Source organism: Archocentrus centrarchus, unplaced genomic scaffold (assembly GCF_007364275.1).
Source record: "Archocentrus centrarchus isolate MPI-CPG fArcCen1 unplaced genomic scaffold, fArcCen1 scaffold_35_ctg1, whole genome shotgun sequence".
NCBI classification, from domain to species: domain Eukaryota; kingdom Metazoa; phylum Chordata; class Actinopteri; order Cichliformes; family Cichlidae; genus Archocentrus; species Archocentrus centrarchus.
The window spans coordinates 2,282,916-2,354,815 of record NW_022060262.1 but is presented as its reverse complement, the minus strand read 5'-3'; the positions used below and the strand labels follow the sequence as shown (position 1 = coordinate 2,354,815).

The following is a 71,900-nucleotide window of genomic DNA, read 5'->3' as shown; positions in this document are numbered from 1 at the left end:
TGTGAATGCCCTGCCACACCTCCCGTATGTTATTGCTAGATAGCTGGGACTCTGTTCTCCTCCTGTAGTCTGCCTTGGCTTCAGGAGCATTTGACCTGTGCCAGTGGGCTTGCAATAATCCAGAGGTGCTGAGTCACCTATCTGAAGAAGAAGCCAGATCTGTGAAGAAGCCAGATCTGTGAGCCTGGACAAGTGGTTAGCCCAAGAAAAGTCAAACCCCATGGAATCTACCTTTGGCCTCAGCTGGAACTGGAAGACTTACTATCTAGACTACAAGCATAGACCTGTGGTGTGTGATCAGCCAACTCTTAGGAACCTGTATCAAGTCTGTATCAAGCCTATTCAGTACAGTCCCCTGGGTTTCCTATTAGCTGTCTACACCTGAGCCAAGCTCATTATCCAACAGCTCTGGAGCAAATGACCCCAACTTACCTGCAGAGATACCGAGGCTGAGCTTGATTTCCCGCCCCTCCTCACCTTTGCACCAGTGTATGTAACGCCAGGTTTCATACCAGAAAGGTAACCTGCACGAGGTGCACATTTTTGCAGATCCCTCAGAGCAGGGTTATGGGGCTGTGGGGTCCATGGGTAGCCAGGATACCACAGGCCAAGTGCATCTTTCCTTTTCCTTTTGCTCACTCTCGGATCACTCCAAAACAGCTGCATTCTATCCCACATTGGAGCTCTGTGCAGCACACCTGGCCCATGTCCTTGAAAGATAGCTCACCTTGCCCATGGTTCGCAAGACATTGTGGTCAGACTCCAACACCATGTTAAAACCCGTTAACACTCCCAGTACTGTTAAAAGATTCAAGTAGACGAGATTCAAGAAATCGCCATAAACTACACTTGGCATTATGTTGACTCAGTGAATAACCCAGCTGATGACCTGACAAAAGGGAACACACTGAAGGCTTTAATAGATCTATTAATCACACACACCCGGCACCAGCAAGCCAAGATGATTAGGTGTACAATACTAGGAGGAGCTCACTGATGCCAAGGCTGGAGCGCTTCATACCCGGACCCCTTTCAGTTCTCCACCTAATGAGACTGTCATTAGACTATCATTCTTCAGCAGGCTCAAAAGGAGTCATTCACAGCAGATTATAAGCTTCTTAAAGCTGGTAACCCTGTCTCATCTGGACGTCACCTACTCACATTAGCTCCAGAACTAGACAAGACAACAGATCTTATTCACATTGGTGGCCATCTTTGGCACAAATAAGGTCTAGAGGACTTCCAGTTATTTTGGATGCATCACATCCTGTTGCATGCTTGCTTCGATGTGGAGAGATGTGGAGATCTTTCTGGATACTCAGAGGGCGGGAGGCAATATGTCAGCATTAGCATACCTGCACAAAATGTCGGCACCGGAGAGCCCAACTTTCCATCCCAAAGATGGCTGGTCTACCTGTAGCCCGTCTCCAATTACTTAAGTCAGCCATCTGGCCTTTGGTGTCCTCTGCTGCTGTGGGACATGGCTGCCCTTCCAGTAGCTTTGTAGAACTTAGAACACGAAAACAACACAGACAACCTCAGCCATCTATGTTGGCGCATTCCCTGGTCCTTGCTGACCAATTCCATTGGGGTCCCTTGGCCAGGTCATGTTTGTAAATGCGAACTATTTGTCAAACATTTTACCCGGTAAAATAAAGGTTTAAAAAAATTCTGGTCCACATTAATCAGAGATCAGAGAACTCTTGCCCTGTGGCCAATCAGACATGTGATCAAGGTTCATTACAGTGATGACAGACTGATCAGATCAGCAGATGTGAAAATTGAGGGACACGTGTACACTCAACCCATAGCTCAGTTGGTGTGTTACCAGCTCTCCCCCAGGGGGAAGTTGATACTCCCCGAGATGGATACACATATCTGAAAGTAGTAGACTGTAGGAGTTTAGGAGGGTTGACACCTGATGTACATCAAATGTTTAGCCGTATCAGCACTCCTAAATGAGCTGTTAAATGGGACTTCGTGTGATCAGGCTTTTGGTGAAACAATTGGCTGGAAAGGTTTGACACATTCAGTTCAATTCAATCTCATTTATATAGCGCCAAATCGCCTCAAGGTACTTCATATTGTCAGGTATAACGACCCTACAATATTTACAGTAAAATCCCAACAGTCAAAACGACCCCCTATGAGCAAGTATTTGGTGACAGTGGGAAGGAAAAACTCCCTTTTAAACAGGAAGAAACCTCCAGCAGAACCAGGCTCAGGGAGGGGCAGTCATCTGCTGTGAGTGGTTGGACTGAGGGGAGAGAAAAGACATGCTGTGGAAGAGAGCCAGAGATTATTAATAACTAATGATTAAATACAGAGTGGAGTATAAACAAAGGTGGTGAATGAAAAGAAACACTCAGTGCATTATGGGAACCCCCCAGCAGACTAGGCCTATAGCAGCATAACTAAGGGATGGTTCAGGGTCACCTGATCCAGCCCTAACTATAAGCTTGATCATAAAGGAAAGTTTTAAGCTTAATCTTAAAAATAGAGAGGGTGTCTGTCTCCTGAATCCAAGCTGGGAGCTGGTTCCACAGAAGAGGGGCCTGAAAGCTGAAGGCTCTGCCTCCCATTCTGCTCTTAAGTATCCTAGGAACCACAAGTAAGCCAGCAGTCTGAGAGCGAAGTGCTCTGTTGGGGTGATATGGTACTATGAGGTCTTTGAGATAAGATGGTGCCTGATTATTCAAGACCTTATATGTGAGGAGAAGGATTTTAAATTCATTCAGGGGGCCTAATCATACCATTACTAGTTACCAAGGCCACAAGAAACAGTAATTAACACAGAGGCTCAAAGTTACAACAAGGAGCCTGATTATCACACTTGGCAGCAAGACAATCTGGCAGAGAGTGGATTCAGGAGCTGGTCTCTTTATACGGTGGCTGATGAGATTAATGACACACAGGTGGTTTGGCTAAAGAGCGGAAGTCAGGCACTCCAGTCCAAAGGGGCATGACAGCTTTCCCAACCCAACAGGCTTGGAGGAAGGAGGATCAACCACCATGCACGCTATGATGCAAGGATAGTTTATTTTGTTCTTCACAATCCACATCAAGAGTAGCCTGGGACTTTGTTTTTGTTGTTTTGTTTGTTTGTTTGTTTGTTTGTTTTTAAATATAGGTGCATGTATACACTTGTGATAAATAGAAATAATAGCATCAAAAAGCTTAACTTCTATAATTACAAAGCCCAGTCTAAATTAATCTGGTCTGACCAAAAATGGGAATCCTGGGCCTGCCTAGGAAAAGCAGATAAGCCAAAAGTAGAAACTGGGGTGAAACAGACCAAAACCACAACTGTGGCCACGTGACAGGTATTTTCAGAGCAGTGTTCCAAAATATCTGTAAGGTCAACAGATTGTTGTTGTTGATCATCAGCTTTCTTTCCTTCTTTGTTTTTAAACTTGAAAGTTAGTCCCGTAGCCAGATTTTGAACTGAGGTTTTGTTACTCATTGAAAATACCAAAAGACTCAGACATTTATAACTGTAGGGATGATGAGATGAAGCTTCATGAAGCCTTGAAGCTCATGGACTGAAGCTTCATTTGTTCTACTGCGCCATCAAGTGGACAATAAATGTAAAACAGGAGGAGTGATTATAACAGCACTGATTTTGGTATGTGAAGCTTTGAATAGAACAAATAAATCTGCAGGCCTGCAGTGCCCAAACTAGAGACAAACAGGCTGTATGACTAAATACAACAACACCATTACAATGTATCCATTTACCTTGAGTCACAGGCTGAGAAGCTTCTGTACACTGAGATCTCCAATCTCATGTTTAAGTGTATCCACCTCTTGAATTAGCTTAAATGCTGGCTGGCTAGCCCATGCTAGCTCCTGCAGCTGTGTCAGCCTCTTCTTTAAAAATAGCCAACAAAGTTTCAGTGCAGCAGCAACTTAAACAAAAAAGTGTCATCTCGAATATGAAATGAAAATGAAATTAAATGAAATAACAGAACTGACCTTTGCAGAGGTCCTCTGTCTTCCTACAGTTTGCCTGAATGTCAGACAGCACAATATTTTGGTCAAGAGCCATTTTTATGAGTAGATTTAAAGTGTGTGCCTCACAAACTTTATTTGTGATGCAAATAAAGCTTATTGGCAAAGGCACCAATATTTGCTGTGCCATCAGTCACAAGGCAAAATGAGGTGTTATTGTTGAATCCAGGTTCTTCTGAACATAACAGATATTTCACCTTTTAAAATACCGGAAATTAGAAGAAAGCAATGAGAACACGGGACCCGTTGTTGTCACATTTATCAATATTAGGCTATTTATTAGTAGTAATAATTTATTACTATGTCAATATCTTATTAGGAGCAATAAGCTGTAAATTTTCATAAGGATATTTGAAGATGTTTGTGTGGTTACTGTGATTTTATGAGTATCATTTGTTGTCTACTGTTTTGTTCTTCATTGTTCTGTATTGTTTGAGTCTCCCTATTCCCGTCCCCTCAAAAAGCTTTGCCTTTTTCCAGACCACAGCTGTAAATAAGAAACTGTTCTTAATCTGTTTGCCTGCTTAAATAAAGGTTTAAACGAAGCTCAAAAAGCTCCCAGAGAGCAGAAAAGAAGTGACAAAGGCAAACAAATGCACAACAGTTCCAAAACTTGTAAAGAGATGATCCACTGATTTCACTTCCATATAGTCACATGTCAAATCCACAAATCAGTAACATGTGGTTGAGTCAGGAGGCATCAAAAGTCACCAGACATTTTCAGTGCCTCCACTGATACACTTCACAAAATCTCCCTTGATTACTCAAGAAACGCTTTCAAAGCCTCGACACAGACAGACACCACGATTTCTAACAGAAATAAGAACTGGATATGGCTGATATAATCATCTTCTTCACTTTGCTGTTTATCAGTGTCTACATGACTGACTGTGCAGGTGAGAAACCAAACTGTGTTTATCTCTGATTTAAAGAGGATTAAAGACTGATTTACATATTGAGATTGTTTAAGAATTAAATAATATCAAGTTCATTAGACAGCCCATGGCTGGATTTAGTACAAGCACTCCGTGGAAAAGTAAAAATCTCAGATCTATCTTTCATTAGCTTCAGTATTAAACATCATAACTGCTTTAAAAGCTTTAACATAAACACCTTTCTGACAGCCTGGTGGGAATTTTTAAAAATAACCAAGTCTTCACTTATTCCATGTAAACTGACACCAATTTGGAACAATCCAGATATAGGTCAGAAAAAGAAAGCACTGAATTTTTCTGCATGGAAAGAGAAAGGAATAAAGAATCAAGAACATGCTATTCAAGATAGAACCTTTATGGGGGCTCTATCTTGAATAGCAACTTTATATATATATATATATATATATATATATATATATACACACATACATACATACATACATACATATACACACACACACACACACACACACACACACAGTGGGTACGGAAAGTATTCAGACCCTTTAAATTTTTTACTCTTTGTTTCATTGCAGCCATTTGCTAAAATCAAAAAAGTTCATTTTATTTCTCATTAATGTTCACTCAGCACCCCATCTTGACAGGAAAAAAACAGAAATATAGAAATTTTTGCAAATTTACTGAAAAAGAAAAACTGAAATATCACATGGTCATAAGTACTCAGACCCTTTGCTGTGACACTCATGTTTAACTCACATGTCCATTTCTTCTGATCCTCCTTGAGATGGTTCTACTCGTTCATTGGAGTCCAGCTGTGTTTAATTAAACTGATTGGACTTGATTATGAAAGGCACACACCTGTCTATATAAGACCTCACAGCTCACAGTGCAGTCAGAGCAAATGAGAATCATGAGGTTGAAGGAACTGCCCAAGGAGCTCAGAGACAGAATTGTGGTGAGGCACAGATCTGACCAAGGTTACAAAAGAATTTCTGCAGCACTCAAGGTTCCTAAGAGCACAGTGGGCTCCATAATCCTTAAATGGAAGAAGTTTGGGACGACCAGAACTCTTCCTAGATCTGGCCGTCCAGCCAAACTGAAGAATCGTGGGAGAAGAGCCTTGGTGAGAGAGGTAAAGAAGAACCCAAAGATCACTGTGGCTGAGCTCCAGAAATGCAGTAGGGAGATGGGAGAAAGTTCCACAAAGTCAGCTATCACTGCAGCCCTCCACCAGTCGGGGCTTTATGGCAGAGCGGCCCGACAGAAGCCTCTCCTCAGTGCAGACATATGAAAGCCCAAATAGAGTTTACCAAAAAACACATGAAGGACTCTCAGACTATGAGAAATAAGATTCTCTGGTCTGATGAGACGAAGATTGAACTTTTTGGTGTTAATTCTAAGCAGTATGTGTAGAGAAAACCAGGCACTGCTCATCACCTGCCCAATACAATCCCAACAGTGAAACATGGTGGTGGCAGCATCATGCTATGGGGGTGTTTTTCAGCTGCAGGGACAGGACGGCTGGTTGCAATTGAAGGAAAGATGAATGCGACCAAGTACAGAGATATCCTGGAAGAAAAGCTCGTCCAGAGTGCTCAGGACCTCAGACTGGGCCAAAGGTTCACCTTCCAACAAGACAATGACCCTAAGCACACAGCTAAAATAACAAAGGAGTGGCTTCACAACAACTCTGTGACCATTCTTGACTGACCAGCCAGAGCCCTGACCTAAACCCAACTGAGTATCTCTTTCTCTTCCTCTTTCTCTTCCTCTTTTGTTCTTTTCCTTTTGCTTTCTCTAGCCTGTCAGACCTGGCAGCCATTGGAGAGTAATAAAAATGGATGAATAAATAAAAGAAACAACAAACATTAACAACAGTAGCCTACAGAGAACCTTTAGAGCTCTTCTTGTAAACGCAAATATGTGTGGCATAATAATGCATTCGGATCATGATTCTGATTGCGAGAACTGCCAGCCATGCTATCAAAGAAAAAAATATATTTAAGAATGAATTTCATATTTTCACTCTGTGTGTGAAATGTGTGTGTCAGCATGATGTGTTGAAAGATACAGTTTCAGGACAAAGACTACAAAGCTTTTTGTATTTAATCTCTCTGATCTGTTTTCTCTTTCAGTGCAGATAACAGTCACAGCTGGATGGCCTGTTATTCTGCCATGTCGAGCTCCAACCAACAACATCTACATTGTAGAGTGGAGCAGAGATGACTTCAGGACAAAATATGTCCTTTTGTACCGGGATGGGCATTTTCTGGCAGAAAACCAGCATCCATCCTTTAAGAACCGAGTGGAGCTGGACAGACAGATGAAGGATGGAGACGTGTCTCTGATTCTGAAGGATGTGACGATTAATGACAGTGGATTATATGAGTGTCATGTCAAGACGGGAACCGCACGCAGGAAGAGAGCTAATCTGGACTGTGACCCCATCAGCACCATCAACCTGACTGTTCATCCAGGTGAGTCAGTAAAGTTCCATCCATCCATCCCTCCCTCCCCTGGAATCAGAAAGTCTGACCCTTTAAAGCCGGTGTTGTGTCAAAAAAGTGATTTCTGGTATTTGCCAAAAAAAAAAAAAGGACAGTATTTAAAACTGTTGTAAATTATATTTTAGTCTACAATCTGTGAAGACATGTCAAGCTTATCTCTCTGGAATAATATGAAGCCATTTTGAGCAATAAACAACACTCCTGTCACAAGACATTTTTAATGTCAGAGACATTAAAAATGTCTTTTTAAAGACGATCTGGCCAAGAGGGCAGCAGAGATTGCAACAAATATAACATCAGAGTTCTATGAAGATATTTTTAGTGTCCATAAAGGTCTTGATTTATTTGAATGTAAATACAATAACACAGAGTCATAAAGATATGTTATGTGTGGGTTGTGTTGCATCCAGAGTTGGACCTAATCACAGGACATGGAGGCAAACAGACTATTATACTCAAGTAGTTGCATTAAAAAATACTTCGGTTCATTTTCTTTTCTTGAGTTAAAAAACACGTACAGGCTCTGAAATGTACTCAAAGTAAGACAGTAAAAGTATCAGGCTGTAGAAATGTGTCATTCAGTGAATGAATCTCAGCATCAGCAGCTTTGATTCAAACTCATCTCTGCTGCACTGATGTGACCTGTAACTCTGACCATGAACACAGCCTCTGTGCACCAACACAGCTTTACTGTAAATACAGTACAACAAGCTAACCTGTTTATTACACATTAAACTGCAATATTTTCATACAATATTTGAATTACACAAAGTTTGTGTCATGGTTAGGCTGTGTGGGGGGAAAGGTAGGACCCAAACGCAGGACACGTGACACTGGAGCTAAACTCTAACAGCTATAATTGTTGAAGGCTCACAAGATACAATAAACAAAAACTCAAAACACAACAAAATCTCAACCAAGGCTGAAAAACACACAACCAAGCCTGGGAGAACTATGGAAAAACTAAACTGGGAAAGACACAGCAGGAAAGGGGAAACACTGACACAACAATGAACAGAAGAAAACGGATGACTTAAATACACATCAGGTAATCAGGGCAAGTGGAAACAACAGGGATCAGCAGGCGAAACAAATGAAACAGAGGAAGTAAAACTAAACTCAAAGTACAAGGAACACAAGACCATCAAAATAAAACAGGAAATGACCAACCAAGACACACACGCAGACTAGACACATGAAAACCTGACAGAGGGAATGACTAACAGACACCTACTTGAACACACAGGCTGACAACACAGGGAAGTCAGACACGAGAGACTCCACAACACAGGTGAGGGACACTAAGATAAATCACAGGAAGAACTAAACTCTAAAGCTATTGAACGGACAGTAGAACAGAAACCTAAGGAAAACAACAGGAGGAGAAGATAAACACAAAATACATTGGATCCTGCTCTGATGGACAGTGACGACTTTGCTCAAAAGGAAAGCAAAGAAGAGGATGATGGACATTGCTAACTTCAACATCGTGCCAAACCTTTGAGTGACCTATCATCAGGGGAACAAGTTTGGGTCACAGATGCAAAAACACCTGGGGCTATGATCCAAAATCATGCCACACCAAGATCCTACACAGTGGATTTACCCCAGGGATCAGTGAGGCGAAATCGCAAGCATTTGATTCCATTACATTCAACTTTGCAAGATAAGACTGTAGGAACAGGGTTGACTGGTGTGCCTGCAGAGCAGCCTTCATCAGCTGTTTCATCATCTGCTACTCCTGCAAAAGCTGATGTTGTGAGGACAAGATCAGGGAGAATAGTAATGACGCCTACTAAACTGGATCTTTAACATCAGAAGAAAAGTTTTAAAAAAGGGGGGGGGGGGGGGGGGGGGGTCAAAGGATGGGTAACAGGTTAAGAAACAGACTGAGTTCTGTTTGAGTTACATTTACAAAAGGGGACAAGGTTGGACATTATAGATTTATGTTATATTTCTGTCCCTAGCCTGTTGAAGAAAAGAAAAGAAAATATGTGTTTCCTTATTTGTTAATACAACAAAAAACAGAACCTCACAGAAAAAACACAAAACACTGGGCAAACAGCTCAGGACCGTCACAGATACACGTAAAACAGGACATTTGACTGCAATCTTTTAACCAGTATAAGCAAAGACATTACACATAAAAACACAGAGAAACATCAGAAAGAGGAAATGGATTCTGTTCTGTTCTCCACTCATCACCTACGTGGCAACTGACACCTGCTTCTACCTGCAGGTCCAACAGGAGGACACAGAGAAGATAGACATGTGGGGTCTGGATCTGTTGGAGTGATATTTGACCAGTCAGTTTCTGATGGATCTGTTGGAGTGATAGCTGGTCTGTCAGTTTCTGATGTCTGTCTTTTTGCTCCTGCTTTTGTTCTTCTTATCTACAGCTAACATACAGTAGAAATCGCCTAAGTCAGATGCAAATGGTCCATGGAATTTTATCTGACTTATAAAAAAATCAATTTTATGTGTAAGTCAGATAAAATTCTTCAAAATATCAGACAGTTTATATATGATATATCTCACCAAATTTCTCACCAATTGCTTCAGCTTCATCCCTGGATTTGCTCCCACAAATTTTATAATCTCAAATTTTTGCTTGTAAATGTGAGTTTTTTGCTTACGCTTGCCTTTTGCACTTGCCATGATTGTCTCCAGTGAAATAAACTGATTCACTGAGAGCAGCCAGATCCAGATTTCACGTCTGTATAGACAGTCAAGATATCTCCAGCCACTGTTAGTGTGTGCAGTTGTGCACAAACGAGCTGATGCATGGAGTTTGCATAGATTGTAGACATTGAAATTGGGCATGATGGGAGCTGAGGAGGGCTTTAGCACTAAACTCATCTGACCTTTGCAATTTAATTGGAAATGTATTACAATGGGATCAGATTTTTGACCTGAGGTAGGCAAAAATCTGACTTGTGTGACTTTGACTTAGGTGATTTCTACTGTATATACTTCAGAAACAGGGTTTAGCATATTACCCTTCAACTGAACTGCAGCCTGTTTGAAACAGATGATTAAAAACTCATGTTTGAATCACAGACGCATCAAGAGTTTATTATGTACAAATTTAAGGAGCTTTTGTAAAAATTAATCTCATTTTTTCAGAATCAGTTGCTGCAGTTTTTATCTGAGCACTTTGTTACTGTGACTTTCTGATGAGAAAGTCTTCACTGTAAAGTGCCTGGAAACACTGTTGTTATTTTCTATTCCTTTATGAAAAAAAATGAACTGAAACCAAATAATCTGAGCTAGAATCAAAGCAAACTGTAACAAGAGATGATTTACATATTAATTTTTAATTATTGTTATGCAACAAGTTTCTATAGCTGAGGTTCCTTTATGCTGCATTGAAGTGCGAAGCCAAGACAAGATGGAGGATCTCCTTTTCTCCTGCAGTGTTTCTGTGTGATCCAGGAAGTGCTTTAAACAGTGAAAACGTCATCGTCTATACCTTAGAGTCTGACGAAGTCTTCAGCCTACATATAGTCGTAGCCAAAAATGTTGGCACCCCTGAAATTTTAACAGAAAATAAAGTACTTCTCCCAGAAAATTATTGCACTTACACAACTTTTGTTATGCATTTTGTTTTGCTATGCAAAAAAAAAAAAACACAAAAAAAGAGCCAAAATCCATATAATTTCATGCTAAACTCCAAAAATGGACTGGACAAAATTACTGGCACCCTCAACTTAATAACTGGTTGCACACCCTTGGGAAAAACTATCTGACATCAGCTGCTTCCTATAACCATCAACAAGCTTCATACACCTCTCAGCTAGAATTTTGGACCACACTTCTTTTGCAAACTGCTCCAGGTCTCTTAAACTTGAATGGTACCTTCTCCCAACAGCAATTTTAAGATCTCTTCACAGGTGGTCAGTGGGATTTAGATCCAGACTCATTGCTGGCCACTTCAGAACTCTCCAGCAGTTTGTTTTCATACATTTGTTTGTGCTTTTTAAAGTATGTTTGGGGTCATTGTCCTGCAGAAAGACCCATGAACTTGGACGCAAACCCATCTTTCTGACACTGGGCCCTACATTGCGACCCAAAGTCAGTGGCGGCTCCAAAAATATTTTTCTGCAGGTGCTATGGGGGGGCTAAGCATTTTACTGAGGGTGCTATGAAGGATCTTTTGTTCTTTCAGTTCTCAACACACACAGACACAAGCTTTTTTCTTGGGAGTGCTATTTTTTATGTAGGCCTCGTTCTGTTTTTGGTAAGCAGTAGAATGACGTGCTTTACCAAAAAGCTCTATCTTGGTCTCATCTGTCCACAAGACATTGTCCCAGAAGGATTTTGGCTTACTCACATACATTTTGGTAAACTGCAATCTAGCTTTTTTATGTCTCTGTGTCAGCAGTGGGGTCCTCCCGGGTCTCCTGCCATAGCGTTTCCTTTCATTCAAATGTTGACAGACAGTTCGCGCTGACGCTGATGCACCCTGAGCCTGCAGGACAGCTTGAATTTCTTTAGAACTTTAGAACATCCGGACCATCCTGTGCTCCAACCTTTCATCAATTTTTCTCTTCTGCCCACGTCCAGGGAGGTTAAACTTCTTGATTATGTTGTGCAACATGGACATCAAGATCTCTGGAGATGGACGTGCAACCTTGAGATTGTTGATTTTTTTTTCACAGTGTTGGTTCTCAAGTCCTCAGACAGTTCTCTTCTCCTCTTTCTGTTCTCCATGTTTAGTGTGGAACACACAGACACACAATGCAAAGATTGATTCAACTTCTCCCTTTTTTATCTGGTTTCAGGTGTGATTTTTATATTGTCTGCACCTGTTACTTGCCAAAAGTGAGTTTAAAGTAGCATCAAATGCTTGAAACAAAGTTTTTTACCCACAATTTTGAAAAGGTGCCAGCAATTCTGCCTGGCCCATTTCTGGAGTTTAGCATAAAATTATATAGATTTTGGCTTTTTTTTCCCCTCTTTTTTTCCAATACACACAATACACGCACAATACACGCATAAAAAAAACAATAATTTTGCTATAATTTTCTGGGAGAAATACTTGTTGTATAACGTAGATATAAAATTGTTTTATTTTTTTGTAGATCAGGTCTTTTGAAGAAAAATTCATCTTGTGAACGTGATAAATCGAGAATGAACTCACTGATAAACCTCGATATTGAGCCCCTTTAACTACAGTATCAGTATGTAACAAGAAAACTAAAAATACAACTGAACTTAAACCTGCAGCTCCTAATGGCCCTGTGACTGTAAGTACAGACATATTGGAACTCAATGGAGGAAGTTTGTAGTATGACTGTTTTTCAGAGAACAGATTTTGTTCCTGTAGTCAGGAAACAGTTTACTAATTATTTTCCTACATTACCACAGTCAGATATGTTTTTTCGTGCAGTGGCCTGTCACTAGTTCAAACTAGGGCACAGAAGATGAAGCACAGTGTTCTTATTCTTCTTAAATCGTGTGGTCAGACTAAAGCTGAGTTAAAGCTGAATGTCCCATGACTCTCTGTGAGCTCTGTGCGATTCATTAACAAAGTCTCTTTGCAGTTCAGTAACTCGATACAGCTCTTTCAAATGTGATTCCCAGTTTTTCTAGGATTGACTGTGTGTAAGAAAGCAGTCTCTGAGTGTCAAGAGGGACGTTTTCCTCATTCTTCCAGGCAGAAATCAATGTGTGAAAGGTCTTGTTGGAGGTTTTGTATGTCAAAAAACAAATACCTAAAAGCATAATAGCAGACATCCACATCTTGCAAAGCAAATAAAAGAAGTGATTCATGAGCAGTAATAGAGTGTAGACATGTTGTTATTTCTCTTAATTTTTTCTTCTAATATAATCTCAGCCTTAAGTAATTCTTTTTGATCTTTTTTAAGTTTGTTTGATTTATAGTAGTAATCATTATATTTTAGAGGAAAAAGTTTTATTTATACTTTTATCTGTTTTTCTATGAAGTATCTATGTGCATAACCCATTGTTTTAAAGCATGCAGAGCTGTTTAGAAGAAGGATAGGGACTGAGATGAGGGGGAGACATAAGTGCGCGGCTGCTACTGCACCTTCTCTGTGTGTGTGAAGCCAACCGCAAGTGTGCGGAAAGTCAGAGGTAGCAAGAGGCAGAAAGTTGCTGAGTAGGAAAAAGAGAGGAGACTCATTCTGTGCTGATGTATTGGTTTATTCTTTTGCTTTATTGTTTTTATTTTTCTCTTATTTTTTATCATTGGAATCATTATTTGATCTACAGGAGTTGGACAATGAAACTGAAACACTTGTCATTTTAGTGTGGGAGGTTTCATGGCTAAATTGGACCAGCCTGGTGGCCAGTCTTCATTAATTGCACATTGCACCAGTAAGAGCAGAGTGTGAAGGTCCAATTAGCAGGGTAAGAGCACAGTTTTGCTCAAAATATTGCAATGCACACAACATTATGGGTGACATACCAGAGTTCAAAAGAGGACAGATTGTTGGTGCACGTCTTGCTGGCGCATCTGTGACCAAGACAGCAAGTCTCTGTGATGTATCAAGAGCCACGGTATCCAGGGTAATGTCAGCATACCACCAAGAAGGACGAACCACATCCAACAGGATTAACTGTGGACGCAAGAGGAAGCTGTCTGAAAGGGATGTTCGGGTCTAAAACCAGGTGTTTCAGGTTCATTGTCCAACGCCTGTATATGTAATGTGAGAAAAAAAAAATCTTTTATCTACATCTTCTATACATATATCCCATGTAATCCTTTATGTATGTGCTGACGTAAAAGAGGAAGACGCCTCCGTATAGAGAGAACTGATGCTGAAGATGCGAGGGCTTTTTGGTTGTTGTTTTGGGGGTTTTGTTGAGTCAGTAAGAGAGGAGTGTATTAGTTAGAGCAGAAGTTCCTGTTTTTATTTTTTCCCTTATGGAACATTGTACCAGCGACTGTCAAGTCTTCTTCATAGTAAGTGTGTTTTATTGTAAGCTTGTTACCTATTTCTTGAATAAATAGGAGAGGAATTAACTCTCTAAAAGGCTTTTTTTGTTGTGCTGAGTTATTCTTGTGGTCCTGTGATACTTGAGGGAGAGAGCTGGAATGGGGGTAACTTCAGCCCCAGCTCTAGGGAGGAGAAGAGCTGCTCTCTCTGCTCCACTTTGGGAATAAAGGGGATAGAGGCTCTGCCCAGGGCTTAAATATTCTATTTCAGTGAGCAAAATCACAGCGCCTGGTGAGCAGGTCGCCGCACTCAGCTCACTCAGGAAGGAACATCAGGAGGCTTAATAGTCTGAGAACCTGACAGGGCCCAGGGTGTTGACCAGGAGGTCAGGTGAGCAAGTCGGGCACCCCCTGATAGCAGTCTGCTGTACCCTTGCATTAATTTTTGTAATCAGCTCCAAACTTAAGATCAAAAATTACCCTGAGGTCTGAATCAGAAACATGAGCTTTGGCTACATTCACACTGCAGACTGAAGTGACCCAAATCTGATTGTCACGGCCTTCTAAACCTTAAACCATAATCAGTCCAGACATAAGGCCGTCGGTGGAAACAGGCGGCTTACTTCTTTTACGCACTTCAGACTTGCTTGTTTGATTATTAAATATCGTTTTTTTCCAAACAAAATACCTTGCAAGTGCTAAAAGTGGTTAAAAAATGACTTAACCTCCCGTCAACACATCGGACATTTGACCAAACATTTTGACCCCACACCGGTGTGTTCCCCATTCTTAAATACATGGGAGGGTCTACTCAGCATAAATGGTAAATGGCCACTGTTTTATTTTTTTTTGCCCGTATGCGATCTGTATCTGATCTTTTCATCTTTTGATCTCTTTGATTTTTACAAATGCGACTCAGGGCACTTGGATATGTGGTCCTAAATCCGATACGTATCCGATCTTTTCAAATGCGACCTGTGTCTTTGACACTTGACAAACATCACTATTCTGCGTCTGATCCATATTTACCTCTGCAAACACTGAGCACGCTCACTACACGGTGACGTTATTGCGTCCTCTACTGTACATGCGGGACACTTTTAGGTTGTTTGCAGTTCACACAGGAGATCACATACAAGTCGCATATATTTGGAAACATGAATAACCAATCAGAAAACAATCAGATTTCACAAAAAATCTGAATTGAGCATTAAGGCCTGCAGTGTGAACGTAGCCTGTGTTGAAGGATTTTGTTGGAATTTTTTTAGTAAATGCTTTATCAACAAGATGATGATGCTAAGGGTAAATTGCAGGCAATGAGCATAAGAGAATTAACTAATAAGTAGTAGTTGAAGTAGATGTCACTGCGCCCCTGTTACTAAGCAGGATAAAACAGCCATGACATGATTAGGGGCTCGAGTAGGCAGGTGTTTCCTCTTTCAGGGCGCTCTCACTGCTGACTGGAAGAAGCTCGCGCCAAGAGGCCGGGACCAGCCTTTGCATCAATGAGGGAAGGCCAAATCTAAACCACGGCCCCTCCCTATCTGTTTAACCGATAGGGTTGCACTGCAGTATAAAGTGTTGAGTTTAGCATAGAAAGCTAAACTCAACACTCAACAGGGGAAGTTGTTACAGCTAACTGTTTTTATGGGCTGTGATTTTCTGACCCGAGGGAGTCCATGTGCATGTACCAGCCTTCTGATTCTTTAATATATTAAATGCTTTAAATGAGAACCAAAGTGATGTACAGTAAGCATGTGTATGTACAATGTCTGTAACAAAGTTGGTAAAACTTGGATAAAAGTCGATTTAAGATTGGCCTGTTAAGCCCTGAAGTACTCTTGTACTTTTGCTGCTGCTTTTTGCTGCAGTTTTTAAATTTATCAGTGAGAGAATAACAATCAGAAATAATAATCAAAGCATCAATATAAGGACTCACAAATGTCAGCAAATTCCTGGCTGGAGACTGCTGAAACTATCAGAATGGACGCAGGGGAATGAACCATGTGGAAAAAAAACCAAGTGGACAAATAGTTTGCAGCCCAAAAACTGAGCACAAAGAGTGAGGAACAAAAAAAGTCCCAGTGTTTTTTTGTCTCTGTCGGCCAGCACCGCATATAAAACAGCAGCACACAACTACCAGGTAATTAACACACATAATGCAGCTACTGAAGCATAAATGTGGCAGCAACGTCAGCCAATTACGTAGGTTATGTACATAGACCCTATAAAGATAAAGAAGATGTGAGGTGCTGTTAATCTACTACAATGATGCTGAAGTTTATTGGAAGCTTATAGGGTTTTGGAGTTTATGTTTTTCTATATATTTCTCCCCATTGATGTCATGATGTTCACATGTGTCCTTAGCAGCATTATATACTATCCATCCATCCATCCATCCATCCATCCATCCATCCATCCTCTTCCACTTATCCTGTTCAGGGTCGCCGGGGGGCTGAAGCCTATCTCAGCTGACACAGAGCGAGAGGCAGGGTACACTCTGTACAGGTCGCCAGCCTGTCGCAGGGCCAACACAGAGAGACAGACAACCATTCACACTCACATTCACACCTATGGGCAATTTAGAGTGACCAGTTAACCTAACCCCAGTAAGTGCATGTCTTTGGACTGTGGGAGGAAACCCACGCAGACACGGGGAGAACACGTAAACTCCACATAGCGAGAAGCCCGAGCCAAAGGACAGTACGGTGGCGTGGTGGTTAGCACTGCTGCCTCACAATAACATCTAGAAGGCATTATATACTAAATGTATGTAATATTATCATGTGAACAGCTGGTTGTTGAATACAACAGTTACTCTTGCACCTCACAAAGTATGGAAAAAATACACTAATGAAAACTAAACCAAAATTAAGCATTGAACAAAAAATAAAGGCTACTAAAAACAGGCAAAACACTCCAAAAACAAATGAAAACGAACTGAATTAGAGAAAAAGGTACAATGAAATAAACTGAACTAGAATGTAAAATCCATATCTATTTTAACTTTGCTACTGACTTGCTGAACAGAAACAAATACTGCTTTAATGACTGGGGTTTCCCTCACAGTTGGTGCTGGGCCTCATAAAGTTCCTCTTTCACTTTGTTTCTCTGCACATAAAGTGAAGAGTTCATTCCTTTCTCGTGGACATTTATGTCCCCCTCAGTGAGAGAGGCACAAACACAGGAATCAAACCAGGGACGGTGCTGTTATGGAGCTGAACTGGAACCATTCACACACTGAGGCCCTCTGAGTACACTGTGTTCACCAAACCTGTTGTAAACAGCAAAAGAAAATTATGGAAATTTTGGTTGGATTTCTTTTTGATTCCTGAATATTGTGTATTGTGCTCAGAAGTGAAGTCAGAAGGCAGCGTCATCATTTTCAAAACTGTGAGAAAGCTGCAGAGGCACTTCTTGTTTTGCTTTGTATGCTGTTGGACATTCCCTATAAAAGAAGGCTCAGAGGACTGCTCCAGCAAAGCAGTTTGCATTGTCTAACTGAAATGTAAATGCTCCCACACATCATTATTCTTTACTCTGAGTGCTGTCTGTGTTCCTGGACTTTGATCATTTTTCTAACAGTCACATCTTGGACCCGACCTTTTTAGTGGTACTGTCCTCTGTCTTCCTACAGTTTGCCTGCTCTTTTATATGAGTAGATTTAAAGTATAATAAAGCTCATTGGCAAAGCACCCATATTTGCTGTGCCATCAGTCACAAGGCAAAATGAGGGGTTATTGTTCAACAGATATTTCACCTTTTAAAATACTGAAAATTAGAAGAAAGAAATGAGAACACGGGTATCCTCTGAGTATCAATATTAGGGCTATTTTGTTATTAGCAATAATTTATTACTATGTCAATATCTTACTAGGAGAGATCAGCTCTAAACTTTCATAAGGATATTTGAAGATGTTTGTGTGATTACTGTGATTTTATGAGTATCATTTGTTGTTTTGTTCTTCATTGTTCTGTATTGTTTGAGTCTCCCGATTCCCGTCCCCTTAAAAAACTTTGCCCTTTTCCAGACCACAGCTGTAAAAAGAAACTGTTCTTAATCTGTTTGCCTGCTTAAATAAAGGTTTAAACAAAGCTCAAAAAGCTCCCAGAGAGAAGAAATGACAAAAGCAAACAAAACGCACAACAGTTCCAAAACTTGTAAAGAGATGATCCACTGATTTCACTTCCTCTTGTGCGTTTCATCACCGTCACACACAAAACACACCAACCAGAATCAGTCACACATGTGGTTGACTCAAAACGTCACCATAAACATTTTCAATGCCTCCACTGATACACACTTCCTTGATTACTCAAGAAACAGTTTCAACAGAAAATAAGAACTGGATATGGCTGATACAGTATTCTTCTCACTTGGCTGTTTGTCAGTGTCTGCATGACTGACTGTGCAGGTGAGAAACCAACTGTTTATCTCTGATTTAGAGGATTAAAGGCTGATTTACATATTAACATTGTTTCACTTGTGTGTGAAACCAAAAAAGAAATTAATCAATTTCATATTTCACAATTACATTTTAAAGATGGCAGGGTACACTGTGTACAGGTTGGAAGTGGATGGATGGATGGATGGAATTTTGCATTAAAAAAAAAAAGTGAGGCCCGTCTTAACAAATGAACTCAATAAAAATGAAACAGCTTTGAGACCCTCTGCAGGTCTGATTTAATTTTTTAAGCTTCTCTTATAAACTGCATTTATTCATGGATTTCTAACATTTATGATGCTTTTCTCTTTCATTTAATAAACCCAGAGTGTTGATTGAAAGGAGGAGTGTCTGAATGGGGTGTGCACTGGTGGAGAGTATTCACCAATCCTGACACGCACTCGTATGTCGTACTACATACACTTGCTTTTCACACCACATCCCCGCCCCTAACAAAAACAACATGGCTCCCACAACAGGTATTCTGCTGCCCTCTGCTGTCTATAGTGACACACAGTTGCAGCACAGTGCTTGGGAGACTTATTAAATCTCATATTATTTGCACACAAACAGTGTGAAACATACAAGATTATATACGTATAATCAAACTCAATTCACAACGTGTTTTTTTTCCTTCCTGCTCACTTGTGCTCACACAAAGGTAACTAGGGCACTCAGAGTGGTGTTAAAGCTAAGTGCATACAGACCTCAGACCAGCCAGAGCCTGAACTTCAACAGGTAACAAAGGCAGTGACAAGCAGACAGTCCTGCTGCCTCAGTTCTACCTGTTCATGTTTCTACAGTAGAATCCCTGTGATGAAGCTCCTTTGGGACAGTTTTCAGCTTGCTTTGTGTTCATAGTTAAACACTAAAAGAAAAATCATGTGTGTCCTCGTTAGAACTGGGATTTGTGTTGTGTGTGGGACTGTAGCCTCAGCTTATATTCTTAACTGTAATTATGAGACCATGTGTTTCACATCATTTTAAAGAGTGACGTGAAAGTAATGCAGTGATCAATGTTTCTTGGAGTAATTAACATATTACTTTCTTAAAATTAATGTGTAATACAGTACTTTGTTGCAGTAACGAGCCTAACACAGTCTGCACTAAGATGTGGTAGATGTTAGTCCACTCGTGCTGTGACAGTCCAACCAGACTAACCTGTGACACACCTGCACCTTGGAGCCATTTGGATCAGAGTTTAGCTGAAAAATTCCTGCTTCATGTTCAGTACATCAGACACGACAGCTGCAAATGCTTATATGTGACATTCACATTGTGTATCAACTGTCTTGATACAAATTTAAATGCATTAAACCACTGTGTAGTGAGAAAAAAAATGGATGATTCTTTTCTTTCTTCACCCCAGGGAAGAAAAAAGTATTCTTGTCTTTTTCCATCAGCTCTGCAGCAGGATGTGCAGGTGAAGCTTGGAGAGGACGTCACTCTTCAGTGTCAGATTCCCAAAAATGAAACCATCTCAGTGCTGAAGTGGAGCAGAGCTGACCTGAACACAGACGGCTACGTCTACTTCAACCGTGAAAACCGCTCATATAAAAACTACCAGCATCCATCTTTCCATGGCCGAGTGAAGCTGAGGAACCCAGAGATGAAGGACGGAGATGTTTCTCTGATCCTGGAGAACGTCACGTTTAATGACACTGGGATATATGAGTGTCACATAGCAGTGAGGAACTCTGGGAGTAGTAAGAGAGCTCACACTGAAATCAGCCACTTCATCAACCTCACAGTCACAGGTGAGTCTGTGGAGCTCACACTCAGGTGTTTAAGGTCTCATGTCTTGATAATGTTTGTTTAGTGTGTAATGAGGCCAATCTTAAAAAAGTATTCATACCCCTTGAACTTTTTCACATGTTGTCACCTTACAGCCACAGACTTAAATGTATTTTATTGAGATTTTAGGGAATGACAGATGCACAGCAGAAGTAGCACATAAGCCATTATACTTTGCTGCTGTAGCTGAGCACTGTTAAACTAACGGATGAAACAAGTAGCCAGTTAAAGATGCTCCTGCACAGGCCTTGCTCTCTGGAGATGTAATGCTGCTCTCATCATAATCTTTTCTTCTTTATTAACTTCCTTCCTGTTCTCTAGCACTATGACTGATTTAACATTATTTCATTAACTTTTTACTTTCATCACAACAACAACCAAGATTTTTCCCTTTTTCTTATTTATGAACACGTGCATGGAAACATAACATAGACCACTTTCAGCCCTCCAGTTGCGCTAATCACTGAGCAAAGCCACTCAGTAAATATATATGCAAATACCATGTTAACATCTGTAATCACAAAGGTCTTTTCAGTGACTGTTTCCTCCACATGTTGTTTTTCCATCTTCCTTAATCTCGTTACCCCTGAGTCACTGCTGTGCTCACTCCTGGACACTACATTTTTAATTGCTCTGAGTAAATCACCTTTTTCTTACAATGAGAAAGATCAGTTGTGATGTAGAAATTGATAACCAATAGGCAGAATTTGCTCACTGATCACTCTTTGTGAAAGGTAAAGTCGTGTGTGATGTTGGTGACTTTGGTGTCTGAATGATTTTGTTCTGACAGCTGATGTTTTCTCTGCAGGTGAAACACATGCAAACACTTCGGAGATACCTTTCAAAGAAAAAGACACCAGTGGAAATGTGCACAGTGTTGTAAAGGTAGACTGTTCGTGCTGCTGCTTCTGTTGTTGTTGTTACCTTTTTTGTTTTTTTTAAACTTTGGAGATGTAAAAAAAATAAGAAGCTGGCATTCAAGCCTTCTGCCGAGATAGATAATGATCACGGTGAAAGTTCTGTATAGCTGACGCTGTCCATTTAATTTAATCTGCTTATTCCACCACAGGTGAAACTGTTGATTTCAGGGCAGATGTGCCCCATTTGCTTTAACGCAGGGATGGGCAAATATGGCCTGGGGACCACTGGAAAAAACAACACTGGTCCCACTAAAAGTAAATGTATTAACACTGTAATGCCTGTTTTTTATGTTTATGTTGATATGTTTACATTGGTACTGCCTGGCCCATCTGTCAAATTTCAAAAAGTCAGTGTGGCCCCAGTGCCAAAAAGTTTGCCCACCCCGCTTTAGCGGGTGGACTTGTACCCAGTCTGGAAGGCGAACAGAGTGCGCTGTGTGTGTCTTCATTGCTCCTGAATGTACCTGTATTTGCAGGTTAGTACTTGGAAAAACATTTACCACTACCTATCACATGGAGAAAAGTTTCATCTGTATGCTGAGTTGGTAAGGGTTCATAATTTTACACTTATGAGCAGCCGTTTGGGGACCTGCAGCAATCTCAGGCAGTGTGAAGTCAGGCTGCAGGCCGCTAGCAAATGAATCATGGTATTGTGAGCCTTATGTTCCCAAGTGTTGCCTTGCAGGAGTGTTGCTGCAGGTTTATTTGCTTACATTGTGGATATTTGCACTATTGCACACGTTACTATTTATGACAGAGATGTCTGTAAGAAGAATTTCTCACAAAGTATGGCGCCATCCCGTGCCTCAGTGACGTTAAGCAGCATGTGGTCATGAAGAAATGACCTACTGTTGTATAAACTTAAATTAAGAGGTGAAACTGTTCAGCCGAACCGGGGCATAAAAGCCAGTGTAAGAATGTAGTATACAAACATTCTTCATAGTGGATCGAACGTTGTGGACAACTCAGACACTTAGCCAAGAAACTCCCTGTCAAAATATTTTGATACTTTAATCCCTGATTAGTGACTAATAGACCTGCAGTAGAAACGTATTTAGGAGAATGCTTGTGAATATAAAGCATTACAAGATTAGGCTCACGCAGCCCCCAGTTTTTTCAACATAAACACTGATGACGCAACAGCAGCAGTCAGCTGATTTACGTGCAGTCTGTCTGTACAAGCGGAAAGAGGCGGAGCTCAGATGGAGCAGAAGGAAATGTTTTTCTAGTGTCCAAAAGAAGCTTTTTCCCGCTGTAACCTCCATTAAACCTTTACTGGGAAACAGCTGGAGGTCCTTCATCAACCACCTGATCAGTAAGTGAAAAAAGAGAACTTTGTAGCTGCTCCATCCACCCTGTTTGTTTCACACAGGGAAAAACTGCAGTACGGAAGTTAAAATATGCATGAACTGTTAATATGAAAAAAGTATTTATTATCCAGTACTTGGGTAATCAAATAAAAGAATACACAATTGCTAAAAATAATCAATAGTTGCAGCCCTAAGGAATTTGCAACATGCCATAAGCAGAAAGACGCTGTATAATAATTAAAAACAAACCCCCCCCCCCCCCCCCCCCCCCCCCCCCCCCCCCCCCCCCCCCCCCCCCCATCCCCCCCCCCCCCCCCCCCCCCCCCCCCCCCCCCCCCCCCCCCCCCCCCCCCCCCCCCCCCCCCCCCCCCCCCCCCCCCCCCCCCCCCCCCCCCCCCCCCCCCGAAAACACTATGTTAAAAACATAACATTACCATATTAAAAGAAAAAGAATAAAAATAAAGTCAGAAACCAGAATGCCTGGTTAAACAGAAAAGTTTTCAACTATTTTTTAAATGACGCCACAGAGTCAGCTAAATGGAGCGGGAGTGGTAAACAGTTCCAGAGCTTTGGTGCCACTGCCTAAAAAGCTCTGTCTGCCCTGGTCCTTAGTCTTGTATGTGGGACAACTAAAAGACTTTGATTTTTTTGTGTGAGAGACTGTTGACTTCCTTTTTAAAAAAAAATTTTTTTAAATGCCTGGATCAATTTTAAGTATCGGATTTATATCGGTATCGTCCGATATCCAAATGTAAAATATCGGTATCGTATTGGACATAAAAAAGTGGTATCGTGCCATCCCTATTTTTAATGCTGCTTTTGATTACTCTAAATCAAGATAGTTTTCACTAATGGTAAATGGACTAGTTCTTATATAGCGCTTTTCTACTCAGTATGAGCACTCAAAGCGCTTATACAACCTGTTTTGCATTCACCCATGCACTCCCATTCATACAAGCACTTCCATTTTTTACAAAGCTAAGTGCTTTTTAATTAACTAACATTCACACGCATACATACTCCGACAGAACGGTCGGAGAGCAACTTGGGGTTAAGTATCTTGCCCAAGGATACATTGGCATGTAGCCTGGAGTAGCCAGGATTCGAACCGCTGACCTTCCGATCAGTAGGTGACCTGCTCTACCTACTGAGCTACAGCCACCCTAATGATCATAAGCATACACTGGATTATTGAAATGATTGATTATTGAATTAAGACACTGCTGATTTGTATGACTACTGATAATTGACCTGAGTGACTATTGATTTGGTTTTGATGTTACTGTTTGACATATTCTGACTTACTTTGATTATATTGACTGAAAACCATTATTTTAAATGGTGTGATTTATGATGGTCTTCATTTATACTGTTTTGTTTTGTTTCATTTAAAAGTATTGTTTGATTGATGTATGCTTACTCCAGATAAGTAAGCATACTTATCTGGAGTATCTTTGATTGCGTTTATCTGAACAAATTTTGTTTTATTGTGTCTCGCTCTGGGGTTTTTTTTTTTGCCAGGCAGATTAGCCTGTGTAAGTAAGGTCATAAATCAAAAGAATTTGACACTTTTAAAGGTCTACCCAGGTTAGGGGAAGTTGGGATTTTCCATGAGGTTATCCTTTACAGATGGGGGTAGTAGTAGAAGTGTCAAAGAAATGTTGAGCAAGCATCACATGTAGGCAAGTCAGGTGAATAAGGGATGGATAAATTTAAAAAGGGTTAGACTTTCAATTACAGCAAACATATTCAAGATATTTAATTTTTAAGAAAAATTTGGGCCAAAATTGGGATCAACTCGAGGAGCAGCATACACACTGGGGAAAACAGATATAAGAGATTCCATAACACCAGGGAGGAACACAAAGGGAACACATTCTTGTTTTCTAATTACTAATTATTAGCTGGTCCAGTTTTTTGTTTTTAATGTATGTGTGGCAGTACGGTCGTTAGCCTCTCTGTGTGGAGTTTGCCTGTTCTCCCTGTGTCTGTGTGGGTTTCCTCCCACAGTCCAAAGAAATGCAGTGACTGGGATTAGGTTAATAACTGGTGATTATAAATTGCCCATAGGTGTGAATGTGAGTGTGGATGGTTGTCTGTCTTTCTGTGTTAGCCCTGCGACAGGCTGGTGACCTGTACAGGGTGTACTCTGCCCCTCGCCCTCTGACCTCTGCGATAGGCTCCAGCCTCTTACCCTGAAAAAGATAAGAGGCAGAGAATGGATGTGTGTCTGGCCCCTGCCAGATAATGAATTTGAATCCAGGACCTTCTTGCTGTGAGGCAAAGTTACAGTAAATTAATAATGAACAATAACTAAAGTGAAATGACCAAACCGGCTGTGGAAACTAAACTGATTCCTCAGATTATAAGAAGCTCTGAGTTGTATGATGGCTATTTAAGAAAATTCTGTGTGCTCGTGTCAGGTTAGTTTGGAGTCTGTGTTTAAAGTTTGTTTTTCCAGACCAACATTTATTGGTTAAGCCTGCTTTATGGTAGAGGCTCTTACAAAAACTAAAGTTTTCTTCATACCTGTTACAAATATGTTTTTTTTGTTTTATTTGGAAATACTTTAAAAAAAATTAAGAATGATCTGCTGTCAAACCAAACTGCAATTGTCAGAGCGAGGCAGCAGATGGCAGCACCAGACCGTGCTGTTTGGTGTTTTTACTGTGTGGATGCAGCAGCTCTGTAAACATTTATATTTGTGAACCACAGAGTTATTGATTTTCTTCAATTAAAGTGACTGGAACAACTCTGGCTATGTTCTTTGTTAGTTTAGGCACAAAGTTAACTTAAATTTACACACATAATTATTTGGATTAAAATAGAAGACATTGGCATACCTGCAATAATAAACATGTCAAAGCTACAAGAGCAAAAGTTATTCAGTGAAAAAAACAAACTGGTCCCAGAGTTCAAGCAAAGTGAACATCAGACACTGACTGACAGGTATCTACACCATGAACCCTGCAAAAGAAAAAATAGGATTCATAGGCAAAGCTGAACAGGACTCAGTTTACAGTATATAAGTGATGGATGTTTACTTCATCATAATCCTGTTAAAAGAATAAAAATATTGTTTAATAAAGCAGGCAGCAGTCAACACTTTTAGATTTTAAGAAACACCAACAGCTCCACATGTTTCCATCAGAAACAGGAAACTGAACGACCACAGAGCTCTCAGCTGCAACCACAGGGTACAAAACAGGCAGTCCTGCAAGAACACCACCCACAGCTACCTGACATCTGCAAGCTCACACCAACTGCAGTGTGACTATGTTGATGAGAGAGGGAGTTAAAACTTGCTTCAGGACTGGGAGCTCTATGCTATGAAAGGTGCTCCAAGCCAGAGTCTGCACTGATGTTGCTTACTGACCTCACACAATGAAGGTGCCGCACCCGCTGGTGTCCAGATGAGCTGCTCTTTATTCATCTTTATAGAAATGACAGCACAGCTGACAGAACAAACAAAACTTTATTGACAGTGTTCACACTTACAAAGCAGGATCTTCCAGTTTAAAGCAGTTTTCACATATAGTTCAGTCACAGTGATGTGATAACCACCACCTGACTGACTGAACAGGAAGTCTGAGTCAGCTCAGAACTGATGCTCAGTGGTCACCTCAGCAATGTCATCACAGTCCTCAGCCAATCTCTGCCCAGCCTGAGTGGATGATGCCGTTACCAGAGAGATGATGTCATTTCCTGTCAGATGAGGTAATCAGATGTTTTTAAATGGAGTCAGAAAGAACCTCGCATGATAAATATCTGAGGAGAGTCAGAGTGTTACCTTTGTCTCTGCTTCTATATAGAGACACCATGAGGAGAGTGGAGATGAAGTACGGACAGAACACCAGCAGGTGGAGGACCACTCTGAATACAAGGTGGGGGAGGCAGGGGCAGGATTGTGGTTGCAGAGAGAATTCCACCTGTTCAGGTAAAGACGAGGAAGAAAGAATCAGCTGTTGTACATTCTCTATTAATCAGTCCTCAAATTTAACTTGATATCTGAGTGTTTAAGACTATTCGTTTAGACTACTTTTCGCCTTGTTTAGTTAAGTAAGAAATTTGTTGGCAGGAATATCTCTAGAAATAAGTTATGAAATCAGAGTGAAGCTCCTCACCTGTGACAGTGATCCAGCTGGATGGAGACTCTCCATGACCGCTGATGTCACACTTGTAGAGGCCTTCATCAGACCTGGAAACATGCTGGATGGTCATGTGACCTGTAGGCTGCTTCCTGATGAGGGAGCCATCTTTATAGAAAGCAGCTGGGAGGTTGGAGGGAGTGGTCTTTGTTTGACAGAGCAGAGTGACGTCATCTCCCTCCAGCACAGGGAGGACAGGACTCTGCAGGATCACTGATCCACCTCAACACAGAGACAAACTACAGCATTTCATCCATTTACACACAGCTTCATCAACACTAACTCCACACACTCAGCTTACCAGAGACTGTGAGCTTAACCATGTTACTGATGGCACCCTCTCTGGACTCACACCAGTAAACTCCACTGTCCCATGGGTCGGTGTAGCTGATGTTACAGGAAGAATCAGACCATCTTCCCCACTCATCTCCACATTCAGCACTAGTGTCTCTGCTTGTGTTTCTCCTCAGAGTCCATCCAGCAGAGCTGTCGTCCACCTCACAGCTCAGAGACACAAAGTCTCCTTTAAAGAACTGAGAGCTGCTGGGACTCACAGTCAGACGAGCTGTGAGGAAGATGAATATTAAATACAGTTAAATAAACCGGCCAGGACTGAAGCTTAAGGCCTGATCAGTTTTGCTTAATTGAAGTTCTGAGAAGGTCCAAATTTAGATCCTTGTTCAGATGAACATATTTCCTTCATGTATATGGGGGTCAATAAGCTTTCAGCAGGTTTCTGGGGTAGATTACTGTAATGACTCTAACATGCTACAGTGAACTGTGAAAAAGAATGAGGGCAGTTAGTAAAATGTAGGTTTAGGTTTACAGAAGGTTACTGACCTTGGCCTGTTGAGCAGCTGGGCAGAGATATTAGAACTGAAGAGAAATGACGTTCAGGTTAGTTTAGAGTTTAACATTCAACAAAACAGCAGAGACACCATTGTTCTGGTCCAGCTGTGAACTGATGCAGAATAAGTAGGAAATGGTTCTCTTTGTATCTTCTACTCAAACTGATGTTTATGATGGAGGAACGAGACAGAGAGCAGCTTTAAGCCTTTTCAGAGATCAGGAAACATCACAGTTTACTTACGAAGCAGCCGTAACAGAGCTGGTTTCTTCATCCTGCCTCTCAGTGTTACTGAACTGATCTCCTTTGATCAGCCCACACATGCTTCAAGTAAGACCCTCCTCCTTCCTCTGTTACAGGGTGTTAGTTCTGTGGTTTCCCCCCCTCACATCATCATGAGAAAAAGCTTCTTTGACTGCAGTACAGCAGTAAATACACAGCAGTGAGCACAAAGATGAAGAAAGGAGTGAGAAATACAATCTGGAAGGCAACAACACACTGAAAAATCTGGTCCTCACAAGATGGGCACATCAGGCCTGCCCGTATCTTCACCCACCACCCGTCCCAACTCTAGTGTCTGAAACATGTGGCTGCAGGTGATGATACGGTAGGGTTGTACAATATTGCAAAAAGTATATCAATAATTTCTGTAATTTTGTTGATAACAATAATACAACTTCTGGGGAGTATAAGGTATCTGGCCCGTTGTTGCGAGTCTATCGTTCCATGTACAACTGCAGTGAGAGCTTGGTCCGTATAATAGTCTGACTCATTTCCTGTGGGTGTTGGACTCCATCAGGGCTGCCTTTTGTTTACCGATTCTGTTCATAATTTTTATATACAGAATTTCTAGGCGTAGCCAGGTGGCGGAAGGCTTCTTCCTTGGTGGCCTCAGAGTCTCATCTCTGCTCTTTGCAGATGATGCGGTCCTGTTGGCTTCATCAGGGGGTGGCCTCTAGCTTGCAGTGGAGCGGTTCACAGCCAAGTGTGAAGTGGCTGGCATAAGAATCAGCACCTCTAAGTCTGAGGCCATGGTCCTCAGCTGGAAAAGGGTGGAGTGCTCTCTCCAGCTCAGGAACGAGTTCCTGCCTCAAGTGGAGGAGTTCAAGTATCTCGGGGTCTTGTTCATGAGTGATGGGAGATGGGACCGGGAGAATGACAGATGGATCGGGGCTGTGTCTGCAGTGATGCGGACGCTGCACCGGTCTGAAGAGGGAGCTGAGCGTAAAAACACAACTGTCGATTTACCGGTCGATGAACTTTCATGAGCTCTGGGGAGTGACCGAAAGAATAATATCACAAATGCAAGCGGCAGAAATGCGCTTCCTCCGAAATGTGGCTGGCCTCTCCCTTAGTGATAAGGTGAGGAGTGCAGACATTCAGGAGGGGCTCAGTGTAGAGGCGCTGCTCCTCCACATTGAGAGGAGCCAGTTGAGGTGGCTCAGGCATCTGACAAGGATGCCTCCTGGCCGCCTCTTGGGTGAGGTGCTCTGGGCATGTCCCACCGGGAGAAGGCCCCACGGTAGACCCAGTCCACGCTGGAGAGATTATATCTCTCAGTTGGCCTGGGAACGCCTTGGGGTCCTTCCGGATGAGCTGGTGGATCCCAGCGGCATCAGGTAAAGGCTGGGTACACCATGGACAGGCCACCAGTCCATCGCATGACAAACACGCACGTACACACTCATAAACAAACCTACAGGCAATTTAGAGTGAGCGATCAACCTAACATGCATGTCTTTGGACTGTAGGAGGAAACCAGAGTACCTGGAAGAAACCCACACCAGCACAGGGAGAACATGCAAACTCCACACAGAATGACCCAAACCGGGAATCAAAACCAGATTGTTTTGCTGTGAGGCGACAGTGCTAAGCACCTCCGTGATGCCAAAGGATATTAATAACTGTTGTTCGGAGATGATGGGACAGGTTAGTTGTTAAGCCATCTGTAACAACAACCACTTTCTTACAGAGTCTGCAAACTGCCGTCTTTTGAGCAATGTCAGTGTTTTCACATCCACACCTCGCATCCTCACCTAGGAATTAAATGGAGGTAGACTGCGAGGCTGATGATTTCTTCACCTGGCACAGTGTGTTCACTCATTTCCATCTTTAGGTGTGTTGTTTAAGCAGCTATGCTAGCACACAGTATGGACACTCTCGATGCGCATGCACAGCAGCCTGTACTAAAGCATGAAGTAGTGAACACGTGGAGCCGAGGCGTTTGATTGTTGTGGATTGTTTTGTTTTTCCCAGTCAGTAGCATACTCGATAGCATCAGCTTCCACATTGTTAACATAGCAGTTAAGATATTACTGTAGATGATACAAAAATTTTTTTTTGTTTTAATGTTTTCTTTTAATAAACTGTCAATCTACAATAATTTTAGGTAAGACAGCAGGATCTGGTTAAGGGGACAAGTAGTGTGAGTTTAGTGCCATTGTAATTTGTTTCCACTCCTGTCGGAATTGCAGCAGCTTAGGGCAGCAGCTGAGAGCAGATAAGGAATGGGTGCTTCAGGAAAGGCTCTGATGGGACAGCGGTAGCCCCCTCTGACCCGGCTGGTCTTGCTTCGTCTGTTGCTCACCGCCGTATTACAGAGCAGTTGGTGGTGGTGTTTAGGGACCGTAAATGTCCCATGTTTAAGGGCAAGCCTGCTTTAAGTATATCTCAGTGGATTGAAGAAGTGCAGGAATGCATGCGTGCCCGACACCTTTGTGCTGCTGATCAGGCCTTCTTCATTTTTGGCCATTCAGAAGTGGAAGCAATTGAGGAGATTAAGTTTCACTCTAGCAAAGAGTGAGAGGACCCAGCCCAGGTGGACAATCCTTTGACAATCCTCAGAGAGCTGTATGGTGTAGCGATTTCGATACCTAATTATAGCCGCTGCTGGCTGAGTAGGTTTTGCACTGTGACGCGTCTTCAATAGACCACGACAAGTTCCATTAATGTTTTGTGTATTTATTTTAAAACGTAAACAAATACATCGGCTAGGATATAACATTCAAAGTGACTGTGGCTAGGACTGACGGTCAACAGAAAGTTTGCCAAAACCCTCACCCAACTTCCTGTCGGCTACGCCTGGATCAGGTAAATAACATAACCTGAGCCACACCCCTAAGCAATCACCTGAGGTGTAGAAAAAATCTGAACACCTGTGCCACCAAAACATAAACATTCACTTTGGCTCCTACAATAGGTAATGCTCAGTCATGTATTGCCTTGCAGCAAGCTTTCTTTCCCAGAAGGCAGCAAGAGTGAGACATTGCAGGAGTTTCTTCAGCACTGATGTCCTTGATGGAGCAAATAAAATCGTATGCACCAGAGGGTATGCGTAATGCAGACGGTTTGCTTCGGGATTAGTTTGTAGAGCGTATAAATTACAATGCCCTCTGCAGGGAGTTAAAGCAATATATCCACTGTGTGCCCATGGCTATGCTGTTAGAGGTGTGTGCAGAAGCAATCAGATGGAACAGAGAAAGGTTCCCACGTGGTATCTGGGAACGTTGTTATTCCCTCTTATCAGCTTATGGTCTGCAGTGTTGGGTGCAAGGCAGTCCATGCCCCGGCCCTCTACCTACAACTAGATCTGAGTTAGCTGAGTTAAGGGAGCTGTTGAAATGTTAACAGGAGCAGCTGAACAAGCTCACACAGACAGTGGCCTCTTTGCGACACCCTAGGGCACCTAGCTGGCTTACACGTAATGGTCCGGTGATCTGTAGACTGCGCCAGTGGCCTGGACATTTTGTCAGGGAGTGTGACAAAGAGCGGACCTCACGCCACATCAGAGTTAACACCATGGCTGGTCCCCAGTGTAACACTGTAAGTTCTGATGCCTCCTCTGGCCAACTGAAGCCCACTGAGCTGCAGAGCCACAGCTCAGGTGGGGGGTCCACAGGCTCAATAGAAAGTCAGCTGAGTGGGTTAATGTCAGCTTGTCTAAAGATGAATGTTTTACTGGGGGGAGTGACTGTCCCACGTTTGGTAGATAAGGGCTTTATGCTTTCTACTGTTACCAAGAGTTTATTACTGAAGCATTTCACTCCTTGGGGCCAGGAGTGTCTTCTGTCATGTCATTAGTTGCGGCTTCAGGCTATCAATGGCCTTGCCTTTCCTTATGTCGGCTACCTAGAGCTTAGCACATTGCTTTGTGGTAAGGTGATGTCTGGCGGTGGGATTTTGATAGTGAAATACCCTCCTGGTGCGGAATCTGTCCCTGGTATTTTGGGAATGAGCATAATTCACCGTTGCTATAAGGAACTATTTTGGGAGTATGGTTCTTGCCTGTTTGACTCACCTGCTGTATTCCAGGCTCGAGGGTCCATTTTGGACGCCCTGCAGCAGTGTCATCAGTCTGTAGCATAACCTATAGGGCAGTGGTCCCCAAACTTTTTTTTTTTATTGTCAGTGCTTTGTAGAGGGATTTGCCTTGCTGGCTGCCACCCTGCATAACTTGGTAGCTGCCTTGGATGGCACAAGATCAGGGAAGGGCTCAGGACAGGCTCTGAGTGAAGCCTGGACACTACAGTGTGAGGAGTGTTTTGAAGCTTTAAAAGCCTGGTTGGTGTCTGCTCCGGAGGTGGCATATGCTGACTTCAAGTGTCCTTTCATCTTGAAGATTGATGCCAGCCACAGTGGCCTTTCTCTCCCCCCAAAATTGAAAGTGCTGTCAGGCCTGTAGCATATGCCAGCGGAGGTCTACGGCCCACTGGGCACACTATGAACAACTATGGCTCCATGAAGCTACAATTTCTTGCACTCAAGTGGACCATGACAGAGAAATTCAGGAAATACCTATTGGGGCACAAGAGTGTGGTGTTCACAGACAATAATAGGCTCCTGTACATGACAGACTGACTGAACAAAATTCCATCTGTGGGATTTTAGCCATCTCAGTAAATGCATAGACATATGCACTGACATATCACAGCAACGGTCCCAGCCGCTCAATGCAGTGTCTGCAGGCACACGTAAAAGACCCACTTCTGCTAGTAAGGTCAGGTGACTTACGGTACAAACCAACTTCTGCTAGGTATGGCGGCGCTCTCTTATCTGCAGGCAGGGACTCTTGGGGGTCCGGGCATTGCCAAAGCGTACAAACGGATGCAGTACAAAAACTATATGCACACAAAACATGGCAACAGTGGAGGATTTCAGGTTTCCAAAACTCTCTGACCTCACCGGAAAAAGTCCTTAAATTTATTGCTAGTCGCTTTGGGGGGAAAAAGTCACCAGTGGGCTCTGAAAAGCTACTAAATCTAACAACAAAGTCACTAAATTGGGAACACTGCCATGCGGTCACTTCCTGCATGCTTAATGAGTGAATTGGAGAGAGGCGGGGCAGTGCACAGCTGTGCAGAGGCAAACTGGGAGAAGAGAAAGGCGAACTGGTGGAGCTACAAGTATGATTGTAACGCGAACTACACTATATCTATATAAATGATATAGTCTCATCTTATATCATGTATGAAAACATCGATATTTATATCGATATTTTTCAAAAACTTGATATATTGCCCAGCCCTAGGTTTGAGCATGAACAAATAAACACCTTCTCTCTGCGACAGCTACAGTAGGCTATAAAAGCTAATACTGATTAACATCTATCATTGAAAACATTATAAAGTTTCTCTGAATCTTACAGAAATGAAGAGGAAAGGGAGCATGCAAAATTTTTTTCTCACCAAAGAGAAAGGCGAGAGAAATAGAAATTGAACTACTGAGCAAGGTAAAAGGTGAAGATGAGGTGGAAGGAGAGAGAGAGAAAGGCAACAGAAACATGACAGAGATAGAAAACAAGGCCAAGGCGACAGGAGGAGGTGGGACAACACCACAGTGTTGAAGATATTGAGGAGGGAGAGGGAAAGGAGAGCTCCTGAGCCATCACCAACGATCTCAAGTCAAGCTGGTTCACATGGTAGGGAAATTGTTGCTCCATAGTATATTAAGTTACATATGAATAAGAACAACAAATGACAAAAACTCACATTTTGCTATAAGGTGTATTTCAGAGACATTGCTTAGACTTCTTCAAAAAAATATTCATGTTTGCTTAAATATGAATAATTGGGGAAACTTTTAAGTGTGATGAGGTGGGGACAGAGTTTAAATTGTCATGGCGTGTGTGTGGCAGGCAGGATTGGACCCCAGGATGCAGACTCACAAAACAGGATTTATTGGAAAAATTAACAGGAACTAGAACACAGCGAGGCAGGGGCTGGACAGATGCCAAAACTAAAGTAGCTACAGAGGAGGGACATACACAACGAGGGAACACTGAAGACGACGCGACAAGGAACAGATGAACACTGAGGGCTTAAATACACAGCAGGTAATCAGGGCAAGAGGAAACAGCAGGGAGCAACAGGTGAAGCAAATGAAACTAATAACAGGGGTTAGCAAAACTAGACACAAAGCACAGGGAACACAAGACTGTCAAAATAATACAGGAAGTGACTAACCAAGGTGCACGCAGACTACATACGGGGAACTGGCACACAGACACGGGGCAGAGACGCAGACTAGTCACAACACTAGGAATAACTCAACATGAAAACACAGGAGGTCAGGGACAAGACATCATGACAAAACAGACAAGACCATGGAGCAGGGGAGACAGAGACAAAGGGAACAAGATCATCAAAACACACTGGGAATTAAACACTCAGGGAAAATAAACTAAAAAACACAAAACGCTGGGCAGACGGCCCAGGACCATGACATTAATATTTTGTGTACACATGTATTTTACATTTATTGCTCAGGTTAAATTCCAGAATTAAACAAATGAACCTAAAAATACTCTCCCAGGCTAAAATGTTAGTGTGTGTTAACACAATCTGATGGTTAGAACTAATCAATGATAGTAAAACTGAATAAATTTGGAACTAGTTGTTATATGGTATAATTAGTTCAGATGTAATGCAGTTTGAATCTTTCCTCCTCTCATTCTTCTAGACATATCCAAGTCCATGTGATGGTGCCAGTGCAGCCAATGTCAGAGAGTTTCCCTAAGACCCCCCAGGGAGGAGCCAGGAGAAGCTTCCACAGTGACTGGTACAAATCTCATCCCTGGATAGCATCTGGGTCTAATGTACATAACAAATGGCTGGAAGTGCAGTGGGAGATGTTTGATGGCGTACCAAGGGAACTCCAATAGCTAAGTGACACACGTTGGGCCTGTATGCACATAGCATGTCGCAATATTATGGATAGGTTGCCTGCAATGGTACAGGTGCTTGAAGAGATCGCATCTGAGAACCATCCACAAAGAGCTGTTGAAGCAAGAGGGATATTGGATCAGATTTATTTTAATTTTGCTGGATCTCTTGTTCTGTTCAGAAAGGTTCGGAGTGACTCTAAATTTTTATCACACATGCTCTAGTCTAAAACAGTGGACTATCCTAAGGACGCTGAACTTATTGAAGCATTTAAAGAGACACTGGTTTACTCAGTTTTTGGACCCATACCAGGATATTTTTTATGAGTTGTTTAGGTTGTGTAAAATACCAGTTTTACCTGTGAGCTGTGCATCCTGTGAACAAAGTTTTTCATCTCTCAGGCTCATAAAGCCTTATTTGCAGTCTAATATGACAGAAAAGAGACTATCAAGCTTGGCTGTATTCAGGATTGACTCAAAAAGCACAATTAGCATTAGGCCTAACTAAATTTGTGAAGTGTTTTGCTGAGCAACATGAAAATCACCGCATTCAGCTGTTATAGTGTTGTTCTCATTGTTGTTGTTTTTTAATGTCTCTTCTTTTGTTGTATAGTATAAATCTGTTCAAGCTACTGAGGGGCAAATGGGGAGAATGTGTGTTCTGAGTAAACAATAAAAGCAATGTCCAGTACCTTATTTGAGTGCCATGACCCATTTATTTCAGTACAGATACAGTGTATTAATGCTCACCTTAGTACAGCTCGGTCCATAGATCTTCATGGGTAGTTTTTCTTTGGATGGTTTCTTCTTGTACAAATGCTGCCTGCAACGTTGCCACTCTGACAGTTGAAAACTGTTTGCTTTCCCTCTGACACATCTACTACTCATCACCTGTGTCTTACCTTAATTCCTTACCCTTGATAATGCCCCACCTACAGTAGTGTTACCATACTTTTATCTCCTATTAAGTGAGATCACATTGTATGGTCACTTATTCCTAATATGAACTGTTTCACATGAAACCTCAAATGCAAGACATTGATTGCGTGAGATTAAGTTTGTCTGTATGAGTTTATAAATGGAAGCCTGTGCCCTTTTTTAGTGTACATACTGTTTCTCATCAAACTGTGATAACTGAATAATTCAGAATCTAAACGTCTGCCATATGTTGCCACCCCTCAAAAATTCCTGCCCCCCTTTCGCCATAAATATTTTTCTAGATCCGCCCCTGACTCTGATCAGGGGAGGAACTTTGAGAGCTCCTCGATTCATCAGTTATGCGAGTTATACCAGGTATCAAAATCTCACACTACCCCATACCATCCCACTGGCAGCGCAAAAGGTTTAATAGGATCCTTCACAACCTTTTGCCTACCCTTCTCTTCTCTCGGAAGCGAGATTGGGCTTTGTGTTTACCTTATGTACTTTTCTGCTATGATTGTTGGGAAGGCAGTAAGTGTAGGTGTAGAGAGACATCTAGTGGTGAAGGTAGTGAAGCGCATGCTTTACGGCTGAGTTGCGTAACGCTTTAGTCAGTCAGACACGGAGTTAGCCATGTTAAGCAGCAAGCAGCCGAAGTTGTGTGCGTAACTGACGAAATGTAAGTTTAACCTGAAAGGAACGGCATAGCCGACTGTTATAGGTTTGCTGCTGTAGTTACGCTATGTGTGGTTTATGTGTGACAGTATCTGTTGTTGGTTATAAAGTTTAAGGTTGTCTAGTAGTACATGCTAATGCTAGCTACATCCGGTACCGCGATTACATGCTAATGCTATAACGCTAGCTACTTCCGGTACCGCGATTATTGTGGAACTTTGTTAAGTATAAGAGTTATGAATGTTAAGCTACTGTTATGTTAAGTCAGTTATCCAGGGTGGATGTAACGTTATGAGTGAACATTCTGATTAGTGTAGTGATGTAGTTTGTAGGCATGTCTGATTTGTTTATTCTTTCCTTTGTAGAACCACACACACCTCCACAGATCCCCTCTACCTACATATACCTGCTTGGTGTATCATTGTACAGCACACGGCTGCTTTCCATCTGTTTATCATTAAAGAGCCTGAAATCTCTATCAGCATCCTGTTTGTGCTCCTTACCGGCCCGAGGGGATATCACCTGAATCCTTACTGGTACAGCGAACCGCACATTAGAGCTATCGAACAATAATAGTACACCTCATCAGGGTACTGGTGAGTTTCTTTTTGATGTTTGGCACGGAACCTAGGCTCCCCGTTGACTTTCTGTTGGGCTGGGTTCTGGTTTTTGTATTTCTGTATTATTTGATCCCACAGCAAATAAATGCTGTTTTGAGTTGCCACACAGCCCACATATGACAGTACGCCACAACCACTACATGGACCCAGCGGACTGTGACTTCTTTGAGCTGGACATGTGTGAACTTTGGCTCGGTTCTGGATGTGAGTCACTGTATATCGACATGTGCCTGGCCCTGGGCGGACTCCGCTGGAGGAGCAAGCCTCAGTGTCGCCATTCCCCACCTCTGCCTCGAGCTCAAACAACTCCTCAGCAGCTGCCTGTCATAACAGCTGCCACCTCTCCACCAGCCATTACGACGATTCGTAATGGCTGGTGGAGAGAGACCTGAATCAAATGGCAGAATTACCTCCTCAGTATGCAGTCAAGTTCTCAGAGTCCTGCTAATGACTTCTATATTTGACTCAGGTGTGTTGGACCAGGGACACAACTAAAACCTGCAGGACACCGGCCCTTGAGGCCTGGATTTGAGGATCCCTGTCTTAGAGACGGTGAGCTGTGCTCCTTCTTGACAGCCAGAACCCACACCTGTTCCTGCTCCTTGGTTGAGCGTAGCCATAGACGGGCTCTCTTCTGCACCCATTTTATTTTGTGGATGGAGGCAGCCATGGACTGGCCTGCCTCTGCACCCATCCCTGCTCCATGAGTGAGGAGAACCCTATCCCAGCTTTCAGGCTCTTCAGCATCTGTTTCATCTTCAGCTTATCCAGAGTCTTTAGCTTATCCCGTTTGTCACTGCCACTGCTGATATCACGGTCGGCTTCCAGAACTGTTTTCTGTTTTTCCTGGTAGACCCCCTGAACTGTTTGGGTTCCCGTGCTGCCTCGTCCCCTGTTTTTCTTTTTTGGACTGTTTTTTCCGGCTTTGTGGTGCAGTTTTTTGTTTTGTTTTTACACTGAAGGGGGCGTTTAATAGACTAGATAACACTGTCATCATTGTGGTCATTTCAGAGGGTATATGTGAAATGGAAGTTTGCACAGTAAGTTGTGATATTTAAATCAAGCTTATTACAGTAGAAGATACACTTCATAAGGAAATTTGTGTTTAGTTGATTATTTCTTCCTTATTAAAGTTTTTTGGCAATAAATTTTATACCACAGGAAAGCCTGCTTATTTGCCCTGCTGCATTTGTAAGGAAAATTTTTTGTTTAGTTGAGTATGTGGGTTATGCCAATGAAAAACTTGCCAAATCTTCTCTGTGGTTCTACAGAGAAATATTTAAACTACTTTTTTTTTTTTAATGCAGACAGTTTGAACTGAGCTACTTCTGATTTAACTTACTACAGAAACAAGTCCATTTGCAGCTGAATAAAAACATGCCGCTGTCCAATTACAGGAGATGGGCATGTTTAATGGGAGGTGACTAAAAGCAATCTACATGAAGCCAAGAGGCAAAACAAAACTACTCAGCAGCAGAACATCAAGAGTTACACATCGAATATTGACTACCTGTCAAAGAAAAACAAAACAAAACAAAACATGGAAGACGAGAATGAACAACTCGCTCTGGTTGGTAAGTACATTTGGAAGTATCATACTGTAAGTACCAAATACATTTCAGGATAAATTTAAAGTCTGGTTTAAGAGAACTGCAACTGTAGAGACCTGCTTGATTGGTTAGTTTGACTTCAAGAGTAAAAAGCTGAGCCTTAATTTTTGTCTTTTTTCCTTTGTTTTTGATATGTGATATTTGCTCTAGAGAGACACCACAATAATACATTAAAGATTCAGGAATGTTATTTACCACTCAGATACAGGTGTACAATAACACTGGAATATACACAGATGCAAAGAACTTGTAAAAACAGCAAGACTGTCCAATCTCAGCTGTCATAGGTTACACTATGGACAGTTCACCAGTCTCTTGGCAGTTTTAAGCATCAAAAACATTGAGATAACAGTTAGATAACAGTGTTGCCAGATCTCGTGACAGAAAAAAGCAACTAGCTCTATGAAAACAAGCCCAAAACAAGCCCAACTGGCAATCCACAACATTGCGTAAAACTGAAACTGCTTTTAAACAGTATACCTCTATAGTAGTATAGCTCACTTCTTTGTTTTGTCTCATTGTGTTTTGGAGCAGTAAAACCCATGGTTCTTAGCCTCATAAAAGAGAAGAGTGCACAGTTTTTTTTTGTGTGTGCTTCTCTGTATTAGCATGTTGAACTAAATCAGCATAGTGAGCACATATTTCACACTTGCAAAATCTGCAGAATGCCTTTGATATGTCTCCCATTAGGACCGCAGCAACTTTCAGAGGTGTATGCGGACACAATTTTAGAGGGGGGAGGTGAAAGAGCACAGGGGTGCCTAATCAGCACCGTTCCTCCGTTATTGATCATTTCATATGCACAGCTGTTAAAAACAGAAAATGCCGACTAGAGAAATAATTTCGTCGCATCGCTTTGGTGCCCCCCTCTTGTGCGGCGCCCCTATGCATTGCATATAGTGCAAACCCACTTTTAGCACCACTGTCTCCCATCTGAGCTTGGATCCATTCTGTAAGTGCGCTCTCTTTCTCACACTCTTTATTATATTTTTTTTCTATATTTTCCCCACTTACTGGAGCTCATTCTTGTGCTGCCTCCTCACTCTGAACTGTTATGAGTGTTTGTTTGGGTGTGCGCCCGGTCAACTTGGGCAGGAGCGATAAACAAGAAACGGGGGCTTGGAAGGGACAAACTACCTACCACTCGTCTTTTGCTATATATTATAGGGCGCCGAGAGATATTCAAGGAGTTTCACTTGGAAAGAAAGTCAAGCCCAAATAAGCAACTCCACGTTCAAAAACAAGCCCAAAAGACCGCAACCCGCGACTCACGAGATATGCAAGCAACTTTAGAAAAAACAAGCCCAAAGTCGCTTATAGTAAGCAAACTTGGCAACACTGATGGCAAGCATGCAGGAAGACTCGGGTTTATTCGGCCTACAGCTAATTTACATGTACTGAAAAGAAGTCCTTTAGCAAATGGTTTACATATTGCACTTGCTCAGAATTATTCTACAAGTTATCTTATAGCCCATATCCTGGAGGCTGGATGCAGGAAACTGAACCCATTTTATGTTGATAAAGTTAACCACACAGAAACAGATGAGCAGTTTTCTCATTTTACTGAGAATTCTTCAGAGCTGTAGTAATAACAGACTGCCTTTTATAAGCAAATTCTGGTTGTAATATTCTAGTATCTGTCATGGAATGGCTGTGTGGCAGGCAGGAAGGAGGACCCCCAGTGCAGGATACTTGAAGCAGAGGTAAAATAGAAACTCAGCTTTATTACCAGTGCAAACAAAAAGCCGGACTGAGCAGGACCAGGGGCATAAAATGTAAAACAAAAATAAACTTGACTTGGAATCCAGAAACCAGGCAAACCAACAGGAATCACACAGCAAGGAAACAATGATGACACTGTGACAACAGGCAGAGAAAACATAGGACTTAAACACTCAAGAGGATAATGAGGGGCGTGGGAACAGGTGGGAACACAGGTGATGCTGATTACCTGGACGAGACCAGGGGAAGTGAAACACAACAGACAGTTGACTATCAATATAAAACAGGAAGCCAGAAGGGGAACACAAGGAACTTGAAAGCAAGACATAACCAAACCCCACAATCAAAACCCAAAACAAGACAGACAAAATCAAGCAAAACAACAACACGGGGTCCAGTGGACCCTGGACCATGACAGTATCCATCACAAGATTGGAAGAAGATACTCTACTCCACAGGTAAACAAGAATTAACATTACAGTTAAAGGTATAATTACTTTACTTAGAGAAAAACAAGTAGAATTGAACTGCTGAAATGTTATCAACTACTTTTAAACTCTAAAAAATACAAACATAAAATGTGCAGTATAGCGGACAGCATAAAAAATTAATTAATAATCATTCAAATATAAGATAAGATAGTGTTTATTTTTCACATTCACAATTATACACAGTACAATGCACAGTGAAATGTATTTTGTACCTGCAGCCATATATACATACACACATATAAATAAGGAGAATAAAAGTAATTCACACTATATACTATACACTATACACACTATACACATGGAATTATCGAATATTATAATATTTACATTGTGCAATTATAGTCCAGTTAGGGCTCAGAGTTGAGCAGACGAATGGCTTGTGGGTAAAAACTCTTCTTCAACCTTTCAGTCTTAGTCCTCAGGCAACGGTAACGCCGGCCTGATGGGAGCAGGGAGAAGAGAGAGTGTCCGGGGTGGCTGGGCTGTTTTAGGATCTTCATGGCCCTCGACCTGCACTGCTTGGTGTAAATGTCCTGCAGGTTGGGGAGGGTGGTTCTGATGGTCTGTTCAGCTGAACGAACCACCCTTTTTAGGGCCATGAAGTCCTGCTTGGTGCAGTTTCCCATCCAGGTGGTGATGCTCCCACGCATGATGCTCTCGATGGTGCAGGTGTAAAAGTTCCTGAGCACCTTGAGTGGGAGCTTGAAGTCTCTCAGCCGCCTGAGGAGGTAGAGACGCTGTCTGGCCTTCTTCACAGTGATGTTAATGTGATGAGTCCAGGACAGGTCCTGTGAGATGGTCACTCCCAAGTACTTGTCCACTCTTTCCACCTCAGCACCACTGATGACAAGTGGATGGTAGTCCCTCTGCTGCTTCCTGCTGAAGTCCACGATCAGTTCCTTTGTTTTGCTGACGTTGAGCAGGAGGTGGTTCTCCTGGCACCAGTTCTCCAGGCGGGAGACCTCTCTCCTGTAGGCTGTCTCCTCATTGTGAGAGATTAGTCCCACAACAGCAGTGTCGTCAGCAAACTTGATGATGACGTTGGACTCTGACGTGGCCCCGCAGTCATGGGTGTACAGTGAGTACAGCAGAGGGCTGAGCACACAGCCCTGGGGGGATCCGGTGTTGAGGGTGAGGGAGGATGAGGTGAGGTGATCCACTTGTACCACCTGTGGTCTGCTGGTCAGGAAGCTGTGAACCCACCTACACAGTGATGGGCCCAGGCCCAGGTCCAGCAGCTTAGAGACCAGCCTGGAGGGAACTATGGTGTTGAATGCTGAGCTGTAATCTACAAACAGCACTCTCACATAGTTCCCCTTACCAGTGTCTATGTGTGAAAGGGTCTTGTGGAGGAGGAAGGATATGGCGTCATCTGTGGATCTGTCTGGCCGGTATGCGAACTGTAGTGGGTCGAGGGTGGTGGGCAGTGAGGAGGTGATGAATGTCTTGATGAGTCTCTCAAAACATTTCATCACCACAGAGGTGAGTGCTATGGGCCTGAAGTCATTGGGGCTGCTGGGGTGAGGTTTCTTTGGGACAGGGACTATGATGGACTTTTTAAAGCAGGTGGGAATCACACACAGTTTCAGTGAGAGGTTGAATATCAGTGTAAACACAGGTGCCAGCTGGTCAGCGCAAGTCTTAAGGACACTTCCACTATTACCGTCTGGTCCAGCCGCTTTCCTGAAGTAAATCTTCGGATTGTGCTCGTTGGGAAAACTGGAGTTGGAAAGAGTGCAGCAGGAAACACCATCTTAAGAAGAAAAGCTTTTGAATCAAAGATGTCTTTTAGGTCTCTGACATCAGAGTGTCAGAAGAAAACAGGAGAATTTGAAGGTCAAACGCTGGCTGTAGTTGATACTCCAGGTCTGTATGACACCGACATGACTGAAGATGAAGTGAAGAGAGAAATGGTAAATTGCATCTCCTTTGCTGCTCCTGGTCCTCATGTATTCCTGATTGTAACCCAGCCAAACAGATTCACCAAAGAAGAACAAAAAACAGTAATGGTTCTTCAGGAGATGTTTGGAAAGGAGGCAGCCTGTTACACTATGACCTTGTTCACCCATGGAGATGATCTGGAAGAAGGAGTTTCCATGGATGAATTAATTGGTCAGAGTACAGATGTCCGTGACTTCATCCGTCTGTGTCATGGAGGATATCATGTTTTTAACAACAGATCTAATGATCCCTCTCAGGTCAGAGAGCTGCTGAAGAAGATCAATGAAATGGTTCAGAGGAATGGAGGAAGCTGCTTCACTAACGAAATGTTCAAAGAGGCTAAAAGAGCCATACTAGAAGAGCTGAGACGACTTCTTCATGAGAATGTGACGATGAAGACTGAAAAAGCACGATGTCGAGCAGAGAGAAGCAACAGCTTCTTACGTGCTCTGCTAAAGAGTGCTACAATTGCTGTTGGAGTTGCTGTTGGAGTTGCTGTTGGAACTAGATTAGGAAGTCTGGGAGGTCCAGTTGAAACTGGAGTGAAGGTGTGTGCAGTACAGTGACGTCCAGAGTTTGTGATCACTGAGCTGATGCTCACATGCATACTTGGCACTTCGTCTGCTTTTCACTGAATGTATTATCTTTACTAATAGCTGTTTGTTTATGTTAAACTAGGAGCTTCTTGCATTCACTGGTTGTGATTAAGTTGACGTAATATTTTCTAATATTCTCTGACTTCTTCTGGCAGGAAAAACATTTAATAAAGTTTCTTTTCTCATTCTGTCAAAGGAGGAACGACAGTTTATTGTGGTGATTAGATATTAAATGTATAAGGCAAAACAATGAGATTAAGCACAACAAATGCTTTTTATTTTGTGCACAAATAAAAATGTTTTTAAAAAGTTTTCAATGTGTTTTCTCCTGTTATTAAATATTTGATTAAAATAAAGTAATAAAAGGGGAAAACAGGCTGCTCCTCACTTTAACTGAGCAGTCCAATGTGACCCATAGTCAGCTTGAAAAGATTCAATGATTACCAATAAAAATGGTGTTTAGATCAAGTAGCAAGGGCGTAGGAATTAGGGTTTAATCCCGGGATCCGGGATTCCCAGGAAATGCGATCAGAACCATTTCCCGTTTCCTGGGAAACGTTAAGACGGGAAACCAGGAAAAAAGTCGCGCAAAAGAAAAGAAAGCTTCAGAATGTTAAATTTAAGGAAATTTGAGAGAAGGGTTCGTTTAATGTGAAAAGCATTACTCTTCATTTCAGGCACGTTCAGCCTCCGTTTAAGGCTTCAGCTTCATCTCAAGCGTTTTAATAGAGATATTACACAGTTGTACTTTTTTCCTCTTTAATTTGTTGAAATCGTAGGCAATGTGTTTACCCTAAGGTATTTTGTATTATATAATTTTATATTATTATATATTGTTATATTGCATTATATTGCCTATAAAATATGCCTGCCCTGAACAATAAAGAAATATCTGTTTAACTTCGAGTGTTTCTTTTCCTCGTTTGCAGCCGCGTACTAACAATCATGAATTAGGATACGGGCCTAATGTGTGAAGAAAGTATCATGAAATAGATTACTTTAACATATTTCGCTTTTAAAATGGAGTTGAGTAAAATGTATATTTTTTAGGCTATAAGGATTGGCCAGTTTTTCAAAAGGCGATTCACAACGAACCTACTTTAACCCTCAGACACGGCGTTATAAATTTGTTGTTGCCAGAATGGCAATGACCAAGTCGTAGTGCATTACTCAAGGCCCTGTGTTATGCCATATTATAGTGTAGTACGGTAGTTAACTTTTCAATGACTATTACAGCGTTCCACTGGTGGAACAGTGTGCATTGTGGACAGCGCAAGTAGCTGATCCTTTATCAATGCTGTGTGGAGATGAACCGTATTGTTTTGCACCAGCAATTTTAAAATAGCTTGGTATAATTCCATGGACAAGGCAGGAATATTCAAATTATATTTGTTAAGTGTTTAGGAACGATACAACACCGCATAGCTCGAGCATGTACGAGCATGCCGAGATGTAGGTTTTATTGCATTAATCAAGCCAACGTTGCCCCCTACTGGGCATAACAGGACATAGCTGGAAAGCTACCTCTACAATATCAAAATAGGTTAAGGCCGACACAGGCTACAGAAGGCCTAATTAAAATAAAAAAATAAATAAACTTTTTCCCGGGATTCCCGGGAAATGGCTCGTCTTTTCCCGGGATTTGATTCATGTCATTTTTGGGAAAAATATTAAACCCTAGTAGGAATGAGTTTACTATTGGGGGGGACATATATCGGAAACCTGACAGATTATTAAATACTCTGAGCAAAGCTTAAAAAAATACTATTTGATCTTTTACTTTCTTCTATTATTGCATGTATAATTTACATATGTATATGTTTTATAATCGTAAGATGTGGACAAACCACCAAACAAAATGGCTTGAGTTTTTTTATCAAGCATAATGACCATGTCATTCCAGGGCTGTATACGCTTACTTTATCAGGTGGCCGCACTGCTACTAGCAAGCTAAATATTTCAGTAGCACAAAAATAATTTAGTAGTACACATACAAGTTCAAAGTTTGAGATATTTTATTGGTCGAAAACATTTAATACTGGTCAAAAATGTATTTATGTAGGTTGACTGTCAACAGAAATGGTTCTTTAATTAAACAGCATTCTCACATGAAAAAACCCTCACAAATAATCAGGGGTGGCAAAAGTACAGACATTCTGTACTTAAGTACAAGTACTTGTGTAAAAAAATACTTTGGTAAAAGTTGAAGTACTGGTTCAACTTCTTAAGTAAAAGTAAAAAAGTACAGGCTCTGAAATGTACTCAAAGTAAGAAAGTAAAAGTAGCTCTTTGGAGGACATTTCTACCTGCTATTGTTGTGTAGAGCTAACCGAACTGTATTAATATAATATTGTAATTAATATTGTAATAATATAAAATAATACATGAGAATAGAAATGTTATTCCAATCAAAATTTAATGAATCTGTTATGTATGTGTAACTGTGAAAGTGAACTTAACCACAGCTCTGTTCTCTGTGTCCTCCATAGTAGAGGGTGACTGTGCCTCCACCTAAACACCAACATGAGGATACTCAGGGGTTACAGTGGGATTCAGAAGGTGGAGGAACCCTAAGATCAGCTGTAGTGGCTCTGCATGGGGAGAAGAATCACAGCTTTCTATTGTGAGCTGCAGTAAATGATGTTGGTGTGCAGGCTGTGATCAGCTGACCTGCTGCTGCTCTGAGGTTTACTGCTCTGTGTGGATGAACTGAACTCACAAAGATGTAACCCAGTATTTCACAGCTATCTGAGCTGATCTCCATCCCCTACACTGACAGCATACAGGCTGTAGAAATGTTGGATTCAGTGAATGAATCTCAGCATCAGCAGCTTTGATTCAGACTCATCTCTGCTGCACTGATGTAACCTGTAACTGTGACCATGAACACAGCCTCTGTGCACCAACACAGAGCTTTACTGTAAATACAGTACAACAAGCTGATCTTTTTATTACTAAACTACAGTATTTTCATAGAATCTTTGAATTACACAAAGTCAGCATACTTCAGTTTATTTTCCAGTCCTTACCTTTAAATCTAACCTCTCTTCTTCCTCTCCTGTCCTCTTTCTCCATCTCTGAGTGAACTTCTCTCTCTTTGCTCTCCCTGAAATACAGCAGCTCTTCTTTTAGCTAGCAGACACACTGTGTGACAAATTGCACACACTTTGTGTGTTTGCTGATATTTGTTGAGCATTTAGAAAAGTTGCATTTACCTGCCACAGGTTACTCCCTTTATGCTCATTCCTCTTCAGTGGCGCTAGCTAAGCTGTTTATGTCCCGCGAGCACAACTTACGGCCCGCTGTGACCCCTGATTATAGCTCTATAAATGAGACACTTAATTATATGGGTTTGCGTACTGAATCCCTTTGTACCTGATAAGCCCCGTGATGGAGGACACGCCAGTACGACTGTTTCTTATATGTGTTATAGACCCTTTTACTGTTTGTAAACAATGATGACGTAGGTAGCGATGCGCGCACATTTTGGAAACGGAAATATGGCAGAGTTAAATAGCGTTTCAATCTATGATCTTGATAACTACCTGCAAAAATTAATTTTGACCACCGGCAACCGACTCTGATCCTTGTGGTATGTTAGCAAGTGGCTCAGCATCCGTGGACAAATATATATGTGTATTTGGTGGAAAAACCCAGCGTATACACCGGAGAGAAGTTGCAGCACATATAAGTCACTGGATGCTTACAATTATGTTGTTTGCGGCCGTGTACCAAATGCCAAATATCATGATACAGACTTGGAGTTTTGTGTCTTGAAGGCAGAAGTTCTTCCAAGTCAAAGACAAGGAAACAGGACCATTGTGTATGAGGCTCGGGTCATTGTAAACAAGTCAGAGAACTACATCCTCACAGCGGATTGTACCTGCATGGCAGCGCCAGTACTTCGTCAAATTGCTGTTCTAGCTTGCTAAGAGTTTTCCGACTGCAGATATTATTGATTTACAATGAAAAAAATATATACTGTTCCAGTCACACTGTGAGACACACTCAACCATTCATATGTGAGTCTGCTCAGACGTTTGACTGGCACTGCATTTTGTAATCTATAGTGCGATTAAATATTAATTTAAAAATCAGGACTCTCTGAGTCCAGCAATGCCTCACCTGTAAATAGCCACACTACAGTTTAAAAGCCAAATAGCCTACCAGCTAATACTGTTTACTTTAGATATTAGTATTTATCTAAACCTGACATCCCGGTTTAACCAGAGTAGATAAATAACTTTACCTGATATAAAATGGGTGCTTCAAACACGAGCATTTCTGATCGTGTCCTCAGTCCAGTTTTTTATCAATACATTTGATGGCTTGCAATCACAGATGCATCCATTTTCTCTCAAACAGCCGTGATCCCGTGGGATTCGGTACAACTTCAGTCCACTTTTTTGGTAGAGTAGAAATTCTGACAGCCAAACATGCAACAGCCAGACATCTTGATGTTGATATTACTTTTAAATCATGTTTAAATGCTGCACAGTCTCCTTTTTCTTATTGACTTGAATGGAGTAACAGTTCACTTCTGCTGCTAAAATGCACGCGCATCCTTTGATGACGTAGGCTGTAAAAAGGTCTATTATTCCTCCATTTAAGCTCAGATCGTTAGATGTTTGACGGCGCACTGACTGGAAATACATACTTCTCTCTGACATGTTAAAAAGTAACAAGTCTGTTTGAAAATGTAAGAAGTAGAAAGTACAGATACTTGTGTGAAAATGTAGGGAGTAAAAGTAAAAGGCAGTCAGAAAAATAAATACTCAAGTAAAGTAGAGATTATTCACTTTACAGTCCTGCATTTAATAACTGGCAAAACAGGTTTTGGAGCACACAAAAAAGGTTAAAAAACATTGGCCTAGGCAAAACAGCCAAAATGTTTTTCCGCCTCTCATTTGCAGCCACAAACTGCTTGCAAATTGACTTCTTGTCCAAATAAGTCAAGTTTATCCTGTATATGAAAGTAAACTGACAAGACGTTATAAACAAGCCATTTTCATGGCAACATTCCCGACAGTCCCTTTTACCTCATTAACATAAGTTTCTGACTCCTGCTGCTGTCTCCGCCTCCCAAACACTCTGTTCAGAGGGCGGCGGGGGCATGACATGACGCTATGTTGCGCCTTCAAAATAAAAGCATGCAAGTCACAGATTTCAAAATGAAGTTTTTTTTTTTCCTCCACTGTGTAATTTTTGTATGGGACAAATGCGCCTGTCTCCAATACCAGTTCCTATGCCTATGCCAAGAAGCACCATAAATGAAAGTTTGACATCAAAAAACAATCAGAAACAGACTTCATGAGGGCCTGATGTCTTCTAGTGGGCCCTGTGCTCACTGCCCGGTACTGTTGAACCTGATTGCCATTTTCCACAGAATACCACAAGTGGCAGCTCCACCACAGGCACCCTGTGCTTTTCAGAGAGTAAGTTCAATGGATAATTAATCTGTAATAACTCTTTATTTTGGTCTTGGCAAATGAAATAATTCCAGATGTTTTGATGTTTCATCAGTGATCTTTGATAACTGAAAGACTAAAATATTTTGGCTGATTTAGCGTCTGCATAATCTTCTGCCCTGGCGTGAGACTGCTAAGTGCTGATGCTGTGCTGACTCACGTGACTGATGCTTCAGGTTAACTGTAGTTTCATTTATTTGTCTTTGTTGACTTTGTTCTTTTAAATGTTCAGGACTAATTTCTCCTCAGATCATCAAAGACTCACAGGATCAAAGAGGAACTTTACAGATTTCCTCCTCATGTTTTTTAAAGGGGGAAGTCTCTGGAGTTTGAAAAAAATGGCGGCTGGACTTCTGTTTCTTGAACACGTTTCACCTCCAATCTGAAACAGGCAGGCAGGCTGACTGGAAAAGATCCAGTAAAACTACAGGACAAGGTACTGTTTAAATATGGAGTTTTCTGTATTAGATGTCTGGAGGAGTTTTTCTCCATTTCTTAGTCACTGCAATGCAATCCACGGGTTTCTGAAAGAGCACACGTAGGCTGCCATGACAGACTGCTACTTCCGCTGTACGGTTTTATACTTCCGGTTACCCAAAGTTACAGCCAGAGGTAATGACAAAATTCGGTTACTTTGTGCTGTAACAGGCGGCTTTATTAGATCATATATTTTGCTTTTTTTTTTTTTAAATATATTTTGCTTTTTTATATTATATATATATATATATATATATATATATATATATATATATATATACATACACACAAATACACACATACAAACTGTGTCTCCTGTGTCATCCTTTGTTTTCCATTAGTTCCTTCACAGCTGTTCAGGGGAGTCACTGCCCGATACCCACTCCCGGTGCAGCACGTTGACAGGCTTTGCCGTCTTCTGTGGGAGTGAAGCCCATCTCACACTCGCAGCGGTATCCTCCCGGGGTGTTCGTGCACTGGCTGTTCTCACACAGGTTTGTATTGTGCGTGCACTCGTCTGTGTCTGAAACGGGAAAAAGAAAAATCGATGTTTTACAAAAACTGTGCCCTGGACTCACAGACACTTTAACCAGAGCGTGAAAAACCGTCTCCATTGAAGCCCTCTTTGCAGGTACACCTGTAGGATCCAGGTGAACTCCGTGCACTGCACAAATCACAGCTAAGAAAATCTAAACACCCACTCACCCACGCATTTGAAGCCGTCTCCCACCCAGCCATCTCGGCAGCGGCATTTGAAGCTCCCGGGGATGTTGATGCAGGCGGCATTCATGTCACACTTATGGGATCCTTTTTCACACTCATCAATATCTGAAAATAAACTTTTACTTAGGCAACAATCGGGCAGTGACTTTGTTTTCTAACAACGGCAAAATAATACAGCATTAATAATAATAATAATAATAATAATAATAATGTGGCATGTGTTAACTTTAGAGGCTCAGACCGCTCAGCCTGGCCTCTGATACCTGTGCGTGTACCTGTGCAGCCTGTGGATCCCTTTGTAACAAAGTATCCCAGCTTACAGTGGCAGACGAAGGAGCCTATGGTGTTCTTACAGTAACCATGGAGACAGATGTTTGGGCTCAGATCACACTCATTCACATCTGAGACGGACAGACAGGTTATACATGTCAGCACCTTGGACAGCGACAGAATGAGGCTGACAGATGCTGGAAGCTCGTCTATATTTATAAAGTGTCAGGGACTGAAGAAAAAAATCATGTGGAAGAAGCAGAAACAAAATCACAAAAGAGGAAAATAGAGTTAAAATTTAGATCCAAGAAACTCAGAGGCTCTGCCCCCCCCCCCCCCCCCCCCCCTCACCGATACAGGTCCTCATATCCATGGACACCATGAATCCATCAAAACACAGACAGCGATATTTCCCGGGAATGTTGGCGCACTGGCCTCTGCCACAGATGTCTGGAGTCTCCTCACACTCATTGATGTCTGACACACAGACAGAGGATTCACTTTGATACAAGTAACAGCAAAAAGGCCCCATTTTTATTCTCACTTCATTTGTTTGATCTCTTTATGCTTGTTTTTCTTTTACCTGCACAGGTCCTGAGGTCAGGCTTGAGGGCATAGCCCTCACTGCAGCTGCACTCATAGCTGCCCTCTGAGTTGGTACAGCGGCCCTCACAGCCTCCATTCATTACGGCACATTCATCAACATCTGCGACGAGAGCTCACAGTTACAATTCAGTCTCAATGAGACAAATTCATCCCGGAAACAACAAATAAAAACACAAAATGCACAAAACCAAAAATATATTTACTGGACTTTACAACAGCACAACATATCTTTGAGTACAACATCATCTGCCACTCTGCAGCCGTCTCACTGATGAGCTTTGGGCACTCATCTGTGATACTTCAGCTTATTTGGGCTGTTTGAAGTAGAAACCAGTTTCAGCTGCTCCCTTATTCACTCAGGCTCATCACGGCAGGCAGCTCCACATGTTTGATTTGAGGTTTTACGCCGGATCCTGATGCAACCCCAAAGGGATCTGTGTCTCTGGTCTGCCGTCCAATAGGAGCTTTCTCTCGTTGTGTGAATGTGTAAACCCCCACACTACTTTTGAATCATGCATGCAATTTAACTGTGATTCACATCATCTCCAGGACAGACACGCACACAGCGCTCCACACACCAACGCAGTGCTGTCGGTCTGGCGTTGCCTGGTAACCGGTGTCACAGGAGCACTGATAAGTTCCCATCGTGTCGACACACCGACTGTTCTTGCACAGGTCGTCACTTAGCTGGCACGCATTCACATCTGCACCTACAAAAAAGCACAGAAACTTTAAACATTATTATATATTAATTATTAAAACCTCTCCATCGTAGGTGGAGACTAGAATGAAGGAGTGTGTGGGTGCTGGCAGCTTTACTCTCAGAAAAATGTGATTGTGTCAATATAGATGCGTCTCTGTGCCCATATTCAATAAGTCAAGAATCCCAGTACCTCTGTAGAAAGGCCCGCCAGTCGGAACAACTCCTCCGAAGCCGGACATTCGGGGGCACATGGCTCTGTACTCAGGTGAGGCTGGTTTGGGACATTCCTGACAGTCATCACCCCAGGCAGCACCCACTGAACAGCAGCACGTTTTCTGAGGGTGTCTTCCAGGCAGCAGCTCCCCGCACTCACCTTCATGCCATTTCAGGTAGCACGGCTCGCCGTGCATGCCTGGGAAAAAATAACAGCAAAAAGCAATCATTTATTTTAATGCCAGATTGTGACGTGGTTAAAAAAACAGTCTCATCAGCTAAGGTCTGATTTCCTCTTACCCACACATGTGCGACTGGTGGTGTCCCAGGTGAAACCTTCAGTACACTCGCAGTGGAAGGAGCCCTGGCTGTTCACACACCGCCCACTTGTGCACACTCCAGGGATCACCTCACACTCATTAATGTCTACATGAAGTGGCATATTGTGAGAATCACGATTACAGCGTAAAAAAAAAGACACTTTTTTTTTAAAAAGGGAGGATATATGAAGGTGCATTACAAGGACTAATTCTTCCTCAGAGGTCAGTGCTGGGAGCTCTGCAGATTCATCCTGGATCACTCAGGCATCAGATATTCTTACCTTCACAGACGAGGTCCTTTGTGAGAGCAAATCCTCGAGAACAAGCAGCATCTGCAGAGACAAATGAGCTCAAGATGTGATAAAAGAAATCTCTATGAAGCGCTAGATTATCTTTGATTTATATTTGATTTAAAAATGCCAGAATCTTCACATGCAAAGCATTTGTAGTTGTAATTAAAGCCATCTCAGAGAACCACGGCTGTGTGAACATGTGCAAACTGACCCACGCCGCAGGGTTCACACGGGCTGCCCCAGGCAGCTCCCAGCGTGGAGCAGCACTCAGACTTTAGTGTGGCTCCGCTGATGCTGACCTTACAGCGGTTGTCCTGCCAGCAAGCACGCTTCATGCTATCTGCAGATTCAAAGAACAACAGACAGAACATGAGTGGAGTGTCATCCAAATCAAGAAAAAAGTCAAACCTTATGATCAATTAATATTAGTTAAACCTTTAAAAAGTTTATCTGTGACATCATCTGAAGATGATAATCCTTCTGGATGGCTCCTGAAAACCTGAAACCTTACTCTGGTGATCATGAGCATCAGTCACTGCTTCAAGCAGTCAGGAATAATAGAAAAAAAAACTGTATTTATTAATATAAACATGCAAATCATTAGGAGATACTGTAACTTATGTAACAAATTCTTCCTCACTAAAATAAAAAGTTAGATTCAGAGGTAACAAAGTTACTTTCTCATAGTCACATAAATTGGGATGCCCTGTGATACGTACCTGTTTAGCTAAAGTGAGGAAGTAGCTCTGTAGACCAACCTGTCACACAACTAAACTTCTCACACTGTACATTTGAAAGTGCAGCAGCTTATCTGAGTTCATATTTGTGCAGTGATTTAAGGAGTTCGGTTATTATCCATGTTTCATGTAGATAACCACTGAAACTGCTGACTCACCAGCACAGGTCTTGCCGCCTGCGTCAGGCTCGTAGCCCGTGTTACAGATGCAGCGGTAGGTTCCTCTGAGGTTCTCACACAGGCCATTCTGGCATATGTCCGGGTCCAAGGCACACTCATTGATGTCTAGCAAACATCAGATGTTATTCAGAACATGTTTTTTTTAAACAGTATCACAGTTACATTCAAATTTAGGGAAAAGCTACTCACCTGCACCATCAGCTGTGAAGCCAACACCACTGCTGCACAGAGCCTGGAACTCAGCTGGACAGAAGATGTTGTGAAAATTTCCTCACTTTTACTTTTGGCTTCAAGTAACGCAGTAATTTTTAGCCTTTATCTGTTAGCTCAAGAAACAAATCAGTACCTGAGTTCGTGGCGGGGCAGGGTTGGCAAGGCTCCCCAAAGCCATGTTCAGGATTGGCACAGCAGCACTCTGACTTGGTCGCTGCACCCGCAAAGGGGCGCGAGCAGGCGTCCATCTTGACAGCGCCGTAGCAGGTGTTCCTCACGTGTGTGTCCACGGGCACGTGAACAACCGGGCCTGGTGGGCACTCACGGCCGAGAGAGCCCTCAGAGCAGCCGCCAGATGTCTGACAATCGTCGATGTCTGATGGAGAGAGGTCAGGGGTCACTTTCATAAGTAAATCTTATTATCAGAGGCTTATGAGATGCATAATGCTTGTAATTATTTCCTGTTTCTTTTCCATACAGTCTGTATTAACACCTGGCAGCATTTCATTGGACGTCAGTTAGGTATGTATTGTATGTGAGTCAGATGGATGCTAACATTAGAACAGATTAAAGTATGCAGGTTTGTTTTTCTGCACATGGCGACCGCAGGTCTGCAGGCCAGCTCCACTCATCAGAACTCCACCCACAGGAAGCAGTGATGGAGGGAGGTTACTGGCCACAGGTGGTGACAGGAGCAGACATAGCTACCAGTGCTGTTGGTGCATTCTCCTCCATCACACACACCAGCAATGGTGCTGCATTCATCGATGTCTGTTGCAGTAGCGTGCTGCAGTAACAGTTTATTACACTGGAGTTTCCCCCTCAGAGTCACTTCACTGCTCTGGCTAAAATGCAGGCTCATGATCCAAACCTTTAAATAGCAGGAACAATCCCAGAGTGAGCCATGAGGCTCAGAGAAGGAAAGCACATCAGTGTTAACCAGTGCACCAAGCTAACATCAAAGCTAACATCAAAGGTAACCTCCTGCCTTGCTAAATATCGGCCTGCTTAGCCTGGGTATCGTTTAACTTCCATCAACTCGCTGTAATGTGAATCAGCTCAGTTGTGTGAGTGCACGTGCTCCAGTGTGCATGTGTGTGTTTGTGTGCAGATGTCAAGACTACTTTAACTTTGAACACATCCCCACTTTTTAAGCGCCTGTTGAAATTTGTCAAAATAAACTTTTAGATGAACTTTTTGTTTGTTTTATTTTGTTTTGTTTGAGGGGACCGGATTGTGGAAATTCCATTTAATACTCGTGGTTATTGTTATGGTCCTTTTTTTTAGCACATAATGAAAAGTCTAGATTCATAATTGGTTACTTGCAGTCAGGCCTTAGAAACACGTGACAGCTGCACACATTTTACTGACAGAATGATTTTTCTGTTACTTTTTAAAGAAGCAGTTGGACCAGTAGATGCAGGTTAGCAACTATGACATCAGGAGAAAATCGACGTCTTGCTCATGAACACTTCAGCAGGACAGACGGGAAGATGCATCATCTGTTTTATTACGCAGATTATTTTATGTGGTGACCATAATCTGAGACTATCTTTCTTAATTCTTGAATTTTAATGCAGAGCTCATGGTGTCAGTTAACGGCACCTCCAAGGACCGTTTTGTGTCTGGTAAATACTCCATTGCTGGAACTCCGAGTGAAGGAACTCACGGATAATACACAGGTTTCCTCCTGGCAGAGTCTTCCAGCCTGGACAGCAGTGAGGATGGGACCGAGTGCCACACACATTGGGTCTGACAGAGAAAAGAAGAACAAATAAACTCAGTACTCAGCCAGATCTCCCAACACATTTCACTAAATCCATAAACCAACACACACATGGGAGTTACTTTCCGAGGAGCCGGAGATCTGCACAGTCGCTGCTTTCAGGAACAACAAAATAAACTTTTTGGTATGTGATGGGGTGTGCTGCCTACAAGCGGTTTATACTCCAGTGTGATCTGAAACTGCTTTGTCTTTGTATTTCACTGGCAGTGAGACACACAGATTCTCACCCTCTCAGTGTCTCCTGACTGTGGCGTCGAACCCGCAGCACCTCCCTCCGGTTCACGCTGCCGGCTCGGTACGGTCCATTCTCAGTCTGACTGTGAGCCACATGAATTGCCCCAAAGCACATCACCGCCCATCCCAGCACCACCCGAGCCAGCTTCCCTGATCCCATTGGTCGGTTATACTACTGCTCACTCTGTGACTGCTCACCTTATGGACCCAGACTGAGCAGCAGGATCTACACCTGGATACAGACCAAATCCTGGTGTTCACTCCACAGTGAGACAGGAAGAAAGGACATTAAAGTTCAGAGAAGTGAAACACAGACGTTCATCTAACACACCTTTTCCATCATTTATGCTTCTGCATTAAAGCTACATTACAGGTACATCACATGTACACAAAGCCCTCTGAAACCTGAGGCTGTAAGCTGACAGGCACCTCCTACAATGTAATTACACAACATGAGAACCTCTGTTTAAGAAAACTCACTGTTGACTTTCTCACTAAATACTTTGCAGCTTAATCAGCCACTGATTTTATATATTCTTTCCTTTTTTTGATGCTTGGTGGTTACATAAGAAAATGGAAACCATATGATTTGAGGACTGAACAGAGAATTGCACTAAAATCTGTTTTTAAAGCTGTTTCATAACAGACACACAGACTGACTGCAGGGAGAAAAAACTGAAGAGAGGAACATGCTCTGTGTCACTGCTGTTTACCAGCATTTAAAGAGCATAATAAAATGTTCTCAGGCTCATTTCAGATTAAAGAAGCTGTTTTAAATGGATGGATTTTTAGGTTCTTTTGGCTTAGTGAGCTAATGCACCACAAAGAAGCTTCTAGACTTCTGTCACTGCAGGGAGGGAAGGAAAAATAGAAATATGTGTGGATTTACACAGATTATCTTTGACTTTAAGTTTTATTGTTGAAAGATGCCTCTAAGAACTACTGAAGCACTCATTTACACATTCTTCTGGCTGCTTTGGGACCAGAGGGAGCAGAGAGGCAGGCTAAAGGTGGGTGCCACAGGTTTAACAGTGAACTGTGGGCCCCCAGTAACATTAAACCTCAGCAAACACAGAGTCCAGGCTGGACTGGAAAAACAAGAGAAACACACAGCCTCATGACTGCAGTTCATTTTAATGGAAGATGAGAGACGGATGAGGAGTGAAGACAGTGAAACAGGCAGAGAAAGGACACAATACAGAAAAATCTCTCAAACACAAACATGTTGTGATTCTTGCTGCATGGAGGTCAAAGTGGAACAACAGAAATGTGTGATCAGTTACTGACTGAGCGCTACTGCAGCTGTGCCAACCAAATAAAGCAGGTAAAGCATCCATCATGCATTATCATTATGAATCACTGGACTGCTGGTGCACCTATGTGATAAGCACTGCTGCAGTTAAATTAACCTGCTGTTAATTCACTACAGAGAACCATAAATAACTTTGAGAGCAGGATGTGCACAAGTGGAAACCAGCTCTTCAAGTCATCTGCTGCAAGCTGACCAAAAAAAGGCAAATAAGATTTTAAGATACTGAAAAGCACTGAAAAGAAATGTGCATGTAACCACAACTTTATGAATGGATGAACAAACAAAAGGCAACAGCAGCTTCTACTATCTGAAACACAACAGATGGAAAAACAGGTGAGTTTTCATTCCACTATACTCACCAAGAAAGCTGAGCCCACACGAAAACTCAAACAAGGCGAGCAATCAAAATAAAAACATGACTAGGCCACGCCCCCTTTTTTAAAGACCAAAAAGGTGGTTTAGAAAAAAGGGAGAAAGAAAAATTGTAACATCCACACTCCATCTGTTAACAGTTGTTACATTTTTTCATCCATTTTCCATGCATATACAGAGACAGTCTCCACTTGTGAAACAATGGTCACTCTCAGAGCCACCAGATGTTAGTGCAGGCAGGAGGTCACTGATACCTTGCAGCAGTTGGAGAGCCTTGGCATCGACGAGCCCCTGAATGGAATATCGAACCTTCTGTGAGAAAAAGAGAAAAGTTAGGGAACTGCCCTGTTTGGGAGAGGGGAGGGGACACAGAGCAAGAGCTGTGGGGTGGGGGAGTAGTAACACACTGCAGGACAAACCCACATCCACACTGTGGCTGACACAGCTTCACTCTCATTACTCTGCACACAACTCCCCTCCAGGCCAACCATGGCTGCAACACAAGTCACGGGAGCAAATTCTCTCAGATTCATAGATCGCCTCAGCCTCATTTTTAGAGCTCTCAGAGTTCAATCTTGATTGCAGAAGGAGCCACCAGCTTTTAGACTGAGCCGCTAATGTTTCTGAATTCTCAGTGTTAAAGTGTTTCTTTGCTCAGATAAACTCACGCACACACACACGCACACACACATGCATAGTAAAATAAACTAAGCAGAACAACACTGCTCGAAGTTTTAGGAAGAATGAATCAAATGTTACAAGCTTCAAAATAAAAAACTAAATGAAAATCTTTTAAATGTACATTAGAAGAGAGCTCATTAACGTATAGGGGAAATCCACAAATCAGCTTACAGTCTGATCTACCAATCAGAATGCTCCTCTACATTTAAACCCACCAACTGAAAAAAGCTGCCCAAAGCTGTCAGCTGGACTGCAGTAACTGCTGTAAATCCCTGTTAAATCTTCCTCGGTGCACCTGTCAAACAACTGCTTCTCAATCAAAGACTGTATCATCCATAAATATACTTTTTGAACTGTGAGCATCACAAGGACCTGTTCTACACATCAGTGTGGTTTTTATATCCCTGAGGTCAAAAGTGTGGTCATGGGAGCAGTTTAAAAAAGGAGCTCTGTCCTGGTGTTGAGAAAATCTCCTCCCTAAAATTACAATTGATCTCTATGGAGGAGCAGGAAGGTACTCCCTCTACTTGGACCCACACAGTTCAAAAAGTTTACATCTGTCAGGGTTCAAACACACACTGTTTGAAAGAAGAGGAGTGGTTCTACATTTTGAGGGTAAAATGATGGCTGTAGAGTTAAAACTGTGGACACAGTGGCAGTTTAAATAGAAACTTTTCAGATGAATAATTCTAATTCCCGCACTCTGACAGTTGGAGCTCTCACTCTACTCGCCAACATTCCATCCAATACACACCCATTCTAAAGTCTGAAAAAAAAAACCATGAAACTTAAACTGGGACTGAAGAAAAACCATCAAAGATATTGAAAAGATAAATACAAGATCAATAGTTCAATGTCTTGGCATCGTTTTAAAGTTTGAATGGTGTCTGTAGCTGAAAGTATGTGGAAGTAGTTAGAGTTGAAAGAGGAGGAGGTTGAATGAGGATTTGAACAGTATCTGAACCAGCATTCACACTACATAAAAAATCCCCATTAAAACTGTCATGTGTCATTTGCATATAGAATGTTGACATTCTATATGACTACCATCACAAAGCACCTTTGATCTTTAGCATTTATGTAGACCAGAGAAACTTCAGGAGAACATTTTGTTTCTGGAAGCCAGTTTGATCGCAGCATTGAAACGTTCGTCCTCTGCTGAGAAATATTTGGAAAGTTTTGGAAACTCTACAGCGTCAGGATCGCAGCATGTCTCACCACCAAAGACAGAGCGACTCCACCGACTCGCTTCATGCGGCTGGACAGCCAAATGAGCATGAACAAGATGCGAAGCACAGAGAGATGCAGTGCAGGCTCCGAGAAATGGAAGCAACCTACACAGAGATGCAGGGCATGCTGCAGGATGGAGAGAAAAATAATGAAGTCCGGTTTTACCGACTGTTGGGGAGAAACAGACAAATATTGAAAGAGTCCAGAGAAGAAGAAATGAAACACCTACAAGTCCAGAACAGGCTCAATGACTTGGAGGTGATGTACAAGGGGATTCAAGGCAAGCTGGAATACGCTGAGAGAAAAAATGAAGAGCTGCAAGGAAAGCTGGATGAAGCTCTCCAAAGAAACGGAGAACTGTTTCATGAAAAGAAAGAACTGGGAGCAAAACATATGGAGCTGCAGTGGAAGCTTCACGAGGCCTATGAAGAAAACAGAATCTTACAAATAGGGCTTGTTGGAACAGCGAAACCTGCAGAAATGCAGAAAGAGGAGGAGGAAGAGGAGGACCAACACCCTGAGCTGCAGCACAAAGTCCATGAAATGGAAGCCTCACTAACAGAGATGCACTGCCAGCTTGAAGACTCCCTGAAAACGCATGAAGGCTTGAGAATAATGCTCGATGGACAATTGTTAAAAAATGCAGAGCTGCAAAATCTGTGTAACAATGTTCATCAGACAAATACTGAACTGAACGAGGCGCTGCAGCTGAAGGTGAAAGCACAGAAAGCCATGTATGAGGCTGAGAAAGTGTGGGAAGAGAAGCATCAAGAACTGGAAGAAAAGCAAGCAGAAAGGCAGGAAAAGATCGAGGAACTTAAGAAAAGGGTCACAGAGCTCGAAGAGCAGAACGCAGAAAACCTCAGTGACCTGAAAAAGGTCATACTGCAGCACAAAGCTCTGCAGGAGCGCTGCCTAAGAAAGAAGAAGCTCTTCAGGTTTCTCTGGCATCAATCTGCTGCTTCTTCAGTCCCACATGGATGACACTGGACTCGTCTTCCTCCTCTCGCCATCCTCTCCATCCCTTTCTTCTCTCTCCCTCCTTTTTCTTCTCCTTTCTCTTTCTTTTCACCTCCTTTACCCTTCTATCTTTCCCTTACTGTTTGTTCTCTATTCAATTCCCTTATCATCCTGAAACTGTTTCTTCATCCATGAGAACCCAGAATAATTAGATATGATGATAATAAAAGCATTCTCATGCATCTAAAATCACTTCTGTTTGTGGATGTCTCCTTTTTTCCTTTGCTTACAGTCTGTGTGCAAAGCTAGACTAAATGCTTAGCACACAAATATCAAAGTTGTATAAAATTTGTAGTGAGCAAAAAGCATTTTTACAGTATGAAAATGATGATTATGCTAATCCTCATGAAAATGACCACAATTATGGATTTCATGTAACCGATCTGAGACTTCCAGCAAGCCAGTGAAGGAACGGTCCACAGCAGCTCTGGCCTCACATTGACAGCTAAAACAGCACCTCTGCTTTGTCAGCTACATGTAACACAACAATAGAAGTTGCCATTCTAGTGCATTGTTGGCCATGTGCACATTTAATCCTGCAGAGGTCAGAGGTTACTGTGACAGGGTGGATTTACTGGGGAGAGTCACAGTTTCAGTGATGCCACAGTCGCTGTGTTTCTCTGCAGTGCTGTTCAGAGATCAGCTGCTGTGAGTCTTTCTGTGCAGGTAAACAGTAACAACAGTAACCAGAAGCAGACGTGTTCTTAGAGTGAATCTGTGTGCATGTGTATACACCAACCAGACTGTGGAGATGCAGGGATGCTGCACTGAGCTGCTGATGGTTTGGACCTCCCTGAAGCACAACAGTAGAACCTCATTCTGGTCGCTGTAACAGCTCCTTTTAAAGTTCTTTATTTACAGTCACATTAATAGAACACAGCTAAAGGTTGAAGTCAGGCTGGCTGAAAAGAACACAATCATCAAACTCTCCAAATCTCTCATGTCTGATGTGATCATTAGGTATGTAACAGTATTTACATTTAAGTTTTCGTTGAGCTGTATATTTGAACTTGCTCTTTTGCACCACCTAGTGGTGGACTATAGAAAGTACAATTGTTTGTAGCTTGTGTTTCCACCCGAGCCCACTGTACCGATGCACATGCTATGCGGGCTGCGGCGGCTGGTTAGCTCCACACAGAGAGAAAGAAACGCGGAAAGTTGATAAGTGAAGAAAGAAGGGAGAAAGAAGGTGGAGAAGAAAAAACTAAGATCGTTAAGGATTGTTTAGCCCCTCCTGGATGTCAGTTCACGAGGTTTGTGTACTTATATGTTTTATTATCTGTGATTAATATCTTCGTTGACTGACACAAAGTACAAGAATGAGTTTTGATATGGTATTTTTTTGTTGTTTTCTTCTGTCGTGAGCAGTTCTCACGGGTTGTGAAGACAAGAATAAACCCTGTTTTATGATTCTACGTCGTGCGCTCGTTAATCCGTGAGGGTGCTACAGTGAGAACTCTTCTGCTCCGCGCGGGTAGATGAAAGGACGGTGCCGACAACAAGTAGCAGAGGCGCCATGGTCAGTCACGGCTATGCACAACAAGGACACAGCCATCGCAGGAAGGTTCAGGTGCCCCCAAAATAAATGTCGCCCCAGTTAAAGGACTTACTTGAGTTACTTACAAAAAATGGACTGTTAAAGGAATTAAAACCAGCTTCTCAGTATTGAGGAGCAAAGCAAAGGACTTGAATATTTTCTCATTGTTATATTTCTACCGCTTGAGTGACTGAAATTTATACAGTATTAATTTGATGTTGTGATAAGTAATCTGTGCAATGTGCATTCACTGTGTTTAAGTAAGTGCCAGAAGATACAATATTAATGGCTTGGTAAAGACGTGATTTAAAGAGTTGCAATAATTACTGTGTTTTAAGATCACAACAGTCAGTTCAAATAAGACCAATATTCATTTACTCCTCCTTACCAAATCAAATTCAGGCTGCTGCAGTCAATCCTGCACTTAAGGTTAATTTAAGAGTAAATAATAAAATAAACTCCAACAATGGCAGAGTTTGAGGCTAATCCAGAAGTTAATGAAGATGGTGACGTGGAACAACTTACTGCAGATGAAGAATTACAAGCAGCAAAAGGCACAGCTGATGATGTCTCTACTACCTCACAAAGGGCACAAAGGAGCCAAAGAGTCCGTACGCTGACGGAAAAGGGCCAAGAACTGCACGATGAGCACAAAAGGAAGGCTGCATATCGTTTCAGTGTGCGCTATGAGAAGTGGAAAGCTGTTGTTAAGGATGCCAAAGGAGCCATAGATGGTCAGTGCTCAAAGGGTCTGCTACAGGAACATGTCTCCAAGGTTTCAAGTGCTTCTAAAGATGTGAATGCTGCCTATGTAGAGTTGAGACACATTGAATCTCCAGATAATGATACAAGACGGAGAATGGACGCGTGTGAAGCCATAACAAAGACAATTATCGGAGCACTAGCAAGGTGCCCAAGTAGAGCTGAAGTTCAAGGAGATGAATGCTTGAGGGAGACTGAGTCTATATCTAAGTTAGTAGCCTCAGACAGGATAAGTGTAAGGTCAGACAACACTAAGCTCTCCTCTCGTTCAAGAGTTTCCACTAGACACTCCAGCAGGCTCTCGGATAAAAGACAAGATGCAGCTGCTGAAGTTGCAGCAAATGAAGCTGCGCTGCAAGTTCTGCTTGAACAAGAAACTCATATGAAGGAAATTGAAAGACAAGAAACAGAAATAGCACAAAGACAGAGAGCTCTAGAAGCTAAGCGCAGAGAAGTGGAGCGACTTGAGACAGTAAAAAGGCTAAATGCAGCAAGGGCTCGACAACAGGTGTATGAACAAGGTGAATGCTCAGATGAAGAAATATACAGCCTACTTCATCACAGCTCTGACAAGAAACATGAAGTCAAGTCTGGAAACAATGACTCACATTTCAACCGGTGTCCTTCCCCACAAAATGTGACACTCCAACAAGAAGTGAATACAACAGACCTGGTCAAGGCATTTGCAGAGTCTCTCAGTGTAAGTCGTCTTCCAGCACCAGAGCCAACAATATTCAGCGGTGATCCTATTAGATATAATGATTGGAAGATTTCCTTTCAGACTCTAATCGGCAGAAAAAATATACCAGTTGAAGAGAAGACTTATTACCTGAGAAAGTATGTAAGTGGACCTGCAAGGAAGGCAATAGAAGGATACTTTCCGCTTGGCACAGAGTCAGCATATTATGCAGCATGGACAGTTCTCGAAGAGAGGTATGGCAATCCCTTCCTTGTAGCCAAGGCCTATAGAGATAAACTTGATGCATGGCCCAAGATAAGCTCTAAGAGCAGTATGGAACTTCAAGCGTTTGCTGACTTCCTCTGCTGCTGCAAGACTGCCATGTCACAAATGAAGGGCCTTGAAGTGCTCAATGACTGCAATGAAAACCAAAGGATGCTTGCAAAACTCCCAGATTGGCTCATTTCACGGTGGAACAGAAAGGTTATGGAAGTGCAAGAGGAGAGCCACACCTTTCCAACCTTCAGCCAATTTGTGGATTTCATCTCACGAGAAGCCAAAATTGCCTGTAATCCCATAACATCTCTTTTCACTCTGAAATCAAGTGAAATTGAAGGAGCAAAAACACCAAAGAACAGAAGCCATGGAGCGAAGGTACTGGCAACTAACTCAAATGAAAGATCTGTCAGTACTAGTTGTATGTACTGTGAGAAGTCAGGTCACAGCCTGCTTAAGTGTAGGAAGTTCATGAGTGAAAGCATTGATGAGAGGTTAAACTTTGCTCGAGACAAGCAGTTATGTTTTGGCTGCCTGAAGTCTGGTCACCATTCTAAGGATTGTGAGAGCAGAGCAACATGTGATACATGTGATAAAAAACATCCAACATGTCTTCATGACAATCGTACCAGAAAAGAAAGAACAATGAGAAATCAAACCAACAGTGACAACACAAGACAAAGAAACCCAGACGCTTCACAAGACAACAGTTTCACACCAACAACAAGAGAAGCAACATCTAACAGAGTCGCACAGAATGTTGATGACACTCACACCTCCTCCATTGTTCCAGTATGGGTGTCAGCTGAAGGTGAGCCAGAGCGCGAAGTTCTCGTGTACGCGCTTCTTGATACGCAGAGCGACACGACCTTTATTCTTGAAGAAACGGCACGAGCTCTGCATATAAAAGGCGAATCAGCTCAGCTAAGGCTTACCACCATGTCTTCAAGAAACACAGTTGTGTCCTGTTTCAAGCTCTCAGGTCTACAAGTAAGAGGGTTTTACTCAAATAAGACAATTTCCCTACCTGTAACGTATGCAAGAGACTTCATACCTGCAAATCGAGATCACATTCCAACCCCTCAAACAGCCAAGGCATGGCCTCATCTTGAATGCATTGCAGATGAGCTTGCTCCAATACAAAGCTGTGATATTGGCCTGCTGATTGGCTACAACTGCCCCCAAGCACTTGTTCCTCGTGAAGTTGTGTCAGGAAATGAAACCCAGCCATTCGCACAAAGGACTGATCTGGGGTGGAGTATTGTGGGTTATGGCAATCCATGTCTCGATTATGGAGATGGCTTTGGAGTGAGTCATCAAGTCGTTGTGAAGCAAGTGGTGCCTGATGTTCAACCCTATTCAAACATCACCAACAAGGTCCACTATGTTTACAGAACTCAGATAAGGGAAACGGTCTCTTCTACAGAGGTCCTAAAAATGTTGGAATCTGACTTTGTTGAGAAGGCTTCAGAAAATGTAAAGGTCTCTCAAGAAGATCTCAGATTTCTAACAAAGATAAAGAAGGGCATTAGGCACAAGGAGGATGGTCATTTTGAGATGCCACTCCCATTCAAGAGCGAAAGGCCTAACCTGCCAGATAACAAGGCATGTGCTATTCATCGTCTCAAATGTTTAGAAAGGAGGCTGAAGAGGAACAAGCAGTACTACATGGATTACAAGAATTTCATGGATGAGATAATAGCCCATGGGGATGCTGAAAAGGTTCCAGACCAAGACACTGACAAAAGACCAGTTTGGTACATCCCACACCATGGGGTGTATCATCCACAAAAACCTGGAAGGATTCGCGTCGTCTTTGATGCCTCTGCTAAGTTCCAAGGCACTTCACTAAATGACCATCTTCTGACTGGTCCAGAACTAACAAACACCCTGCTCGGAGTCTTGTGTCGCTTCCGTAAAGGCCCAGTGGCCTTCATGTGTGATATTGAACGCATGTTCCACCAGTTTCACGTGCGTGCTTGCGACCAAGATTACCTACGGTTCTTGTGGTGGGAGAACGGCGACCTTGAAACTCCATTCACAGTCTACCGAATGAAGGTACACCTATTCGGTGCAGCATCGTCTCCAGGTTGCGCCAACTATGGTCTCAAGCACCTTGCAGCTGAAGGAGAAGGAAGTTTTAATGAAGAAACCATCAAGTTCATCAAAACCAACTTCTATGTTGATGATGGACTAGCAAGTGTCGACACTGAAGATCAAGCAATACAGCTTGTCAACGAAGCACGCAAATTGTGCAGCACGGGCAACCTTCGGCTGCACAAGTTTGTCTCAAACAGCACCCGAGTTTTAGCTTCGCTTCCAAAGGAAGAATGTGCTGCGGTTGCCAAGGACCTTGATATAGCATTTGAGGCAGTGCATATGGAAAGAGCACTTGGCGTACAATGGTGCGTGGAATCAGATCAATTCCAGTTCCGAGTGGTTGTCAAGGAAAATCCACTCACCCGAAGAGGAGTATTATCTACAGTTGCCTCTGTGTTCGATCCATTTGGGTTCGTGTCACCTTTCATTTTGCTAGGAAAACAAATTTTGCAACAAATGTGCCGAGACAAGCTCAGTTGGGATGAAGCCTTACCTGATAGCCTTCGTCCCCAGTGGGAGTCCTGGCTGCGTGAACTGGGAAACCTTGCAGAGGTAAAGATTCGCAGATGCTACATCCCTCCGAACTTCAAGCCACAACACTATGAGCTTCATCATTTTTCTGATGCGAGTGCATCTGGATATGGCATGTGCACTTACCTGAGGGCAGTAAGCCCATCTGGCGAAGTTCACTGCTCCTTGGTGATGGGAAGATCGAGAGTTCCACCATCCAAAGTCACAACTATTCCACGGCTTGAGTTGTCGGCTGCCGTTGTTGCCATTCGCATCAGTGACATGCTGAAAAGGGAATTGGAAGTGGAAATCTCAGAAGAAAGGTACTGGACTGACTCCAAGGTGGTACTCGGATACATCAGTAATGAAGCCAGAAGGTTTCATGTATTTGTTGCAAACCGTGTGGAACGCATCAAACAAAGTACAGAGTCAACACAATGGTGGTATGTAACCTCCGAAGATAATCCAGCAGATCACGCCTCAAGAGGCCTTACAGCAAAACAACTTGTAGCCTCAAACTGGTTCAAAGGTCCAGATCTTCTCTGGCAGAAGGTCATAACCAGTGGTGAAATCAAGGTGGGAGAGTTATCGAACAGTGACCCAGAGGTCAAGAAGGTTCAAGTCCACAAGATACAAGCAGAAGAACAAAGGTCACTGTTGGATCGGCTACACAAGTTTTCAGACTGGTTGAGAATGATTAAGGCTGTTGCCAGACTCAAGCGCTATGTCAAGGAAGTGAAGGATCACAAGAGGTCATGTGACATTGTCACCCTGCAAGAGAGAAAGGAAGCAGAGGTAACAATAATAAGGATAGTTCAAGAAGCGGCGTTCGCTCAGGAAATAAAAACCTTACAACATCATGAAGTGATGCAGACCAATGACAGGGTCAACAAGCTACACAAGTTATGTCCATTTCTTGACGACCATGGCATTCTTCGGGTAGGCGGACGCTTGATGCATGCTGCCTTGCATCCTGATGTCAAGCATCCTGTGATCCTGCCAAGAAACAGTCACGTGACTGCGTTACTCGTCAAACATTATCACGTGAAGACTTACCATCAAGGACGAGGAATCACTATGAATGAGCTTCGAGCTAACGGATTTTGGATACTTGGATGCAGTAAGATTGTTTCATCCTGTATCTATAAATGTGTAAAATGCAGGAGGTTCAGAAGACCCACAGAGCAGCAGAAGATGGCAGACCTCCCGGAGGACCGGATGGAAACTGCACCACCATTCACCTACTGTGGGATGGACTGCTTCGGTCCCTTTTTTGTCAAGGAAGGCCGCAAGGAGTTAAAGCGCTATGGATTGCTAATCACCTGCATGTGCTCCAGAGCAGTACATCTCGAGATGCTTGATGATCTGTCTACAGATTCCCTCATCAACTCTTTACGTGCATTCATAGCCATCAGAGGTACAGTTCGACAAATAAGGTGTGATCAAGGCACGAACTTTGTAGGCACCAGAAATGAGTTTGTTGAAGCATTTAAAGAAATGGATCAAGCAAAACTGGGAAAACTGGACTGCGAGTTTCTCATGAACATCCCAGCGTCAAGCCACATGGGTGGCGTCTGGGAGAGACAAATCCGCACCATAAGGAGTGTACTCACATCAATCCTGGAACAATCAGGCAAACAACTCGACAGCTCCTCTCTAAGGACGTTCCTGTATGAAGTCATGGCAGTTATCAATAGCAGACCATTGACTACTAACCAACTGTGTGATCCATCAAACCCAGAACCTTTAACACCAAACCACATACTAACCATGAAGTCCACGATCATCTCCCCACCTCCAGGAAGGTTCGTGAAGGAAGATCTTTATCTCCGTAAGAGGTGGCGTCGTGTTCAACTCCTCACCAACACTTTCTGGACAAGGTGGAAAAGAGAGTATTTGTTGAATCTCCAGAGTAGACAGAAGTGGACCAAAGAGCGTAGAAATGCTAAGGTCGATGATGTTGTCCTCCTGAAGGATGAGATAACTCCACGCAACCAGTGGAAGTTGGCAAGGATCATTGAAGTTTACCCTGGTAAGGACGGAAGAGTGAGGAAGGTGAAATTGTTGATAAGTGATCCAACTCTGGACAAAGAAGGAAAGCGTACCTCCAAACCTGTTCATCTGGAGAGACCAATTCAGAAGACAGTCGTTCTGATAGAAGCAGAAGAAGATTCTCAGCCTCACTCTGCCTAAAATATAGTTCATAATCCTTAATTCATAAGCAGTTCATTATTTCATTGTTAATAGTTTGTTCCTTTAAAATCACAAGTGATTGGTGGGAGTGTAACAGTATTTACATTTAAGTTTTCGTTGAGCTGTATATTTGAACTTGCTCTTTTGCACCACCTAGTGGTGGACTATAGAAAGTACAATTGTTTGTAGCTTGTGTTTCCACCCGAGCCCACTGTACCGATGCACATGCTATGCGGGCTGCGGCGGCTGGTTAGCTCCACACAGAGAGAAAGAAACGCGGAAAGTTGATAAGTGAAGAAAGAAGGGAGAAAGAAGGTGGAGAAGAAAAAACTAAGATCGTTAAGGATTGTTTAGCCCCTCCTGGATGTCAGTTCACGAGGTTTGTGTACTTATATGTTTTATTATCTGTGATTAATATCTTCGTTGACTGACACAAAGTACAAGAATGAGTTTTGATATGGTATTTTTTTGTTGTTTTCTTCTGTCGTGAGCAGTTCTCACGGGTTGTGAAGACAAGAATAAACCCTGTTTTATGATTCTACGTCGTGCGCTCGTTAATCCGTGAGGGTGCTACAAGGTATTAACTCATTATTTATCAATGTCTTTGCACAGCGAGTCAACAGTGATGTATCTGAACACATTAGCAGCTCTTAGGCTACGTTCTGATTAGTGTGGGTTGGTCACACGGAGACAGGAGTGTTTCACATGTGGCTCGGTGACAAACTGAATACGGTTTCCCTTTAATAAACAGTTGGTTTAAGAAGCAGGGCGAACGACGCGCCTGCACACCGTCGCAGTTCCAGCCTGTTACAGTAACATCTGTAACCACTGGAGGGCGATCAGGTACAAGAACAGCTCCGTTTTCTGCACTGGGCTGAACACAAACATCATTTCTATATTGATTCTATATTATCAGCTACTGAATTATGAAGATTAAAAAACCCTGATGTTTAAAGAATCTGATGGTAATCATCTCCACACCCAGAAGTTTATTAAAATTAATGAATGGCTGTAAAAGCAGACCTGAAAGAAATGGAACTGATTTTAGGAGCAAAACTGTTCTTCAAGCTGAATTGTGATGTGAGATGAGCCAAACACATTTTCCTTCCAAAATGAGCTCTTTTGTCCTTTTATTGATTTATCGGTGTTGTTTTTCACATTCATGTATGTGTGTTGTATTAATGCCAGAGTTCACAGGCTGAGAAAAAAGCAAGACAGAAACAAGAGAAAAGGGAGAAAATAGAAAAGGGGACAGAGAGGACAGAGAGGACAGAACACCAGGACAAAACCATAATGGTTCATCAACTGCTGCATCTGTAAAAAAACACACACACACAAAAAAAAAACACCTGGAAAAACAAATTTATGTGAAATAAACAAAGCATGACTACACAAACCAACAGTTTTGTTGTGTTTGTGTGAGTAAGAGTGTGAGTTTCTGTGTCTCTGTCATCAAAATTTATTTCTAACGAGGGCAGAAAGCTGCAGCTCCGCCCACCAGCAGCCAGAGGCAGGTAGAGAAAGACCCGGGAGACCCGGGCCGCCAGCAGCCCACCAACAGCATGGAAGATACAAAGGAGCAGGCGCCAGTTTGTGGAAGCTGCCAGGTTCCCTCATCATATTTGAATACACCCTCTCTGCTCTGTCTTCATTATTTTCTTCATAGTGGATAGAAAACAGCTGCTGCGCCTGCAGAGTGGGGTCACTGAGCATTCACTGGTGCAGACCCAGAGCTAGAGAGCCTGTAGAAGCACTCCAGTGTCAGTAGATGGCAGCACTGGACCATACTGACTGCTATAGACTCCATCTAGTAATCCTGCAGGTACCACAGGACACCTTTTGTTTGCAGCATATAAAATCTCCTGCAGCAGTGGTTGCTGACAGAACAGATTTAAAGTCTGTGGGTTCATGAAAGTTCAGGACCACAACACAGAAACAAACCCAGCAGCAACAGGGCCGTCTCACTGATGTCCTCAATGTGAAGAGTGAATCACAGAGACACACAAAGACCTGAGCTCAGAGATGCACCTGTCAGCTTCCAGCCTCATCTCTTCATCAGTGATCAGTCATTCACTCACACACTGTTTATTATTATTTAATAAGACATTGATACAGGACTCTAAAACTCTCTGTTAATGATGTTCATGATATAAAAATGCTTCTGAATATTAAAAACACATTCACTCACAAAAATAATCTTGCTTGCAGAGTTTTAAAAGCCTTCAGTGACAAATACATCACAGGGTTTGTTGCCTATGACACGAACAACTTCAGATGATCCAAAACTTCAGTTATCCTGACAGTTATTTATCAGCCGGGAGTGCTGGAAGACACAAAATGATGAAACAGGGACGCAAACAGACACATTTTTGGCATTTGTCTCTGTGTCTGTCCTTCCTTGTAAAGGGACTGACCCATTTATGTAGGGTACAAAACTGAGACTGTGAGCTGTGAGGGGGAAGTATGTACGTATAATAATAATCATATTAGTAATAGCTTTAATTCTATAGCTCACGATTATGAAGCATTCCATAAAAAACTGCAGAAAATTGCACATCCCAACCCCGTGTATATGACTGCAGTAAATGCAAACATTTATCCTTAAATTAATTTATATTTTCACATGCAATGGAATAATCCAGCATCATGAGGAACACTGTTTCAGGTTTGGACTGTAATGTAAAAAGGTTACTGACCTTGGTTTGTTATGTGATTCAGCAGTGAGATCAGAACTAAAGAGACATGAGAAAAGTTCACATCAAAATCTGAGACAACATGTCTGCATGTTCAGTCTGCAACAGAACGGCTGAGAAGGAAAAGAATCAAAGCGCTGCGGCGACCCGGTTAAAGTTCAAACCCGACTGAGATGCTGTGGTGGGACCTCAAGAGAGCCGAAAAAAAAATACCTACAAATCTGAAACAACACTGTAAAGAAGAGCGGGCAAAAGATTTCTTCACAACAATGTCAGAGACTGTCACAAAGGAAGTCATACAGGAAATGATTACTGCAGGTTATTGCTGCTAAAGGTGGATCACCAAGATATTTATCACAGTACCAGCAGGATTTACACCCGCTGCAGCATTAAAGTGATACACACAGCAGTGGATCATGTCACACATCTGTATGAGGGCTGCACGTTACCATATACATCACTGTATCTACACAAATATTCTTCACTGTATTAATTTATATCAAATATTCTGGTTTCCTGTTGACCCTCTTCCTTCTTCTTGTCCCCCCCATAACACCCACATCTAAAAAGTCCAGTTATCTCTCCTGATTCTACACTAAACTGTGGATGGAGAGACAGCAGAAAGACTCTTTAATCATTACAGCGTACTTACAGAGCAGAGATGTCTTCTCCATCGTGCCTCTTGGGGAAATCAGCTCAACACGTCAAGCGGCTCACCGTCACACCAAGCCAAACCCTCCTCCTCCTCCTCTTCCTCTGTGACAGGGTGATGGTGCTGTGGTTATGTTATATTAAA

At 42.4% G+C, this 71,900-nt stretch overlaps 3 protein-coding genes across 8 annotated transcripts; 2 read left to right on the top strand and 1 right to left on the bottom strand.

Moving 5' to 3' along the window:
- The first annotated feature begins 40,414 nt into the window (after positions 1-40,414).
- On the top strand, positions 40,415-43,987 carry LOC115776622 (GTPase IMAP family member 9-like). Its single transcript, XM_030724348.1, has 2 exons — positions 40,415-40,470; positions 42,599-43,987. The coding sequence occupies exons 1-2, from the start codon at positions 40,415-40,417 to the stop codon at positions 43,485-43,487; spliced, it is 945 nt and encodes a 314-aa protein (XP_030580208.1). The 3' UTR covers positions 43,488-43,987.
- Positions 43,988-49,754: 5,767 nt separating this feature from the next.
- Positions 49,755-70,664, bottom strand: LOC115776593 (fibrillin-2-like). 6 transcript variants are annotated; one of them, XM_030724320.1, is made up of 17 exons: positions 70,600-70,664; positions 57,678-57,735; positions 55,733-55,971; positions 55,389-55,471; positions 53,853-54,095; positions 53,696-53,749; positions 53,486-53,611; positions 52,802-52,930; positions 52,579-52,629; positions 52,278-52,403; positions 51,955-52,176; positions 51,640-51,771; positions 51,039-51,161; positions 50,807-50,932; positions 50,461-50,586; positions 50,168-50,290; positions 49,755-49,985 (listed from the first exon to the last, which is right to left on the bottom strand). In XM_030724320.1, exons 3-17 carry the CDS (start codon positions 55,897-55,899, stop codon positions 49,828-49,830), a joined length of 1,989 nt encoding a protein of 662 aa, XP_030580180.1. In that variant the 5' UTR covers positions 55,900-55,971; positions 57,678-57,735; positions 70,600-70,664; the 3' UTR covers positions 49,755-49,827. The 6 variants fall into 6 exon arrangements, with proteins under 6 accessions (XP_030580180.1, XP_030580179.1, XP_030580181.1 ...); XM_030724319.1 differs by lacking the exon at positions 70,600-70,664 and having other exon boundaries at positions 55,733-55,999; positions 57,678-57,738; XM_030724321.1 differs by lacking the exon at positions 70,600-70,664 and having other exon boundaries at positions 55,733-55,989.
- On the top strand, positions 62,124-68,984 carry LOC115776591 (uncharacterized). Its single transcript, XM_030724316.1, has 2 exons — positions 62,124-68,790; positions 68,906-68,984. The coding sequence occupies exon 1, from the start codon at positions 62,358-62,360 to the stop codon at positions 68,409-68,411; it is 6,054 nt and encodes a 2,017-aa protein (XP_030580176.1). The 5' UTR covers positions 62,124-62,357; the 3' UTR covers positions 68,412-68,790; positions 68,906-68,984.
- Positions 70,665-71,900: the final 1,236 nt, after the last annotated feature.

What these genes read in the sequence shown, in the direction of transcription:
- LOC115776622 (XM_030724348.1), top strand. Translation starts at nt 40,415, where the DNA reads ATGGCTGTGTGGCAGGCAGGAAGGAGGACCCCCAGTGCAGGATACTTG. An exon ending in GCAGGATACTTGAAGCAGAG is followed by an intron (nt 40,471 to 42,598) that starts GTAAAATAGAAA and finishes GTGTAAACACAG; the next exon opens with GTGCCAGCTGGTCAGCGCAA.
- LOC115776593 (XM_030724320.1), bottom strand. Translation starts at nt 55,899, where the DNA reads ATGGGATCAGGGAAGCTGGCTCGGGTGGTGCTGGGATGGGCGGTGATG. An exon ending in AGGAAACCTGTGTATTATCC is followed by an intron (nt 54,096 to 55,388) that starts GTGAGTTCCTTC and finishes TCTCTCCATCAG; the next exon opens with ACATCGACGATTGTCAGACA. An exon ending in CTGCCCCGCCACGAACTCAG is followed by an intron (nt 53,750 to 53,852) that starts GTACTGATTTGT and finishes TCTTCTGTCCAG; the next exon opens with CTGAGTTCCAGGCTCTGTGC.
- LOC115776591 (XM_030724316.1), top strand. Translation starts at nt 62,358, where the DNA reads ATGGCAGAGTTTGAGGCTAATCCAGAAGTTAATGAAGATGGTGACGTG.